Here is a 72,089-nt window from a genome sequence, read left to right as displayed (position 1 = left end):
CACAAAGCTCATCTGGGACAGAATAAGCCAGGATCAAACCCTTTGAGGTTCCAAAATTCCAAGTGATAATCTCATTCCCATTTCTCATCCTCTTAACACTTTATGAAGTGAGTACTATTATTATCCCCAGTTTACAGATAAGTACACATAATTTTCCCAAGTTATACAGTAACTTGGGAAGAGTTAGGATTCAAACCCTGAATCATGCAGTATGTTCTTTTTCGTGTCTGGCTTCTTTCCCTCAACATGCTGTGTGTGCGATTCATCTGTGCTACTGATGTGGTTGTAGATCATGTTATGCCTTTAATAAACACCTGCGTTAGGTGTTGGAGATACAAAGATGTCCCTCTCTTGGAGAATTTACAGTCTAGAAGGAAAAATATATCCAAACATGTAGCTAACATAAAGTATTAACTACAATTCTGACTGAATTTTATCAAAATCACTCCAAATTTGTGAAACTTTAGAAAAGCAAAGATTAAAATCAATGAGATTTATATGCTTATCTTTCTCACTGTTGAAAGTAGGTAGAAAAGTTAATAAGTACCCAATATGAAAGCTGTCTTACTTTTGATTACAGAGAAATGCTTTATCAATTTACTTCATTTCCATCAATATGTAATTGACCTATCACTTTCTTTTCGCAGAACCAACGAAATGTTTTGGCACAACGCAATTGTTAAAGAACTGATTGACGGCATTGTTGTTTTATCACAAATAAGAGGTGTTCACCAAAGACCAGTTTAAGGAGCATCACACAAGCTAGCCACAAAAACTAAGACAAATAAAGCACCAAGAACCATTTAACCTTGGTCATGTATCTTGGATAACTGATGCAATGTACAGAGTGGAACTTGCAAAAGCCATGAAAACAAGGGAATGTATTTCAACAATACTCATCTTTTTACACTAGGAAAAATAAAAGCCAGCAGGATATTTAGGGAATGTTTTTGCTCATCTTCAATAAAGTCATGTGAATGCACTCATCTACATTTTGGAATTTTTTAATCTTTGTGGACTTAACAAAAATGAGTACAGTTCTAATTCAGAAGGTCTAACCTTGCAATTTTTAGCTCTGGTCTGAAACAATCAATTTGGGCCCAGTGCTTGGCTAAGCACTCCAGACAGTAAACAATAAGAGACAAATATTCCCTTCTAGAAGGTACAACCCATCTGGAGATGTGGGAGACACTCTTGAAATAATTCAGTGGCATCAGAATATCACATAGAACTAAAAGTAGTAAGCAGCACAGATGATTCAATATGGGCCAAAGAGGCCAGTAAAAAACTCATGAAGCTGTGAATTAAAGCTTCAGTATTATAGCATTTTACACCCACCAGCAAGTGGAAATTAAAAAGACAACACCAAGTATTAACGTGAACATGAAGCAGCTGGGGCTGGTCGCAGTGGCTCATGCCTGTAATGCCAGCACTTTGGGAGGCCGAGGCAGGAGGCTCGCTTGAGGTCAGGAGTTTGAGACCAAACTGGACAACATAGTGAGACCTCCTGGAGATCTCCTGGAGACTCTTAAGAGCGTCTCTGAGGAGTACAGACTCGTCTTAAGGATCACAGGGAACTCCTGAAATCTTAGGCTTTGTAGTAATCTATCAAGGGTTGCAAAAGAAAATATGCAAGGGTTGCCTAAGAAAATCAATATGCATATGTATGCCAGATGAATTGGAGTGGCAGGGATGGAAACTAGAGATGAAGTCAGAAGGTTACTTTAGCAATTTAACAATAAATTGAAATTTTCCTGGACTGAAATAATCCCAGGAGACGTGAAAAATCTGGGAGACAAGATTTGGCTTATTAGACTTTAAAGAGCTAAGACAGTTTAAGCAAAATTTCTAAAATTTCAAGGTTGAATAAAAGTTGGAAAGTTGACAGGAAGAGCCGAATTAGAAGGAAAGATGATATGGCAAGCTATAGGTATACTGAGTTTGATATAACAATGGAACACCCAACTAGAAATATACAATACAAAAAATCAGGCTGGGTGCCACGGCTCACGCCTGCAATCCCAGCACTTTGGGAGGCCAAGGTGGGTGGATTACTTGAGGTCAGGAGTTTGAGACCAGCCTTGCCAACATGGCAAAACCCTATCTCTACTGAAAATACAAAAATTAGCCCAGCGTGGTGGGGCATGCCTGTAATCTCAGCTACTTGGGAGGCTGAGGCAGAAGAATCACTTGAACCTGACAGGCAGAGGTTGCAGTGAGCTGAGATCACACCACTCCCCTCCAGATTAGGTGGCAGAGTGAGACTCCATATCAAAAAAACAAACAAACAAAAAAAAGAAACTAATGGGCAATTGCACTAAAAAAAAAAAAAAATATATATATATATAGCATGAAAAACACGTCTTTATTTTAATGAAAATGTATTATTCATGGCAAAATTTCTATCCACGTGACAAACATTTAGAATCAGAGTGAGTTTCTAAAATCACTTTACAACTAATAAAACTCTAGAAATTCAGAACTATATATGATATTTTGAGGTGTTAATTATCTCAACCGAAGAACCACAACAGGGAAGTCCTTTCCATAAGTGAGTCACACAAAAAAAATACATACATGACATATTTAGACAGGAATTATGCAGTTAAGTGTGTCTTGTAGATACTCTACTCAATTTAAAAAATATGTATTGATCATTTACAACATGCAAGTACAGTAATAAGGTAACATCGCTAAATTATCAAAAGTATCAAAGAAAAAACACACAGTTGAAAAAATGGTGAATTCTGGTTGTTGTTTGTTTGTTTGTTTCCTCAAGCTCTAAGATTGACGCTTAGGATTTCTCAAAGAGAACTGAAAATGTTTTCCTGATTCTGAAACAGTACTGACTTCAATGACCATCTCTTTTGAGGTATGAGGCACAGGAGGGAGGGGAACAGGGTTGAAAAACTAACTGTTGAGTACTATGCTCAGTACCTGGGTGATGGGATTACTTGTACCCCAACCCTCAGCATCACACAATATACCCTGGTAATAAACCTGCGCATGGACTCCCCTGAATCTAAAATAAAAGTTGGAAAAAATAAAAAAGGTATGAGTCACTCGTTTTGTGGCTACTTGCGGAAGTTTCAAAGATAATGATTTTCAAAGGTAACCAAGCTTGTGACACCAGTATGTCAGCATATCATCACATTTCATTTCTGAAGTCAGCAGTGAGAGATGGCGCCAAGCCACCAGTGAGAAGAGACATTTGAGAAAAACAATTAAGAAGGAACTGAAGCTTGACGGATTAGCATAATGAATTTTTCTGAAGGCAACGGTGTGAAAAATATTTGTAAAAGGTGTGGCAGAATGTGAAATCACGAATCATCTATTCTCACCCTGACAATAGTTTTGTTTTTCATATAGGCTGGACTAAATTTCACAAAGTTCATTAATTTTCAAATGTAATTGTTTGCAATTTAAGCCAAAAGGCATCTTAAAATCTATTAAATTTTTTAATGTGGGACAGTGATATAAGAAGCCAAAAAGAAACAAAAGTCAAACTGGGGGGCCAAAAAAATAATTACAAGGAAATAAGAAGTGTTCACAAATTTCAGAACACTTTGTCTCACCAAAGAGCGTAGTATTACAAAACTACAGTCTTCAAGAAATGAGTAACTATGTTAAGTACTGAAGCAGAAAATAAGTTATGCACACTTTTATCTTACTACCAGATTATTTTTCATGGGTAGCACAAAACTTATTGATTGCTAACTATCCAAATGTATGGTAATAAAATAATATAGCTTAACTATCAAAGGTATCATATAGAACCATACAGTTGAAAAAAGGATGGATTCTGTCTTAGTCGTTAACACTGAGAATTTATCAAAGAGAACTGGAAATTGATTCTTTCTTTCTTTTTTTCTTTCTTTCTTTCAAAATTGGGTCCTGCTCTGTCACCCAGGCTAGAGTGCAGTGGTGAGACCATAGCTCACTGTAACCTCAAACTCCTGGGAGCTAGGACTGTAGGCATGTGCCACCATGCCTGGCTAATTTTTTTTTTTTTTTTTTTTTTTTTTGTAGAGACAAGGTCTTGCCATGTAGCCTAGGCTGGTCTCGAACTCCTTGCCTCAAGCAATCCTCCCATCTCAGCCTCCCAGAGTTCTGGGGTTACAGGTGTGAGCCACTGTGCTTGTCCTGGAAATGTTTTTCCAATTCTCAAACAGTGTTGATATCAGTGACTACCTTTTTCAAGGCATGAGTTGCTAGTCTTATGGCTATTTAAGGAGGTTTCAAAGACAATGATTTTTGGGAATAAAAACTAGTGTTTTCTCCAAGCATTCGGAATTATTTATGGAAATAGAAGTATTATATTCATGTAAAATGATATGGTCTATAGATGTAACTTAGTTGCCTTAAACTGTGTAATTGCTGGTATACCATATTAGTGTCTTTAATCTGAACACAACCTCACATCCAAGAGGAAAAGCTTATCATTCACAACAGTAATTCCTGAGTGAGCTACTCCTCTCTAATTATACAATTAGAAAGTCAAAACAAACTTGAACCTTGCAATGTATATTCCCAGAACTCAAAATATATTTTTAAGAGAATTTTAACAGTAATCAATTCCTTTTCAAGACAAGATACGAAGTCAATAAAAGATGGCCTACTTTAATATTCATTTGTTTGTTTAAAAACATTAAGCACTAAGTCTAAGGGGCTGGTGGGAGGATGGAAATGGGGCAAATTTTAAAGAAATATAAGACACGCACTCTTTGCCCTTAAGGACAATCTGGTTAAGAAGAAAACAATTACCAAGTATATTTAACCCCACTTAAAGGTGTGAGAAAATAAAATTCTGTTAATCCATGTATTTTAAATACTGTGCATTTAATAGGCAAGGTCAGGTGCTATCTCTTCTGTGAAGCCAATGGGAAAATATAATTTAAAAAAAAATTTGTACAGCCACAATTTTGTTTATAAAATTTCTCTTTGTCAAAAACTCAACTGTACACTTCCGGAACGCCAGTTTCTACGCACCCAGCAGGCTCAAAAAGGAGTCCCCTTGGATATACACGTGTGCCGCAGCTGTGCAACATGGCCCCCGGCATGATACAACAGTGAAGCAGCTGGAAAGTGCTCAAATACTCAGACTGGCTGGGAAGTTGAAAGCAAGGGAAGAAGAGAGGGATGGGGAGAGAACAGCAGCTGTCAGGGAGCAGAGCACAGCCTAGAGAAAGCTGGGGTGCTTTGCACTGGCAGCTGAAAACTAAGGAGGCAGTGGGGGCATGAAGTAAGGAGGAGACAGAAAGGGGGACGGGATGTGGAGAGCTTGCTGCTGGCGTAGGCACATTTATCTGGCCAGTTGCAGCAGTGCAGAGGGAATATTTAGGCCTGAAAATAGAGTTCAATCATTCAAGCCATTGGGTAAAGGCAAATAATTAGCAAAAATAATACAAAAAGACACGTGAACTTTATTTACAAACTAGAACTACGTGGTCCCTTTGATCATGATCTGCGCAGGGGTCCTCAAGCTGTCCACCCAGTCTTTCTAGGGAGGCTACCAGAGTGGGTGAAAAATGGAAAACTAAAGCGGGGTTCTGCATTCAAGGCATTTCAAACACGTAAAGTTAAACTAAATGTTTGATTCTGAGGACTAGACTGTTACTATTACATGAGTTGTGCAGGGCATATATCCAAGACTGGACAGGGACCAGTTCCCGTTGTCAGAGAGGCTTCACACTGAGACACAAGCTTGCTCAGGTAGGGTGGGCGTTAAAAGCCAGGCGGAGGGATTTCTGTAAACACTTGCTTCCTCTGTCATCGGCCGCCCCTTAAGTTTTCTATTTCCTGCCTCTTCCACTTTACTAATTCTGTTTCCCAGAAAGCACTCCACACCATCCCCCATAAGGGTTCAAAGTCTACCATATAAACGTCTTCCCAAATGTGCTAAAATGTACCCTCCAAAAAACAATTTTTTTTTTTACCTATTCTGGATATTTCATATAAGTAGAAGTATATAAGACCTGATCTTTGGGGTCTGGCTTGCATTTAGTGTAATGTTTTCAAGGTTTATCCACCTTTTAGGATGCATCAGTGCTTTACTCCCTATTATGGCTTAATAACATTGCATTGTATGTATCTAGCACAAATTTGCTTGTCCGTTTACCCATTGATGGAAACTTGGGTTGCTTTCCCCTTTTGGCTATGATGAATAGTGCTGCTATCCACAGAGAGCAAATCGGTGGTTTGAAGGGGCTGGGGGAATGGGAGGATAGGAAATGATTGCTTCATGGGTTGGGTTTTCTTTGGGGGTGATGAAAATAGCTTGAAGTTACACAGAGGTGTTAGTTACACAACATGGTGAGTGTACTAAATGCCAATGAACTGTACATTTTTTAATGTACAGTTTTTTTATTTTTATTTATTTTTTATTTTTATGTTGCATGAATTTCACTTTGATTTTTTAAAATTAATTTCCAGACAGACCCCCTGCCACCTGTCTAAAACAGGGTCCCATGTGTGGGTAAAACTACAAATGAGAAATGTTACTTATCTTAAAATAAATTGCCTATAACATATGTATGCAGCATCCTTCATAGCCAAGGTCAGACGCTACCTCCTCCATGAAATCTGCTATGGAAATACAATTAAAAACAAAATCTCCAGTCTGGCCAACACGGTGAAACCCCGTCTCTACTAAAAATACAAAACATTAGTTGGGTGTGGTGGCACGCGCCTGTAGTCCCAGCTACTTGGGAGGCTAAGGCAGGAGAATGGCGTGAACGCGGGAGGCAGAGCTTGCAGTAAGCCAAGATTGTGCCACTGCACTCCAGCCTGGGCGACAGAGCGAGACTCCGTCTCAAAGAAAAAAGAAAAGAAAATTAGCTAGGTGTGGTGGCGGGCGCCTGTAGTCCCAGCTACTCGGGAGGCTGAGGCAGGCAAATCGCTTGAATCCAAGAGGCAGAGGTTGCAGTGAGCCAAGATCACATCACTGCACTCCAGCCTGGGCGACAGAGCGAGTCTCTGTCTCAAAAAAAATAAAAAATAATAAAAAATCTCCTAACCTAGAAATCCTCTCCACCAAGGTAAACGAGAAAGAAAATTGTTTTACTATTGAATAAGCATTAAACCAGAATGCGATGCCCGTCACAAGCAATCCACTAAGAGACTGCAAACACAGAAAGATCACTCTTCCTTTATACAGCCAAGCAGGCACAGCCCATTACATGGATGTTCTCAGGATGAACAACAGCTACTCTTCACATAAGAGGACTTCACAGCACCATGTGTCACACACGGTTTATCCTAACTTTACCCATAATTTGGGTGACCATCTATGTTAGTTAACAGGCTTTATATACAGAGAAAGCAAACTTCTCACATCTTTATAACAGGAGGTAGCTTTGGAGCAAGGTGCCTGCCAAAATTAGGCTCCTGCCCTCCCACAGAACCTGGGACACAGGGGTGTTTGTTTCCTTGGATAGTTACGCTCAAAAGGCTTGATTCCCAGTCTTGAGAAAGGCATTCCTTGGTTGTAAAGTTGGCAAAAGATTTATTTTACTTTTTAAAAGATTTACTCACATTTCAAAGAGACGGCGAAAGAATTTACGAGTTTTCTAAAGTAAATGCTCGAAGAAAGGGGAGTACAGGGGTGTCTCTTCCCTTATTTTTAACAGGAAGAATTAAGTCTCTTATTTTTAATTTATGTTTGCCTTTATTTGCCTTCTCTGATCCCCTCAGGAAAAGAAAAAAAAGGCAATTACTTCCTCTTCAGAGACGCTTTACTTGTGGCACTTCCCACTTGTACCCTGAATTGGAGCAGTGCCGCAGGGTCAGGGTCTGGTTCCTTCTGTGGCCTTCACGGTGCGAGGGACCATGAGCCGGAGCCAACGTTGAGAGAAGGCCCTTCCTTGAGCTCATTGTTGCAGTGGAAATGTTCTGTATCTTGACTGCATCGGTGTGAATACCCTGGTTGTGATATGGTCCTCTAGTTTTACAAGCTGTTGCCATGGGGGAAATTCAGTAAAGGGTATGTCGGATTGCTCTGTACTGTTTCTTACAACTGAATCCACAGTTACCTCAAAAGTTTAGCTAAAAATGAAAAAGGCTTTTGAATGACTCAAAACATGTGTTTATAAACCACTGAATAATGGCTACGGAACATTATAAAGTCCAGAACACTGTACAGTCTGGGCTGAGGAGAAGAAAGCTCACAGCTGCATTCCTGGGAAGATTTGGGCAGTGTTAAGGGGTGAGGGTCCAGGGAATACTGTCAGGGTGCTAAAAATTGATATGCAGGGCAGAAAGCCTGTGAGAATGACCTAAGTAGAAATTTTTTTAAACAAAATAAAAATTTTCAAAAAGAGAAAAGACAACAGAGGGAAAATTCAAGAGGCCAGGCACAGTGGCTCATGCCTGTAATCCCAGCACTTTGGGAGACCAAAGTGGCAGATCACCTGAGGTCAGGAGTTTGAGACCAGCCTGGCCAACATGGCAAAACCCCATCTCTACTAAAAATGCAAAAATTACCTGGGCATGGTGGCCGGCACCTGTAATCCCAACTACTCGGGAGGCTGAGGCAGGAGAATCACTTGAACCCAGGAGGCAGAGGCTGCAGTGAACCAAGATCACACCACTACACTCCAGCCTGGGTGACAGAGCAAGACTCCATCTACGGAAAAAAAAAAAAAAAAAAAAAAGCAAGAAAGGGTAAATGCAAGTGCAAGGAAATAAATTGTCTAGAATAAACTAAGATGCAGAGAAATGACTAAGACTAGAGTATCAGGACACAGAATAGAAGACAGCAGGGCCAATGTCATAAGTTATAGAAAGCAGCTTTAGAAAAATCAATATTTCAGAGACAGGAAGAGCTAAGGGAACGCCTGTCAAATTGGTGAAGGCAATGTACTTATAACCCAACAAAGACTTCTCTTCTAGAGATTTGAAAGGAGACGTAAATATTGTAGCTCAAGTGAGTAGATGGGAGCACAGTTTCGACCTACAACTATGACTTCAAAGGTTGGGACTTAACGCACCTCCAGATAAAAAAGGAATGGAGAAAATTCTGAATAGTTTTGGAAGGTGCCTATAGTCTGCTAAGCTAGAAAAAAAATCATGAATTGTATTTGTAATACACCAAAATTGTACAAACTGGGTGTTCTAAAATGAGCTCACCCTCTATCTAGTAAAGCTCATTTTGACCATCTGTGTGTGTTGGGCCACAATAAACAAGGTAAGAAGGAGAAGCACCTGGAAGTATCTGGAAGATGCCAGAGAAAGTAGGACCCAATGGCAAAGTCCTTGATTGGCAAAACTGCCCTGCTTTTTGCCCTTGAGTTACAGCAGCAAAGAATGAAGTGAGTATCTGCCAGGACTAAGATTGCGTGTATAATGTACCCTGCTTAATCAGTTCATATGAAATGCATGTTCAGGGTGTATAGAAAGGCATGTAAGCATCTCTCACATACTCTGAAAACGTGCTAAAAAATGCTGACAAACATATTCCCACACAAAACTCTTTATCGTCTAATTATAGTCTTAACTTATATATAAAACACAAGATTAAATGCTATCACGTAGAGGCCTGCTCCTATGAGTAGAAAAATCAATAATATAACAAAAAGGATATAAGCCAGTAAAGCCCTGTCATTTACAGCAATTTTTTAAGTTTTAAAAAAAAGCCTTTATTTGCTGACTAATTATGCGTTTATAATCCTATGAAAATGCATGTTTGATTAAAAAGAGGGAGTCACAAAATCCTAAGCTGCTAAAGAAATTGTGCTTCATAAATAAAATAATACCCAAGCTCTTTGGGATTATAAAAGATCAACTGGAGTGTTCTGTCCAGCTGAAGAAAACAGATTCATATTTACAACTTCCTGGAAGGAAAAAACCACTTAATATAAACTTGCATTGCCATCATTCTTTTATACTTTTTAGAATAAAAACAGATCACAACTTTTATGTGTAGGACAGGAAAAACATTAAATGGCTTAAGTTTGACATCCTTGTGTACAAGATTGATTTAAAGGGTGAAATGTATGTGCCCAAATGCATTACATAAAAATAATCCATTATTTTCTTTTTTAACATTTTTTCCTCTTCAAAGCAAAATTCAAATTCTTGAGTGTGCCACATTTGTTAACGACAAACAGGTTAGAAAAGATGTTATTTCTCCCAAAGTTTAATTCCAAACTCCCAGCAGATCACTCCATAAAGATTCACCAAGATGAATGATGGGTGCCTGTCTGATGTGCTTGTGTTTATAAACACTACAAATTTGGGGAATATAGTGTTTTTGAGCCACTTACCATCCTTCCGGTAATTCATTTCCTTCACCTTCTTCAGGCAAATAAATTAATCTGTGCTCATTGTCTCAGGGGAGGATGAAACAAAAGCAATGTGTTCCTCCAGTCCAGTCTTAGAATGAAGAGGACTCAGGGCCCACACAAAACGTCCAAAAGAAACGTTATTCATTTGACACTCGTTTATCGTCTGCCTTCTCTGTGCTAGGCACAGAGCTAGAAAGTGGTGATCCAGCAGTGAGCAAGACAGTCTTGCTCACTGGAGCTTAGGCTCCAGTAGTAAAAGCAGGATTTGAGCTTAGGTTTGGAGCTTAGGCTCCAGTAGTAAAAGCAGGATTTTCCATCCTACCCTCAAGAGTAGAACTTACCTTGGACTGAAAGGAGAGGGAAGAAAAAAAGGATTGCTGAGGAAGGGCAAAGAGGGGAGCCTCAGGTCCTGCTTCTGAGTCAGAGCCCCTACAAAGCAGCAAAACGGGAGGTAAGTTGGGGGAACTATTTAGGAGAACTGTGCACTACTTCCTGGATTGTAACCTCAGGAAAGGGACAAGAGCCAAATAGGTTATGGCTGCACAGTGTGTCCGAGCAGATGGAGCCACAATCTACCTGATATTTCCATGCCTTCGGCACACAGAAGCATCAGAATGACTCTTAAGCCCTCAAGCATGGAAAGAAATACGGGAGAGAGCAGCTGGATGCTGCTAGGATGAAGCAAATTTAAGATAAGAGGCTTGATTCTCCCTGTTGGAAACAAGGGAAGAGATTTTTCTCTCTTCCTAAATTTTCTTTGAGCATTTACTTCATCTTTTATAAAACATAAATTGTATTGTGTATATTTAAGGTTTACAACACAATGTTATGGGATACATATACATAGTAAAATGGTTACTCTGGTGAAGCAAATTCACATATCTGTTATCTCACAGTTACCTTATTGTGTGTGATGAAAGCAGCTAAAGTCTACTTACATAAAAAAAAAAATAAAAACCCCAGTTAGCATACAATTTTATTAGTTCTAGTCCTGGTTAATAGATTAGATCTCTAGACTTGTTCATCCTACATATCTCCTCCTTTGTATACATTGACTTCCATCTCCCCATTTCCTAACCCATCCCCACCCCCACTCCTGATAACCACTGTTTTATTCTCTGCATATTTGACTTTTTTTCTTAGATTCCACATATAAATGAGAGTATGTCATATTTATCTGTTTGTGTCTGTCTTACTTCACTTAGCATAATGTCCTCCAGGTCCATTTATGTTGTGACAAATGGCAAGATCTCCCTTTTTAGGGTGGAATAATAGTCTATTTTGTATATATATACACACACACATCCCTGTTTATTTATCCATTCATTCATTGACACTTAGGTAGTTTCCATATCTTGGCTATTGCGAATAATGCTACAATGAACATAAAAATGCAGATATCTTTACGAGGTGGTGATTGCATTTCCTTTGGGTGGATACCCAGAGGGGAATTGCTGGGTCATAGGGAAGTTCTTTTTCTTTTTTTTTTTTTTTTTTTGAGATGGAGTCTCGCTCTGTTGCCCAGCCTAGAGTGCAGTGGCGCAATCTCGGCTCACTGCAACCCCGGCCTCCCAAGTTCAAGTGATTCTCCTGCCTCAGCCTCCCAAGTAGCTGGGACTACAGATGCCTGCCATTACGCCTGGCTAATTTTTGTATTTTTAATAGAGACAGGGTTTCGCCATGTTGGCCAGGCTGGTCTCGAACTCCTGATCTCAAATGATCCACCTGCCTCGGCCTCCCAAAGTGCTGGGATTACAGGCATGAGCCACCGTGCCCAGGCTGGAAGTTCTGTTTTTGACTTCTTTAGAAACCTCCATGCACTTTTTCCTAATGGCTGCAATCTCCATTCCCACCAACAGTGTACTAACTCTTTCTTTTCTCCACACCCTTGCCAAATTTGTCACTCTCATCTTTTTGATAACACCCATCCTAACAGGTGTAAGGTGATATCTCATAGCAGTTTCGATTTACATTTCCCTGATGGTTAGTGATGTTAAACGTCTCTTCATGGATCTGTTGCCCATTTTTATGTCTTCTTTGGAGAAATATCTGTTTAGATCCTTTGATCATTTTTTAACTGGGTTATTTGTTTTTCTGCTATTGAATTGTAAGAGTTCTTTATAAATTTTGGATATTAACCCCTTACTATATATGCGGTTTGCAAATATCTATTCCCAGTCTGTACACTGCCTTTTCATTGTGTTAATTGCCTTCTCTGCTGTACAGAAGCTTTTTAGTTTGATGTAGTCCCACTTATTTATTTTTGCTTTTGTAGCCTGGGCTTTTGGTGTAATATCCAAAACATCATTACCAAGACCAATGTCAAGGAGCTTTTACCCTCTCTTATCCTCTAGGAGTTTAATGGCTTCAGGTCTTACATTTAGATCTTTTATCCATTTGAGTTGATTTTCTAATATGGTGTAACATAAGGGTCCAATTTCATTTTCTTCCATGTGGAAATCCAGTTTTCCTAGCACTATTTATTGAAGAGACTATTTTTTTCCCATTGTGTCCTCTTGGGGCCCTTGCCAAAATTTAGTTAATTAAATCAGGTTTAGATTTATTTCTGGGCTCTCTACTCTATTTAACTGGTCTATATTTCTGTTTTTATGCCAGTACCATACTGTTTTGATTACTATAGCTTCCAAATATAATTTAAAATCAGGGAGCATTTATTTGTAATTATAACTTTTGAAAACTTGTATGTACTTTCTCCCCTCTTTGAAATTTATGTAAATCCTTTTGAAGCTTAGATAGGCCTTTCATTAACTTTATGATCCAGGGATGTATTTCTCAAGTACCTGGGAGCCATCTCTTTGAAATGTAAACATCAAAAGAGATGACACCCCTATATCCCAGTTTCTGTGGGAGGGTAGGAGCCTAACTTCTGTGGGTACCTTACTCAAAGTTGCAGAACTACCTCCTGTCATAAAGATATAAAAAGTTTTGTTTTTCCTCTGGATAAAGCCAAGTAGCTGACACAGATGATCACCCCAAATTACCAGGTAAAGTTAGGATGAACGATGTGTAACTATGGTACTGTCAAGTCCTCTTACTCTAACTTAACTATTTTTTATCTTGAAAACATGTATGTAGGTCGGGCACGGTGGCTCATGCCTGTAATCCCAGCAATTTGGGAGGCCGAGGTGGGTGGATTGCCTGAGGTCAGGACAGCCTGGCCAACGTGGTGAAACCCTGTCTCTACTAAAATACAAAAATTAGCTGGGCACTGTGGCGTGCACCTGTAATCCCAGCTACTCTGGAGGCTGAGGCAGGAGACTTGGTTGAACCTGGGAGCCGGAGGTTGCAGTGAGCTGAGATAGCATCATTGCACTCCAGCCTGGGCAACAGAGCCAGACTCTATCTCAAAAAAAAAAAAAAGTATGTAATAGGTTGTATCTGCCGCTTGGCTATATAAAAGGTGAGATTTCCTTCCATCTTGCAATTTCCTAGAAGATTACCTGTGATGCACATCACATTCTAGTTTAGTGCTTATTCAGTAATAGAAGTATTTTCTTTCCGTACTACCTTTGTGGAGAGGATTTCTGGGTTGAGGGAAGATTTTTGTTTTTAGTTATATGTCTCCAACCAACGATAATGGGACAGATGGGAAGAATAATGACTGTCTTAGTGAACACAGCTTGGACAGATGACGCTAAGGACAATATGCTCCCCACCCCAGGACATAACTATATAAGCTCCCCTAAAATTTAGATGCAATGCTTTGGAGAAAACGCGAGAGACTGAGATGATGAGATGTAATACAAATCCTCCATAGAATAGTAACTCAAAATAAAGATTAAGATGAAAAAAGAAAAATAAAGCAATAAAGTCTGCCTGAGCCTATGCGCCCAGAGTTGTACTAGCTGCAGCATGAACTACTTGCCAATATTTAACTGCAGGAATTTTAACTTCAGATGCTTGTACCAACAACCCATTTCCTCTGGCTGAAGAAAGAGAGATAAATAAGTGGAAGAAAACTTACATTTCTCAGAATGGCTCTCAAACTTTGCTACATATTAGACACCTGGGAAGTTTTCAAAAACTCTGATGCCCAGGCTCCCTCCTGAGCTAATTAAATCAGAATTTCTGGGAGGAGGACACAGTCATCACCATTTGTTAAAGTTCCAGAAGTGATTTCAGTGTGCAGACACACAGACACACAAATGTCCCTAGAGCCAGGGTCCCCAAATACAGTATTTTGGCATTTGTAAGATGTGTTATAACAAACTTTCTCCTTTTAGCAAAGTCAACATTTTTAAATTATTTACTTTTCTAATAACTATAATGGATTTATGACAATCTCCATCATAATCTCAGTCCATGCACCAAGAATTGTAGGGACCCCACAATTTTATATATGCCATAGCCTTTAATGAGGTATTGTTACCGTTTTATTTAAATAAAGGGTAGTATTTTTGAAAAGTAAAGTAATAATATTTTTTCCTTGAAAAACAAAATTTGAGATCTAGAAATAGTTGACTGCATTACTCACATGCTTGTAAAATACCTTTCTAAATCCTACCCCCTCTGTCTGTCTGTCTCAATAAATAAATATTTATTATTATGTCTCAAATTATTGACACAGGGTCCCATTCTGTTGCCCAGGCTGGAGTGCAGTGGTGTGATCTGGCTTACTGCAGCCTCAATCTTCCCAGGCTCAAGCGATCCTCCCACCTCAGCCTCCCAAGTAGGTGGGACTACAGGCTTGCACCACTACTCCTGGCTAATTTTTTAATTTTTTTTTTTTTGTAGAGTCTGGGTCTCTCTGTGTTACTAAGGCTGGTCTTGAACTCCTGGGCTCAAGCCATCCTCCCGCCTCAGCCTCCCAAAGTGCTGGGGTTACAGGGGTGAGCCACTGTGCTCAGCTATTGAGCACTTTAAATGTGGCTGTTCCAAGCTGAGATGTGATGTAAGTATAAAATACACTTGGATTTCAAAGACAGTATCAAGAATAATGTAAAAGATCTCATTAACATTTTATATGGGTTGCCACATTTTGGATACATCAAGTTAAATAAAATATAATAGTAAAATTAATTTCACTTGTTTTTGTTTCAATCTTTTGATATGGCTACTAGAAAGTTTAGAAGGACATCTGTGGTTTGCATTTGTGGTTTGTGTTATATTTCCACTGGACAGTGCTGCTTTATTTAGGGTGGATAAGAAATGCTGGCAGACCTATTTAAAATGCAGATTGCCAGGACTGACCCTCCAGGGAATCTAGTTCAGCTCTCTGTGTTTCAGGCGGATATTAGCAGGAGCTACCTACAGTAGCAGGGAGCATTTAATTCATTGCTCCTTGAATTGAATTTAGGAATTTAATTCATTGCTTTCTTCTCTCTCCTCCACTCCCAAGCCTAATTCTCTTCATATTTCTCAGTCCTAATTACCAACAAAGAGAATCAGTTTGGCCTAGATAATCATCAATGACCCTCTTTAGTTAGAGCTTTCTGTCTCAGCCTACCCCAAAGATCTCTGACCAATCTATAAATAATCAAGTTGTGACTGGTGGGGAAGGTGAGGAGGTAGGGAGGGATGGGTCAGGAATAACCTGGAACCTCTCCTCTCACCAGGGGCTGTGGGTAGGACAGCTTTGTTTGGAGAGGGCTGTGAGAAAGCCCAGCATAGACTGGCCTGGCCAGATGTGAGTTAATTCAGAAATTAAAGGAGCAGGATGTGCATGCAAAGGCCCTGTGAGGGCTAGAACCCAGGTCTGATTATCCCCTGAACTGTGCTCCAGATACAATTCAGCCAAAGCCACTCCACAAATAACAATAATGATAGATTCACTCTCACAAGATATTTCTGTCACATCTAGCAACAAGCTGGCAAGATTAAATCAGGAATTTAGGAGGGGAGAGAGAGAACGCAGAGGCAGATATGCAGGGGTAATACATGGAACACAAGCAAGTTGTCAAAGAGCCAGTCCCAGTGATGTCATACATCGCTGAGCAACCTTGGGCAAGATGCCTCAACCTCTCTGGCCTCAGTCTTTTCATCTTTACAGGTTAGAAAATGTGAGGGATTGCAAGGATTGGATGGAATGATACGCCGAATACACCCTCCGAAGGGCTCAAGTGATTGCAATGATTGGATGGAATGGTACATTGACTACACCCTCCAAAGGACTCAAGGGTTCTTTTGGTGAATACACCAAAAGGTCTATTTCTTCATCCTTATTAAAACTTTGGAAATGTTAGCTCACAACTCTCATAGTCTACCAGCACTTATCTGTAGCTACAGCTTCACCTCAATACATCAAACTCTATCAGGCCAGCAGCCCTTTATGAGCTCCACAGTACGCATTTGAGAGAAATACGGTCAGTCAGTTCTGAGCTAATGACAATTGTCAATTTAATCTAATGGTAGCTTTTCCAATAACTGTCAGAATATTTAAGATTTACAACATACTCTAATGACCTACCATAGCATTTCTGTTTAAAAGATCCAAACAGTGAGAAAAACTGTAAAAGAAAATTTTGACTATCATGTGTTGGGCCCAGATTTATTTCCATGCAACATTTTGAGAAAACTAAATATAATAATTTTTTTTTTTTTTTTTTGGAGACAGAGCCTCACTGTCGCCCAGGCTGGAGTGCAGTGGCTCAATCTCGGCTCACTGCAACCTCCGCCTCCTGGGTTCAAGCAATTCTCCTGCCTCAGCCTCCCGAGTAGGTGGGATTACAGGCGCCCACCACCACGCCCAGCTAATTTTTGTATTTTTAGTAGAGACAGGGTTTCATCATGTTGGCCAGGCTGGTCTCGAACTCCCGACCTCAGGTGATCCACCCACCTCAACCTCCTAAAGTGCTGGGATTACAGGCATGAGCCACCATGCCTGGCAATTTTCTTTATGTTATGCCCCATTTCCTTTTCACAAAAATGGACTCCCCCTCCCCTCAAAGTGCTCAATTTTTACAGGGAACCAGTAGAGGTTTTTGAAATTTTCCTTTCCTTCATGAAGAATCTGACATTTCTGCTATACCAATAACAATAGGAGCAAAGAGTTTACCCTGTATTTGCATAATTAGTTAGAAAGATGAGAATTTCCGTGGCCTCCGAAAAAGGAGCTCTGCATCTTTAAGACTCTGCGAGGCTCCCTGCCTTCCGCGCAGACCGAGCAGACTCTGCCGCAGCGACTCATCCTATCGATAAGGTTCAGTTAGCCAAGGTGGAGGATGGGAAAAGAATGGAACTGTCCCACCTACTCAATGAGATCAGGGCAAACTATGAAAAGATCCTCACCAGAAATCAGATAGAGACGGTGCTCTCAACAAGGATCCAGGTAATGATTTCATACAGACAGGCACCTTCCAGAATAAGGAGACAGTCCATGTCTACCCAATTCCTGTCCCGGCCTCTCTGAGGTACAGTATTTCCTTTTCGATGCAGCATCTATTGGGGAAGGAATTTAGCTTCTACTGCAATGTGACTGGGACTACAGGGGGAAATACTGTGATTATATTGTTAAATTGCCATTAAGTGTTGATTGATGCATTTGATTTTTATATAAATTGTGAGGTTCCTATCATTAACACGGGGTCAACATACAATAAAATGGTGCACTCTAACCTCTTACAGACAATCTTCAGGAAGGAAGCATTCCAAATACCCTTCGAAGATATTACGGAGTTATTTGCAGAGATAATTTAAATAACATCTTTAAAATGAAAAACCTTTAAGTAAGATTTAGTAGCATGTACACTTTCTAGAGATAAACATTTCTAAAAGGTTTCTATCATCTTTTCATCTTTTTAACGAGTTCCGTTTTATACCAGATTGTTATAAATAGAAATCATCTGAGTGTGTGAACGTGGCATTCAGAAACAATGATATAAATTATGACCATTGAAATTCCCCAAATTGGTAACGATACTCCACTAAGATTTTTGCTTCTGTACTATAAGATGAGAAACGTTTCTTTCCATTACAAAGCTTGTAATATTTAAGTATTTAAAAAAGAAAAAGAGAGCCTACTTAGATAAGGACTAAATCCTAATTTCATAGACTTAGTTTTAAAGTAACAATCACCTTCAGCAATCAATTAAGGTCTCAAGTCTTTAAACAAATTTACAAACAAATACTTTAGAAACAAAGATTAAGAAATTTAGGAGATTTTTTAGTTTACCTATCATATGTGGGTTCAAGTTATCTTTGAAACCCTGAAATACAGCAAAAAGTTTACTTAAGAATATCACCCAAAATTTTTAAAAAAAATTGGTAGAAAAATGTCAGACCTTTTATTCCATAAGCAACTCATTTTTAGTTCCATTGTAAATTTCACCTCTAGATAACATTTTCAGTCTTCATAAAGAATGATCAACATCTTAGATTAAGCAAAGTCGCTGGTACAGGTAAGCGTTGGGATAGTTCATTCACCTTTACAAAGAGAAGAAAAAAATCAATAGATGACAACTTCTAAAAATCGTAAACAAAACACTTAACTTTGCAGTAGTAGAAATATGAGTTTAGTTTACAAGTCACAGGGCCAAAATGAGTAAATTCAAATGAAAAAGCAAGACTACGGTGAGTTTTGTTTAAAGTGTCTTTTAATTTGAAACTACTTCGGAGGATTTTCTTCCAAATAACTCAGAAAGTCAGCTGAAATAAATTCAAGACAGCCTGATTAGTTATTTTTTTGAATTTCTAAATAAGCTATTTTAGTTACGGATTGTTGTGTAACACCCCAAAACTCATCTGGGACCTCAATCGTCTTGGGGCATGACTGGGCTTACTTATGTGTCTGGCACTTTGGCAGGGCATTGCGGAAAGGCTGGCTCTGCTGGGACTCTCTCTCACTCCACGTAGCCTCAGGGTCTCTCTCCATCTGGCCTTTCTACAAGATCTCTCCAGCAGGGTATCCAGACTTCTTGCATATTGGCCCAGGGCTCCCAAAAGCATAGAAGTGGAAGCTATCAGGCTTCCTAAGACTTAGGTCTAGAAGTGGCACAGCATTCCTTCTGCCTCATTCTACTGGTTAAAGCAAGATCCAGGTCAGCCCAGAGTCAATGTAGAAGGGGATCACCCTAGGATTCATCTTGGGAGATAGAGTTCTTTAGGGGCCATCTTGGGACTGTAGTTACCAAACAAGCTTAGCTGCCAGTTCCATATTCGAAAGCCACAAGACCAGCAGATACCAGCATTTTTCTGTTTTCTTCTTTCCAAAATTCTTTACTTTACCTTCTGTAGTTGCTCTAGTAGGTGTTGCTTGCTGCGTGACTTTGCCAGTAACACTAAGAACAGATTTTCAACAAACCAAAAGAAATGTACGAATTTTGTTCTCTGATACCTTGCCCTAAACTTTATTCATAAACTTTCATTTACTTCAATGTTTCCTTTAAAAAATCTAATGTATGATAAAATTAAATTTTTTAATGTTAAAATATATTTTTATAAGAATATTAAAAGTTATAAATTTTGCTTCAAAATACTACAATCAATTCTATACATTGTTCCCACTGTTCCTGGGGCCAAATGTTAAAAATTCTGTCAACAGATACTTTCTTTTAATTTCCACATCAACATAAAAACATTTAAAGCTAAATATAAAATATTCTACTTTTTTAAATGGGAGAATATTTAGAAAACAATCCTTAGAGAAGTTATTTTTATTATTTATTCATTTTATTACCCAGATACCCAAAATTAATATGCCTTTTAAAAAATCTTCTTGAAAAAGGTAAATCAACAGATTTTCTTAATATGGAAGTCTATTTGTGAGCCTTATTGCCTATAATAACTTAATTCTCTAAATTGCTAGTAATGTACTTCCTAGCAGTATTTACTCCCCGTCCCCATACCTGGTCCCAGGATTGATCAGTTTTGGAGGTACGGCTGTTTATTTGCTTCTGCAAAGCAGCCTACAAGAAAATGTGGGGGGAAATAGCTAATTTTCAATCCTTCCTCCTAAAGATCCATAAATAATGAAAAGTTAAAAATCAGAGATCACAAATCTTGGTCCTGCAAACTGTTTTCATTCATGTAAATGTATTTTTCCATATTTCATAGATTGTCATAGTTGGAAGGGATTTCTTGAAATCATTTAACAGGAGAAAATGGGCTAAGAACGCAATGGACTTACTCACATATTTAATTAGTTAACTAGGCACTAGAACACACATTATAATCTAACAAGTTAAGGAAAAATGTTTTGATTCCTATACAATTTTTCTATAATTGCTTTTACACATCTCATTTTCAGAAGCACTCCTTGTTTTTTGTTTGTTATTGTTGCTGTTGGCTTTCTTGTTAGCTAGAAGAAGACATAAGCAAAAAAATGGACAAAGATGAAGAGGCTTTGAAGGCAGCTCAAGCAGAACTCAAGGAGGCCCGACGCCAGTGGCATCACCTTCAAGTGGAAATTGAATCTCTCCATGCTGTGGTGAGAATGATCCCAAAAGTAACTGACCCATCGAGTCCTCAGATGTGATTTGATTAAGAGAAGGAAAGGATGCATGTCCGTTTATTTACTGTGAGAAACTGGAAATCAAGGCCACTGAATTCTATCCCTGATCCTAGTTTAATTACTCACCCCTCCCTCCATTGTGGCAGTGGCTGTTACCAGCTCACTCAAGGTTTAGTTCAGACCTGTAAAAATGAAGAAATCCTTTCTTATTACCTTGGGACTCTCTAGTTGCTGAAGTTGGGGAATAGAGCATTCATTATTATCCACAGTCTTTTAACAGTGGGGATTCTTTTATCCATGCCATTGAGACATCGAATAAAAAATATTTAGGCCAACACTGTGGCTCACCCCTGTAATCCCAGCACTTTGGGAGGCTGAGGTGGGCTGATTGCCTGAGCTCAGGAGTTTGAGACCAGCCTGAGCAACATGGTGAAACCCCATCTCTATTAAATACAAAATATTAGCCGGGCATGGTGGCACGCACCTGTAGTCCCAGCAACTTAGGAGGCTGAGGCACAAGAATTACTTGAACCTGGGAGGCAGAGGTTGCAGTGAGCTGAGATCATGCCACTGCACTCCAGCCTGGGTGACAGAGTGAGACTCTGTCTCCAGAAAAGAAAAAGAAAAAAAAAAAGAAAAATATTTAAGCATGTTTGGAGCAAGGCACAGTTGCTCATGCCTATAATCCTAGCACTTTGGAAGGCCAAGGCAGGTGGATCACTTGAGGCCAGGAGTTTGAAACCAGCCTGGGCAACATGGCGAAAACATCTCTACTAAAAATACAAAAAATTAGCCGGGTGTGGTGGCACACGCCTGTAATCCCAGCTACTCGGGAGGCTGAGGCATGAGAATCACTTGAACCCAGGAGGCAGAGGCTGCAGTAAGCTGAGATCAGTCAGTAAGCTGAGATCATGCCACTGCGCTCCAGCCTGAGCAACAAAGCGAGACTGTCTCAAACAAACAAACAAAAAGTATTTAAGCATGTTCCTAAATGCCTTTTATGAGCAGTCTGCTCTGGCTTTGATATTCAACATACTATATTTTCTTTTTTTCTTTCTTTTTTTTTTTTTTACAAAGCTTACCTCTGAAGTATACTTTCGATAATTTAAAAATCAGATAATTCAGAGTGGTAATAAGTTAATCACACTGCAGAGGATTTTTTTTTTTTTTGCAGTAGGAATTATCACAGGATGTCTTTGAAATAGAGAAAGATCTCTAGTTACGTACATAAAATACAATTTTTTAAAAATTAGGGTTCACACACAAAGCTGTAAGGAAACACAGCTCTTGCATAGGTATAATAAAATTATTGCAATCTTTTTAAAGAAAAAAATAGAACATAAAAGAATGAAGACAGCCAGGCGCGGTGGCTCAAGCCTGTCATCCCAGCACCTCAGGAGGCCAAGGCGGGCGGATCACGAGGTCAGGAGTTTGAGACCAGCCTGGCCAACATGGTGAAACCCTGTCTCTACTAAAGATACAAAAAATTAGCCAGGCGTGGTAGCACACGCCTGTAATCCCAGCTACTTGGGAGGCTGATGGAGGAGAATCACTTGAGCCCAGGAGGTGGAGGTTCCAGTGAACTGAGATCGTGCCATTGCACTACACCCTGGGCAACAGTGAGACTCCATCTCAAAAAAAAAAAAAAAAAAAAAAAAAGCCATGAAGATATTGCAAATCAGATTTCAGAAACACATTCTGTGTTACTGATTCACTGATGAAAATCTATATAAAACAGGAAAGGGGCCTTGAAAACTCCCTACATGCCAGCGAGCAGCATTACCAGATGCAGCTGCAAGACCTAGAGGCTGTGATTGAAGGACTAGAAAAAGAGCTACAGGAAGTAAGGCGCGGCATCGAAAAGCAGCTTCAAGAGCATGAGATGCTTCTCAACACGAAGATGAGGCTGGAACAAGAAATAGCAACTTATCGCCGCCTCCTAGAAAAAGAAGAAATCAGGTACCTAAATCCATTTAGTTAATGACAAGGGGCCAGAAATACAGAGCCACTTATGCCATTGTTGATGTAGTCAGAGAAATTAAATCCAAAAAACCCATCATCATCATGGTGTACTCACTGAGCTCATACAATAAGATATGCATTGCAAAGAATATATGAAAGAACAATTTCTAGTCTTCCAAAATTAGGAACCAAATAGCCAAAATCAGCTAGAACAAAATGTAAACAATTCTAGATTACTACAAAAATGATCTTGTAGTCTTGGCCGGCTGCAGTGGCTCACTGCTGTAATCCCAGCACTTTGGGAGCCTGAGGCAGGAGGATTACTACAGTTCAGGAGCTCAACACCAGCTTGGGCAATATAGTGAGACCTCATCTCTACAAAAAATTTTAAAATTCGCTGAGCATGGTGGCACACACCTGTAGTCCCAGCTACTTGGGAGGCTAAGGTGGGAGGATTGCTTAAAACCAGGAGTTTGGGATTACAATGAGGTAATCATGAAAAAGACCTTTCCTGAGCTAGGTGCGGTGGCTCACGCCTATAATCTCAGCACTTTGGGAGGCCGAGGTAGGTGGATCACCTGAGGTCAGGAGTTCAAGATCAGCCTGGCCAACATGGCAAAACCCTGTCTCTACTAAAAGAAAAAAATAATAATAATACAAAAATTAGCCGGGCATGGTGGTGAATGCCTGTAATCCCAGCTACTCGGGAGGCTGAGACAGGAGAATCGATTGAATCCAGGAGAGGCAGGTTGCAGTGAGCTGAGACCGTGCCACTGCACTCCAGCCTAGGCGACAGAGTGAGACTCCATCTCAAAAAAAAAAATAAGAAAGAAAAAAGAGAGAGAGAGAGACCTTTCCTAACTTTCTCACTTTCCTTGCCATTCATCTCTTCTAGGATTAGTCTGTGCCTTCTAAGGATCACCCACAATGAAAGCCTGGAAAATCCACAGTCACCACAATCCCCCTGACCAAGGGCTCACCCTATACCACCCATCAAACCCCAAAACAATAATCATTACTATAATGTAATTATATTACAACCATGGAAAGCAATATTATTTTGAGTCATGATTTAAAAGACTACCAGATGTCCTGATAAGAAAAGATATCAGAAGAAGAATTCTTATTAATTCATACATCATAATCTGTAATGACTTATAAGGTCATATTGCTTTGAGCATGACATAACCTCCAATTCTCCAGGAAGAAATCTTTATTCTTGCTTGTTTCCAAACTCTAAGTCCTCTATAAAACTAGATGAAAATTAGGTGAAACAACTTTAGCCTATAATAAATCTTGACATTTATTAAATCTTTGAAAAAACATAAACTGAATTAAAAATATACCACTTACTGGCTGAGTGACCTTGGGCAAGTTACTTAACCTCTGTGTGCCTCAGTTTTCTCATCTGTAAAATGGGAATAATGCTACTACCTACCTCATAGGATTGCTGTGAGGATTAAATGAGTTAATGTTTGTAAAGTGCTTAAAACAACACCTGGCACATTGTAAGTTCTATGTAAATGTGTGTGTATACATATCATGTATATACATTTATGTATATATGTAACTATATAGTTAAATGGTTATAAGTTTTAATTCCTAATCATTCCAGATCCTATATACATGTAACTACATAATTGTTAAATAAAATGAATGGTTGTGAATTTTATTTAATTCCTAATCATTTAAGATATTAATCAAATAGCCTTTAATATTTCCATAGTAAAACTTTAAAAAAATTAGGCTACACTTAAGATATACAAGAAAATTTCAAAAAAATATAATGACCACCTCTGTACCCACTTCCCCCAGTTTAAGAAGTAAAATAGTTCCAAAAAAAAAAAAAAGAGTAAAATGTTTCCAATGTTGTTGAAGTTCCCTGGACACCTAAGCCACATCCCCCAATCTCATGCTCCTCCCTCTACCTGACCTGGCTTCTGAATTTGATGCTTATTAGTCTCATACATTTATTTATAGTAATATGTATGTATTTCTACAAAGCATGAAATTGTTTTGCATATTATTCTAAACTTTATAAAACTATAAAACTTCTTTTTTCACTCAATATTATTCTTAGGAGATCCATCCATAAAGATACAGTGTAGCCTTAGTTCATTTCTTTTCAGTTAAATAGTGTTTCTATTGCATTAATATAATTTATCCATTCTCCTGTTTGTTTTAATTATTTGCTAATACAGTGTTGCTCTTAAAATATAATTCTTTCTGATTTCAGATATTATGGTTGTATCCAAGGTGGGAAAGAAGACAAAAAGCCTACCACAAGTAGAGTTGGTTTTGTTTTACCATCAGGTGAGTTTCTGACATAAATAAACTCATTTGAAAAGTGAAGTACTATTTACAGGGATTACTTTATAAGGAAATTAAATACTCTAAAGTAGCAGAAAAAAAGCAATACTTGAATAAAAGTTTGAATATAATTTGTGAACAGTAATTCAATATTGTAATTTAATATATCATAAATAATATTTTTACAGCCATTATAAATGAAATATCTTTTACTACAAAAGTCCCACAAAAGTATGAGAATGAAAACGTAGAAACAGTAACCAAACAGGTTAAGAGAGATGAAGTCATGGATTTCAGTAAGTAAAAAAATTTGATAAGAATAATAATAATATATGTAACCAGTAATTACTCTTCTGTTTAAATGTTTCCAAACATGGTTTAGTATACTGTGATTTTTCTTTTTTTTTTTTTTGTGACGGAGTCTCACTCTGTCGCCAGGGTGGAGTGCAGTGTCGTGATCTTGGCTCACTGCAACCTCCACCTCCTGGGTTCAAACAATTCTTCTGCCTCAGCCTCCCACGTAGCTGGGACTACAGGTGCGCACCACCACACTCAGCTATTTTTTTATGTATTTTTAGTAGACATGGGGTTTTACCATGTTGGCCAGGCTGGTCTCATTCTCCTGACCTCATGATCTGCCCACCTCAGCCTCCCAAAGTGCTGGGATTACAGGCATGAGCCACCACACCCAGCCTATATTGTGATTTTTAATCTGACACATATACATAAAAACTCATGGAAGAGTACTCAATCCTTAATTTGCCATTTTTTTTTTTGCAAAACTACAACCCAAATATGAGAATTCCTAAAGAGAAATTCCATACAATTCCTTTGAAATTCTATTCATATGATTTTTAAAGTATGTACATTATAAATTCTATACACTATAAATTATACAAATTTCTTGATTTTTCCATAGATATGAAATACACAATACATATTTTTAATAGACCCATACTGCTTCATTATTAAAAGGTTTATTTTATCATTTCAGGACAGAGAAAGTGGATGAAGTTATTAAAGAATGGGAAGGTTCTTTCTTTAAAGATAACCCTCGATTGAGGAAAAAATCTGTTTCTCTTCGATTTGATCTTCATTTAGCAGCCACTGATGAAGGATGTTTAGAGACTAAGCAGGATAATCTACCAGATATAGAAGTCAGGCTTATCATGAGAAGATCATGCAGTATTCCCTCTATCAAACCTCCATCAACAGCTAATTAATCCAAAGATAGTATTTGACTTGATTTGAAAATGTTAGGATGGACCAAGGTGGGCCATACCAACTCCCTGTGTCCCAAAATGTAAGTTATTACATATGTATGGAAAATGTTATGATCAATATGTGGTTCTCTTCAGAAGAAAAAAACAGTAAAGGACATTTCTCTGAATCTAATTATGGAGATATATATATTATATATATATATATTAGAGAGAGATATATATATATATGAATGAGAGGGAGTAGCTTAAAAATAAAATCACAAATTCAGTACAGTCTCTTTCTTTATATTCTCCCAATAGTCTTCTTTTTCCCTTGAAACTTCATCAGAGACTGTAAGCATTAAGCTGGTTTAGTAAAGTCTTTGTCATTTTTTTCAATGGCTGAATATGCTAAGGAAAAAAGAATTGTTTGAATAGGATTGTATTATGTTAAGAGTCACACTGAGTTATTCACCATTATTCCATGACTGGTTAAACCTACAATGTTTGTTCTATTTTTCAAAAAGAGCAATTATAAACAAGTTTTTAAAGGGGGACTCACTATTCACTTAACAAGGATTCTTCGTTTTGAGATAAATCATTTGTATACTGAGAAAAATAAGAGTTATTTTCCATGAGAAATTCTGAGCAAACTATAGAACACACCCCAAGGCTAATTTGAGATAAGTAAAATTAAGTTAATCTACATATATCTAAAAGTTTTTTTTTGTAATAAGTATCTGATTTCCGGAATATTTACTTTACTCAAGGAACTTTAAAGGTTGTATCCCCCACCAAAAAAAGAAAAAAAATCAGAAGGCCAACTGCGCAAACAAAACATGAAAAGCAAATTCAAAAGGTAGTTACTATAGTTATCAGAACAGTTACCCACTATCCCAGTTTTTCCATCTGTAAAGCTAAATGTGATTAGAGTGTTTGCTATGAGCCGTAGATAAGATACTATATGAAGTATTATAAATATTTCTTGCAATCATTTATGTGAACTAAGATAACGGTATTGTTATCTAAGCTAAGATTATTTGCAGGATTTGTTCTTAAATCGTTCAAATTGTAATAAATATGGGTAGAAAATATATTTGTGAATAAGTGGGGTATTGTTGCCAAGTTTTTAAAATAATCTAATTTGTTTAATACAGGTATATTTAAGATCTTAATAAATACCTGTTTTAAGACATTAGAAATTTATAAGCTCTTAATTCTTTCCTAAGCAGAAAAAGTAGTTGAGTACAACTCACCATACTTTTTCCCAGCTAAAGTATCATCTAAGGGCTATAGCTACGTTAGCATTTTAGTACAGCCTTTAAAATATTTCTCTCTCTCTCTCTCTCTCTCTCCTCTCTCTTCTCCTCTCTCTCTCTCCATATATACATATTATATATATATAATTTATATATATATATATATATCAACCAGAAAAATGTATGTTTTAACCAGGAAAATATTATGTTAAATAATCTTTAACATAATACAGGGATATAAAATTTTTAATTTTCTTTCAATTACTTCAGATTCCTTTGAGTCTGGTTTATTCTGTTTAGTGAAAAGGGATGATTTTGTTTTGTCAAGGATATAACAGCACGTTAAATGCTTATTCTTGCATAAGCATCTGACCTAAAATACATCCTATATATTAAAAATGTTTCATTTGATATTGCTAAATGCTACTAACTTTATTAAAGCTTTAAAAATGCAATTATATGAGCTATTGTACTAAAGTTACTGTACTAAGCAACAGTGATCATAATAAAGCAATATATCTAGCATAATCTATTGCAGTGTTAAAAAAAACTTAGTACTGGTCGTCATGAATGTAACTGCTTGTTGTAGTAATTCCAGTGTGCATCTATTGGGTATATAACATGTACATTTTAAAATACAGTACTTGAATTTATAATGAAGCTTTATTTGCTTTGGGGCATTTTAAATTGGGATACGAATTTACCAAAGTAATGATTCCACTACAATTTAAAAAATGAAACATGGCCAGGCACGGTGGCTCATGCCTGTAATCTCAGCACTTTGGGAGGCCAATGTGGGAGGACTGCTTGAGCCCAGGAGTTCAAGGCCAGCCTGGGCAATATAGCGAGACCCTATCTCTCTAAAAAGTAAAAATAAATAAAAATTAAAAATTGAAAAAATTGAAATATGAATGCTAAAGCTGCATTGTATGTGAGTTTGAATGCAGTCCTTTTAGTTCAAAAATATGTCTGCATGGTTAAGTGAAACAAAGAACTAATTGCTCCAATACGGTTAGTTCATTTGGGGAATAAAGAAAACTGCAATCACAGTAGATGGATAATGGTTTTTAACTTGTTTTACAAAACAGTTAAGAATGGTATATCAATATTTTATTCTAGTTTTTTAAAAATCAAAACAATCACATAATCCCATAATTCTGGAAAAAGTTTAATAATGGCAGCACCATTTGCAAAGCACTTACTCAGCTCCAGGTGCTCTGTTTATCCCCAATAATCTCTAATCCTTCCTTAACAACAATCCTACAAAATGAATAATATTATCCTTGCTTTATACATGAGTAGAAATTAATATTCTTCAGTCTCTCTGAAATGTTTCAAATGCATGCTTCCATGACAAAATACAAAAATAAAGAGTAATTCCAATTACTAACAACTGCAGGATCCTAGCCCTGGCTCTGTCACTAATTAACCGTGTAACCAGGAGGGACCACTTTAAGTTCCTAGGCCTCAAGTTTTACACTTGAAAACAAAGGAAAAGGTAATGCTGGGTAATAATTCCTACTCTACCTACCTTACAATTGTTTGAAATAATATACAAGCAAAAATATTTGGTAAAGCACTGCTCAGATATACAGTACTATTTGGAAGAAAATTGTCTTTAAAGAATTTGTGGGGGAAATTATACCTGACAATGATTAAGTAATAGTTCAAAACACAACAGGTAAAGATATTATTTTTAATTTTTCAATTGCTGCCAGAAAAGTTATTCTTTCCCAGTAGTCACCCAATTTGAACTGTTCTGTCATGATAGCTTTTAAGGTACAAAAATGTTCTCTATGCCAGGCACAGTGTCTAAAGTACAAAAATGTTCTCTATGCCAGGCACAGTGGCTCATGCCTATAATCCCATCATTTTGGGAGGCCTGGGCAGAAGGATTGCTAGAGCTCAGGAGTTCAAGCCTAGCCTGGGCAATATAGTGAAGCCTCGTCTCTGTTAAAAAATTTTAAATTAACCGAATATGGTGACGCACCAGTAGTCCCAGCTACTCAGGAGGCTCAAGTGGAAGAATTGCTTGAGCCCAGGAGGTGGAAGGTACAGTGAGCCAAGATCACACCACCAAACTCCAGCCTGGGTGACAGAGTGAGACCCTGTGTCTCAAAAAAAAAAAAAAAAAAGTTCTCTAAAGATAATAAGTATTATTTTAAGCCACTAAATTTTGGGATAACTTGTTATGCAGAAATATACGACTAATACTGCACATAAGCATATTTCTTATTCATTTGCTAGAGATCTTTGTATTGTCAAAGTTCAGTTTGTCCTTCAATTTGTTTTCTTATGTTTTTAGAATTTTTAAAAAATCTCTTGGCCGGGCGTGGTGGCTCACACCTGTAATCTCAACACTTAGGGAGGCTGAGGCAGGAGGATCGCTTGAGCCCAGGAGTTTGAGACCAGCCTGGGCAACACAGTGAGCCCCCGTCTCTACCAAAAAAAAAAAAAAAAAAATCAAAAAATTAACCCAGTGTGGTAGTGTGTGCCTGTAAGTCTGAGCTACTCAGGAAGCTGAGGTGGGAGAATTGCCTGAACCCAGGAGGTCAAGACTGCAGTGAGCCTAGATTGCACCACTGCACTCCAGCCTAGGCAATAAGTGAGACCCTGTCTCAAAAATAAAAATCTCTGAAGTCAAAAAATGCTTACATTAATTTGAAAGTTTCCATTGGAAATGTATTATGATACACGAGCCGAAATTAAATTTTAGTTAAATAATATGCATACACATTACTCAAATTATCAACACACAAAATCAAAGGAAAGTTTGTCCACAGGGCAGAATTTGGTTCTATGTTTACAAGTTATGGCCAGCATGTACACACAGATTGCCAATATTTGTGGGCATATAACAAATAAAGGCTCTAAAATAAGGTATATGTGAAAATCAGTACAAGCCTTTCCAAGTTTCCCTCACATGCTTACACTCTAGACCAGGCTTGGCAACCTTTTCCATCGAAGCCCAGAGAGCAAATATTTTAGGCTTCTCAGGCCATAGGATCCCTGTAACAACTATGCAACCCTTCCCTTGTAACCACAAGCAACGAAAGACAATATGTAAATAAATGGAGGTGCTTGTGTCCAAATAAGGGTTTATTACAAAAACAGGAGGCAGCCCAGATACGGCCTGCAACAATCTCGTTTGGCTACTGTGCCCTAGACTCCCAATATTATCAGTGGATAATAGACCCCACACCCCAGATTCTCCAGCTCTATCCTGTTTTCAGTGTTCATCCTTTTCCACACCATGTGGCAACACTCATGTCCCAAATCCTCCAGGTTACTTTGAGGGCAACATAGAGGGTTCTAAAAGCAAACTGTGCTTTTTAAATTCTGTAAAACAGCGTGAATCACTCTGTCCTGGAAAGCTGCTAAGCTTCAATATTTCACAACTATTTCCAGCTATAGAAAACAGAATACCCATAACTCCTTCTGCTTTCACAGAAACAGCTGAGAAAATTAGTTTATTTCATCATTTTGTCTACAACCAGAATTTCATAGGCTATTTGGGTCAGGTAAAGCTTTGTTCTCGCTTTCCCTTGTTTAAGAAAAGAAAAAAAAAATCCATTATAAAAGCTTCAAAAGAACATACTACAAACTCCATGGCTCAGTGGTTGGTTCATAATCTTTCTTGAGTCACGCACCTCTTTGAAAATCTCATGAAAGAATTAACCTATCAGGAAAAAAGCCATAAAAATCGAGTATAATTTTAAAGGGTTCATAGATCACTTAGAGCCTATTCATGGACTACTGGGTGTCCAAGGACTTCAGGTTTTTCCTTATTCTGTCTCATTTTCTCTTTTTTTCTTCTTTCTTCCCAATCCTACCCCTAATTCTGTCTCCATCACCAGTTTCACAGAACAATGGAAAGAACTCAAAGAGACCCGGACTTGAACCTTAGCTTACTTAGTTTTGGCTTCCCTGTCTTGGGGAAAGAAGAAACCCAAAAAAGTATGAGCGGTGTCAGAAGGGAAAGCAGGCCACGTTTCTGGATCTTGCTACCAGAATGAAAACTAAGGCCTAAGTTAGGCCTTAATTGGGCCTAAAATTATCTCTGGGGTTAACCACTGAGCCCATGTGAGTGCTCCCAACTACCCTTATAGTTATATTTAGTTTAAATAGTCATATTGATGCTGTATCCCAAATTTTCTGGTAATAATCACAACTCCAAACATCTGTCCTGTAGTTACCATAAATACCCTTCTAAAGGCAAGATCATATGTTCTGATGTTTGCTTTGGGGGAAAAAACTCATAATAAGTCCATCTTGCTGGATAATTCACTCTTCAGTTTTAGTTTCTTCAGGACTAGAGAACAGATTATTTTTCTATTATCTCTTGCCCATATCCTTCCTTCTTTTCTTTTTTTTCAGAAAGGGCCTCTGTCACCCAGGGTGGAGTGCAGTGGCATGATCACGGCTCACTGCAGCCTTGACCTCTCAGGCTCAAGCGATCCTCCCACCTCAGCGTCCCAAGTAACTGAGACCACAAATGTGCACCACCACACCTGGCCAATTTTTTTTTTTTTTTTTTAAGAGATGGGGTCTCCCTATGTTGCCAGGCTGGTGTTTCTTAATTTTTCAAATCTTTGGTAGAGAAAGAACCAAGGGAAGAAAATGAGTCATTCATTTATTTACTCCACAAGTATTGAGCATCTAAATGTGCTGTGTACTGTTCCAGATGTCAAAAGTCTCCACCCTGATGGGAAAAAAAAGACGGCTGGGCACGGTGGCTCACGCCTGTAATCCAGCACTTTGGGAGGCCGAAGCGGGTGGATCACTTGAGGTCAGGAGTCCAAGACCAGCCTGACCAACATGGTGAAACCTCGTCTCTACTAAAAATACAAAATTAGCAGGGTGTGGTGGCACATGCTGTAATCCCAGCTACTTGGGAGGCTGAGGCAGGAGAATCACTTGAACCCGGGAGACGGAGGTCGTAGTGAGCCAAGATTGCACGCCATTGCACTCCAGCCTGGGCAACAAGAGCGAAACTCCGTCTCAAAAAAAAAAAAAAGAAAGAAAGAAAATAAAGACAAAACAAAATAAATTCATAAAAAGTATAGTATGTTAGGTAGCGATAAGTGCTACAGAAAAAGTAAAGCACAGGCCATGAATAGACACTGGGGGTTAGGGAATGAGCTGCAATTTTTAAAAGGTCAGGAAACACCTACTAAGAAGGTGACATTTGAGCAGAAGCCCAGTGAGAAAGTGTATCAGACAATGCCACTGCTCCACTTAGGTCCCTTCCTTTCCCTTTTTGCCGTTTTTGGGCCACCCCTTTCTTACTATAGGGTGCTTTATTCCTAACATCTAAAACCTGCAGTTTTTCTTCAGAGGACTGCTAGAGACAACACACAGCGCCTCTCCAGCACTGCACTTGCCCAATCCTCCCACCATAATCCCAAAGGCAGGGAAGAAACCAGGCTGGAGTTGCTGGACAAAGCCAGAAAAAGAATGTACTGAAATCCCTTCTGAGGCCTTTGCGTATCGTACATTAATCCTTTACATGTCTCTGATGCATATATATATATATATATATATAATTTTTTTTTTTGAGACGGAGTCTCACTCTGTCGCCCAGGCTGGAGTGCAGTAGTGCCATCTCCGTTCACTGCAAGCTCCGCCTCCCAGGTTCACGCCATTCTCCTGCCTCAGTCTCCCCAATAGCTGGGACTACAGGCGCCCGCCGCCATGCCCAGCTAATTTTGTTTTTCTGTTTTTAGTAGAGACGGGGTTTCACCGTGTTAGCTAGGATGGTCTCGATCTCCTGACCTCGTGATCCGCCCGCCTCGGCCTCCCAAAAGAGCTGGGATTACAGGCGTGAATATTTTTAAAAAAGCAATTTCATGTACATTTTCTCAAGCACCACTCAAGCTGCCTGTCCACAGGGCAGACGACCTCTCCTTTAGTCTTTCCCTTGAATATGCTTTTCAATTTCATTAATCTCTATTCATGAGTATAACAATATTGGAAAAACTAGACAGAGTATCACTTGTTCCTGGCTTTGCAGACTAGAGATGCTTCTAGTCCCTGTTGGCATACTCAGGATGGGGGCTATGGGAAGCCCAAGAATTCAGCCTCTCTCTCTAAATGTCAACTGTTTTCAAGTAACCACAGGTCAGGGATCCCATCTGTTCATTCTCCCTCCACAGTGGCCCACAATATCCATCAGGTGTTTATGTATCCAAAGAAGAGGCTACTCACTCCATCTGGTAAACCAACATACTCATGATTTAGTGGAAACAGCCCTGGAGTAGCACAGAGGGCTGCCTCAATACACACTTACTGAGCGTCTAACAATGAATGGGTCAAGCCCTTCGTAGGCACTGGCAATGGGAAGATGACCAATACAGACGGCTGAACCTTGCTTTCAAGGCCTTCATAAAGCACTGGAGATGACAAACACGGTCCGATACAAAGGGTCGGGTTCAGGACTCCAACCATTATTATCAAAGAGCCACGGGAATACAAAGGAAGGATTACTACGGGGGACGTTCCAGGAGGGCATCACAAAGAGACCTCTGAGCTGGATCCGGAAGGACAGATGAATTTAAGCTGAAAGTGGGGACCGTCGTTCCCGCTGGCGGGAACCGAAGGAGCCGAGGCAGCGTTGGGGCGGAGACCAGGTGGCACCCGCGGCGCTGCAAGGACACACAAGCTGTTGCGAGGGGGTCAACCTCTCCGGGTCTTGGCTTAGGAACCTGGGACGATTACACCCTAAAAGCGCTTGGAAAAACTGCAGAACTCGTGCTGCTTTTCGCGAAAGCTACTACCCCGTCGTGAGGGCAGGAAGCCCTGCGAGGCCCCTGCGAGGACGCAAACGCCGCGAAGCAAGTCCTCCACACCTCCATCCCTGGTTTGGTAAAATGTAGACTCTGACCCACAGCCGAAAGGAAAGAAAGACCGGGGTCGGGCAAGGCCCCTCCGGGGGCGGGCTCAGCCGGAGTCTGGCCGAGCTGCGCGCGGCTACAGTGGTTCCGCGGCCTCGCGCTGAGCGCCTCCCGCCGTCTCCCACCGCGGTCCCCACCGCCCCTCCACAAGGCTCGGCACCTCCCGCCACCTCCTCGGTCGCTGCGGCAGCTCCCGCTCCTCGCAGCCGCTAAACCCAGGCCTATCCCGCGGTCGGGCCTCCTCGGCCCTCTTCGCCGTGACGAATCGGCGCCCGGCTGGGAAAGTATCCAAATTCGGGGAGTTTTGAGGATCCAGTGGGGCCTGAAAAAAAATCCCTGAGTGTGCTAACATCACCGCATCCTCACTAGAAGGTTCATTTTTTTCTAAAGAGGGTCGGGTGGGGACCGGAAAAAAAATTAAGAAGAGTGTGGAAAGTGCGAGTGCGGAAGCTCCGGACGCGAGGGGCGGGGCTTGCGCGGGACAAAGGGAAGCGAAGCCGGAGCTGCGGGCGTATTTTCGGCCCGCGGGTGAGTGTTTCCAAGTGGGCCGGACCGGGTCAGTGGGTGCAAGTCGTGATGTCCCCGCTTGGCTGGACCCCGAGTTCCCGGGGGTTGCCGGGGTTCAGGCTTGGCCGTGGGGCCAGAGCCGGGAACCGGTTGCGGCCTCCTTGAGGCCTAGCAGAGCGAGGGTTGGGAGGGAGTCCCATCTGGGGCCCCCTCCTTGGAGGCAAGGCCAGTCCCCCGAAATTGGTCAAAGCACCTGTGAATACCCCGTTTTAGGGGAGTTGCTAGTAAAGTACATTCTCCAAGACAAATAGCGACCTTAGGAAGCCGCGGGCAAGGCAAGTCCGTGGTTCACCCCCCGGGCAGAAGGTTCCCCCATTGGTTCAGGCAGCGACCTGAGGACTCATGGTGTGGCTTACAGAGACGAGCAGAGCTCTGAAATAGTTTGGCCTGGGTTTGAAACCCAGCTCTGGCACTTCCTGGCTGCATATGGCTTCAGACAAGTTGTTTAAACTCTCCGAGACTCCCTTGTTTCATCTGTAGAATGGGGATAGCTGTACGTATAAAGTACTGTGACTGTTAAGCGAAATAGTGTCATAAGTTTACCCCGTATAAAGTATTTCTTGAACAAATATTTATCGGGTATTTATTTTTATGCCAGGCACCAAGGATGGATCCAACGGGTGGACAAATGTACAAGCCCACTCTTAAATTTTACATTCTAGCAAAAGAGAGCAGTAATTTTAAAGTATTAACAATGAAGTATAACGTACAGGGAGCTTATGTTGTCAGGGTCCCCTGCAGCAAGGCCTACTGGATGTTGACAGCTCCCTTAATGTGAGCAGAAAGGAAATCTACACCAGAGTCAAAGGTTTCTGACTGTTCTTTAAGAGGGAAAGACTCAGGTTGGACCATTGAGAAAATGAACTGTTTCTTTCCACACTAGGACTCATTCCTTATGCTCCAGGGAATTTCCTTAAAATTAATAATAGAAGCGAAAAATTGGATTTATTCCACATAACTTTGGATGTAAATACCTCCAATAGTCATAGAAGCTTATTTGCCTTCTTTCTAAAGATGAATTTTTGTCTTTTTATACCTCACTATTTGTGATGTATGTTGATGTAAAGAACAAGCTCACATGTGCCTGGTTATGTTGTGAGCCGGTAATACTAGGAAAAAATTTCCTAAGAATTAAGCTAAGTCCTGACATGGTCCCTGTTTCCAAGTAGCATACAATCTGGCCATATTGACAAGTTAAAAAAAAGTTATAATAATATCATAGATCTGTGTAAACTGTATAGGAATACAGATGGGGGAGCAGTTAATTCTGCCCAGGTAATGTATCAAGAAAGTTCCATTGAGGAGAAAAATTTTGAAATGGGCTGTGAATGATGAATAAAAGTTTTTCAGGTAGACTCTCACAATTTATTCCCAGCATTTATGAAGCTATTTACCACTATAAGAGAATGCGAAGTTCATTGTCATACCAATTACCTTTTGCACTGCTTCCAGGAATAAAATGCTGCCTGATTTTAATAAAAATTGTTATCCCAAAAGCATGATACAGTTGCTGATCAAGGAGCTGTCAGTATCTGGTAGGCCTTGTTGGGTTTACCCTGATAATACATCACTTTCTATTCTCATCCTTGTATCAGTCTGATGAAATGTTTACATGGCATCAGCAAAATGTTTTCTATACAAGAGGTAGCTTAGTATCACAAGAAAAAACCTGAAAGTACATTTCTAAATATCCCCAGTACTTTATTTTAGTCATTTAATTCTAATCAACCAAATGACCTATAAGAACTAGTTAAAATATGCAAAAGGCTTAATTACTAGGAATTAAGGTGAAGTAATTTTACGCAGAAATACCAATTAAATTACCCTACTCATTAGGAAAACATTCTCGTATGCTTGCTGAGTTTTGATTCTCTTTTTTTTTCCTTTTTTTTTTATTTTAGTGTCTCAGATTCATTCTTAAGGAACTGAGAACTTAATCTTCCAAAATGTCAAGTAAGTTTCAATTTTTATATTTATCAATCTATGTTAATAAGAGACTAATGCCCTAGCAAGTGGGAATTCCAAAATACTCTCATTTTTTTTTCTTCAAAACAGGACCATTGGTAGTTTTGTTGCATAGTATTATATCTCAGTTGTTTACAAGAAGTTATTTATTTTCTTTCAAACAGAAAGACCATCTTATGCCCCACCTCCCACCCCAGCTCCTGCAACAGTAAGTTTTAATTTTCTTGTTAATGTAATAGCCAAGTCTGGCCTTGATACAAAAACCCAGATGTCTTCCAGTGACAGTCACTCAATCATCACAGCAACAGGATGAAATTCAGCTTAAAAGAAAAAAAAAAAAGCACTTCCTACTAAATAAAATAATTATTTGCATCTTTCCTTGAACCAACCCCAACATTTAAAGAAATAGTACTGTAAAACTCCAACCTCCTATGCTCAGTTTGTTTTGTTTTTTCTTTGTAAATGGGAAATAAGTGAAAGTTTTACCATTTCTTTCTTATTAATCTTCACTATTAAGAGTCTTTAAGTTGTTACTGAGTGAATCCTCATTCTGGCTATTTTGTTAAACCTAACCTTCAACTGGTTGTTTTTCTCTCCTTTCTTGTGTCTCTATAAAATTTTCATATTAAACAATAAAGCCTCCGAAACTACACTTATTGTAAGTATTTTCAAGCTGTTCAAGTAAAGATTTCATCATCTATGGGGCAGATCTTGCTATTGAATCTTACTCCACTCCATAAATTATATTTTATTGGTTTGGAAGTATATATGTTTTAAGTAGTTATGAACATGTTTTTTCACCCAGCAAGCTCTGGCCCAGCTTGGTCAGCATGTAAAATAATTTTCCAACCCGCAAAACAGATTTAGCAGTAACCGTTCAGGTCTTGCTGAAATGGCTTCCTTGTTGGTTTTTTGGGAGGGGGGGTTTTGTTTGTTTTTTAAAAAACACTGTTAACATGACCAAATTCTACAAAATTAGTTCTTTAATATTAATCCTTCCTTCCATACCCCTTACCACCTAAATTTCAGGCTAGTCTACTTTTCACTACTAATTAGGTCCTTGTATAACTTTGTTTTCTCCACTAAAAAACTACTCATATTTACTAACCCTTAAATATATATTTTAGTTACATTTATCAACAATTTGTTTTTCTTTAGTGAGATACTTTTAAAAAGAGATATTGTACCATATGTTCTCATTTCAATTTATGTCATATACAGGCTCTAAAGTTAATTCCAGTAGACTATAAAGTCCTGTGCTTGGTTTGTTTTCTTTCTTAAATCAAAGAACATTTGTTACGACCATCTCCATGGCATTCTGCTAGTGGCTATACAGGTGGAGCTGAACAGTTGAGATTCTGAACCATGTACTTCAGCTTTGGAAATGGTATAGTTACAGTGTTTTGCTTTCCATTTTTTTTTTTTTAGTTCCCTTATTTTTATAACATTATTGCCTCATAATGTTGAACAGTGATTCTTATTATTTATGCTACCTTCGAAGGTGTCATTTTGACATAAATACTGCCTCTGACAATGTATCATATCTTGAGGACAAACTTGATTTTTTGAGATTAAAATATTTCAAAAACCAAGTGTCCCCCTGTAATTTATTATGCGTAAAAAGGAATTTTTTTTGCCTTTCTTTAATTATGTTTTTGTGCCATTATAGTTTCACGTTAACACACAAAATATAGAAGACTAGGGATTAAAATATCCAACAGAATGGATACTAAATGAATTATTCTCCTTCCTTTTTTCTTTCCATTACTTCTACCACCACCACCATCACCACCACTACTACCAACACTATCACCGCTATCACCTCCGCCACCCAAATGTACCACTCCAAGTAATATACACTTCTTTCATGCCTTTGATACTTCAACTGTGTTTTGCCTACTTAAATATGCTTAATTTGCGTCTTTTCTAACTGTATAGACTAGAAATTGATCAGCCGTTCTCTTTTTTCCTAAAGAGTATCAAATGTAATATCTGCTTAAATGTCTTTCTTTTGTGTACTAAGGATATGTGCAGCGGCATGTTTTAGGAAATTGTGTTTATTTTGTAACAACTACAGCTTAGTTGGAATGTGTTAAGTGTATTTTACATTATACAATTAAGGACCGATATTGTTAATTGCATGTAAAAATGAAATTGTCACGTATTTTGATTGAATTTTACAAGGTAAAATACCCTAATTTTGGTCTCTCTCTACTATATTCTTTCTATGCATTATGCCTTGGTTCTCATGAACATTGAGTGTCATTGTATTAGCCCGAAGGCTACTGCTATATAAGAGCCCATTTGTAATTACATCAACACATAATTCACAAAAACCAAGAGTTCTGTTGCTGAAATGAGCAGTTGTGTTTTGAAAGGGTGAGAGCTATCAGGAAGCTAGATGAAAAAAGTAAGTTCAAGTCTATAAGCTAGAAAAGTAGTTCACATTGAGACAACATGCAGAAATGTTTTCATGATTGACTTGTGGAAGATGGATCAAAGAAGAAATGGAAGAGAAATCCTATAAAAGAACTGGGTTAAAAAGATCAGATAGTACCCCAGAATGAAATCCATGCATTTCTTACAAGTCTTTGTTTTAAATCATGTATGTGACATCCATCAAATCCAACATATGTTCTTTTCAATTGACAAATCCTGGCTTCCCGATTTGAGTCTCTTCTCATTTCTCACATTATATAAAATGATTTAAAACTGTCTTTGAAATCAGATCCATTTCTTGTTTTTGTTTTTAGTAGATAAATACATTGGTGGCATCCACATGTCAAATAAATTGTGTTTTGTTTTGCATGTAGTGTTTTCAGAGTTCTAGTTTATCACACTTCAAGCCCTCCTATCTCAGTCTTCATATATTGCTAAGTTGTTTTATCCTGTTGTTGACCATAAAGTAATCCTGAATGTTTTAAACACTTCAGTGTGTTGCTTACCTCAAAAAACAAAACACACATTCACAGTCACACAAATACCCCCAGCCCCTGCAAAAAAGAAAGAGAAAAACAACCAAAAGACACTGCAGACAGGTTTCTCAATGAAAGAAAAATATTTAATTTCCTCAGTGGAAAAAAAGAACAATTACAACACATCATTGCTTGTTTAAATTCAGGTTGCTTTTGCATGCCATATGCAGATCATTTTTCATTTCTGTGTTTTCCTCGTTTGAGCTCATTTCTCATTCGTGTTTTTGTCTCATTTGTTTCCATCAGCAAATGCCCAGCACACCAGGGTTTGTGGGATACAATCCATACAGTCATCTCGCCTACAACAACTACAGGCTGGGAGGGAACCCGGGCACCAACAGCCGGGTCACGGTAGGAGAATCAACTATTACAGCATCCGGCAAACAACTGGAATTGACCAGAAATGCCTTCAGAATTAGGTCTTTTTGAATCATAAGCACAGCCATTTAAAAAAAATTTTTTTAACCTAGATTTTTGACTATTTTCAACATTCGTTGTAGCATCTCACACTGAAAAAATAAATAGTGAGATCTGGAATGTATATGGAAGAAAAGAAAAATCCATTCTGTTTGGTGGTTGGTAGGGTTAAAGCCTTGAGCACTTGATGCTTATACTGTATGTAAACAAACAGAATTTCTTACGGTAAAAATACCCTTTTTGACATAAAGAGTATTTTTCATTTTTATAAGGTGATTGGCATTAGTCTCAAGGATTCAGTTTCTAGTAGAGGCTGGGCTTTCAGACCTGGCTTTTTCAGGGCTGAAAAGCTTTTGGCTGGTATACCAGTTTGAATCGCTACCCATAGTTATTTGTCTTTTGGATTTAATAGTTGACCTTCTAACTGAGACTCATTTCTCTACAGTGAAAAAGAGAAAAACGTTTTAATGTCACCTCAAAGAAATGCAGAATGAAGGTTGAATGAAATTAATTTGAAGTATCAGACTAGTTATGTACAACGAGAAATGCATTTCTAATCCTTAGTATAAGAGATAAGATTTCTGAAACTTAGGATGTTTCATTTAAGTGATCAGCCTAAGATATCAAAATTGGATGATATACTTCAAAGCTTTTAGTTTAGAATCATCTTAAATTTCATTCGAAAAAGTTTAAGCGCCAAAAAACGCCAATAATTAGAAAAATGACTTACTAAAGATAAAAAAAATCCAAAAGTCAAATACTACATTGGAATGTAGTGTTGGTGAGAATTTATACTACCCAGAATGGCTGTAAAGTTTTTAATACCTGGTTTTTGTTTGCTGTATTCATAAATAACAAGTACCTTCTATTAATGTAACTTCAAAAAAGCCCTCTCACCCTGTAGTCAAGCTGGAACTGAAAGCTTGTAGCTATCAAATGAATGTCTATCTTGATAAGCATATTGCTTAGCTTGATAGGTTTTGTTTGTCTAAATTTTTCATTGTTTCTGCATAATTTGTACTTCATAAGCATATCAAGTTTTATGTGCCATGCATATTTCATGGTATCTGAAAAAGAATTCTGACAAAGTGTGTGTTTGTATGCATTTCACAATGCATACAATTTTTATGTGCATCAACACATGTTTTTCCCAGCCTAAACATGTTGTTTCACAAGTGTAATGGGTGGCAAGGTTTTCAAATGATAAAGAACATTTTAATTTAAACAATGAACAGAATCAATCATGGATCTTAATGTTAATGCAGCATTTTTTCACGGGCAGTAAACAAGAATGATTGCATTTAATAGCTCTATACAGTCACCTCTTGATTATCTATGTTAATGGAATAGAAATGATAACTATAATATTACAATAATTTGTCTTTTGGTTTTGTGTAAGCATTTTGCTCTTAACTTGGATGTAGCTGTGGGGGATTCTCTGTTAAAAAAGTGAGATTGTTTGATGGAGACTAGGAAGAGAAAGTGCACCCCCTATCTGAAGTCACTCATCTGTTTCTTCCCATTCCTTCTTGGCGAATGTTAAGAACTGAACATTTGGCGTGGACACTAGCTACATAGTAGACTAAGTATAGAGAGTTGTTGGGCATGGAAGATTTGGTGTTTTGGTCCTTTGTGGAGATTTACTTTGTATTATTGTCCTCTTAACACCAAACTGAAGTATAATCAAACTGCTATATGAAGAAGGGCCTAGAAAATGTGGAGGTTTTACACTACTTGCCCTGCTTTCTATATCTAGTTTAAGCTGTTAGGACTCAATGGCTCTGATTTTTACCATAATAAAAGCATTTTGATTTTAGTATGACCCTAGTTATGCATTACTTTTGGGGGTGAGGAGAAGCTCCTGTTTGGTATTGTTGTGTGCAGATTGCGTTAGTGGTTTTCAAGGAATGAATCTGTGAAGTCCTGTCCAGTAGCTTCTGGTAGGCTGTAGAGAACATTGGGTTTCCCTGATGACTCCAGTATACTTGGATAGTTCTCAGACAGTAAATACTTTATATAGCATGTCAAGACCTTTTGGAGTGCTTAGGATAGCTACAAGATGGAATTCACTCCTAGTCAGTTCTTCATTCAGATGATGATTAGCATTCTCTTAAGTACAGGTGTGAAAACACATTGAGACAAAAATGTCTTTAAAAACAGCCTATTTCTGTACATTAATAGAAATTCTGTCCCAGAAGAAAGCTCTTAAATAAGTTCCTGCTAGAGAAACAGCTGAGAATTGCAAAAGAAACAACAACAAAAAACTGAGTAGCCAAGATAAATTTCACAAAATCATGAACTTTATTCATAGGAGATTTCCTATGGACCTTGCTCTTCTGTAAGCACAGTTCTACCCACCTCCCCATTGGAAATTGAAAGCAGAAAATTGGAGAGTTGCTGCTAGAGGTAGATTTCCTGATAGTAGCAAGGAAAGAAACAGTTCAAAAATGGAAACACATTCTCCAAAAGCATAGTCCCTAGGCCGTTGAAAGAGCCAACAACAGATTTTGACATTTCACACATCTGACAGAGGGTTACAGCACAGCGAAACAGTGGTTGTTTCTAATTGAATCTTATCCAGAAAGGGTCTAAAGTATGTTCAACTTTTTTTAAAGAAATGTTTAAGACATGGTAGAAAGATGTCTGTCTGAGACATTAAATAAATTGGAGGTGTGTAATGATATAAATCTTTACTATCCTGAAAACCATCTGGAATTTAACTTTATTACTGTTTTGGGGTGTTTTTTTAGTTTGGGTTTTTGTTGTTGTTGTTGTTGTTGTTGTGAGTTGACTGGTCTCAATATATAGATGATTTGTGTACCTTTCTTTGGGAGATAGGAGGGGAAATAGCAATTCCATTAATATAAAATGTGATTCTTTGAAAAATACCAAAGAGCAAGTACTACTATGTTTTTAAAGTGTTTTAATTCATACTTAAAGCTCGGAAGCATAGACATTTTAGAAATCCTTACCTCTTTAATTTCAAAAAATTTTGACAGTGGTCTTACCACCTCAGTTATGGGCACAATTCCAACTTTATTTGTAACCCATTTCATGGAATTCTGAAGGTTTGTGTTGGATATGAGTTGGAAATACTTTCTAGTAATTTTATGTGTGAAGAAGCAGACTTTTGTGTGTCTGTTCGTCTGAATCCATAAGCTTAGTCTTACAGGAATTCCCTTTCCCCTTGAAAGAACTTCTACGGACCCTGATACAGGTTTCCCTTTATTGGCTGCCCATCCCACCACTTTTGACAGTTTCCATGCCCCCTGGCCATCTCACTCTCTTACCCACTGCTGGCCAAAAACAGTGTCTGTCTACCTGGGCACTAGCATGAGGTGTGATAAGAATGCATGGGAGGAATGGAAAGATAGGAAATACTGCTTCCAAGGCGAAATGCTTTCTAATAACTTCATATATTAAGAAGTAGAGTTACAGGGATGGAGAGAGACCCTTGTAGGAAGAGGAAACATTTCTTGATCATAGTGGAAAAGGACACAAACATGCTAATCCCTGAGCCCTCAAATGAAAAATAAGGTTATGATTAGTGTCCCAGCCCAGAGTGGAGGAGTATCTCTGGGGTTTTATCATAGCAACAACAGAAAGTGAAGCGAGCAAAATGTTACTTTAATTTTCTTGTAAGGATTTGCCAATCCTGTCTTTTGATAATTAGAATAAAGCCAACACTTCATCTCTCCAGCCTAGCAGGGAGAGTCAATATCAGAGATCTCCTGAAAATTCGCAAATTGTCTGAAATAGCAATGATTTTTCTTATTCTGGGTCTTTAATCAAATGCAGTCATGTATATTAAGAGGAGACTAAAAAGTTCAGAAATAGATACTTTTAGATGAGTGTTATCTGGGTGGTCTAACAGAAGCTGTCTGGAATCACACCTAGACTTTAAACTGTAGGAAAAACTGATCACTTTATCTTTCTCTTTCATTCTTTTTTTATTTTTTCTCTCACCTATTTTTGCTTTACCTTTTTAAAAAATATTTTTTAGTCTTCCCTCCCCCTCCTTTTCTTCTGTCTCTCTTTTCCTGTACATCACATCTTTCCTTTTCCTCTTTCCCATAAAACTGAACATTTTTAATGGAATGGAGCTTCTTGATACAAGACCTCAAAAATAACGTAATCAGGCCCCATATCTGCCACTTCTCTGTTCCTGATAAACTTGTTTGCTTTTACACTGTGATTAGGACTCAGGACAAAACAAGGTGTGACTTTAATTCACACTTCTCATTCCCCTTTACAAGAAAACCACTAGGTAACAGACAGAACCTTAAGAAAAATAAAATCTCTAGCCTGGCAAAGGAGGTAAGGTGGTTTGTTATTTCACTAATTGTTTTTGTTTTTGAACCTGGGAAGTTGTTTTTGTGGTGGCGTTGGGAGTACATTCCTAACAGAGTGCTAACAGGTTAAGGCCCCTGTAGACAGTGTGAGAATGGTAAGTGTTAAGAGTTCAGATCCTGCTGCAGATAATCAAGTGTTGACTGTATGTGTAATGGTAATTGAGCAGAATAAGAGGGTACCAGGTAATGTCCTGAATGTGAGACGGTTGATATATAACCATATATTTTCAATGTATGGGTTACTGTGTAATATTTTATTTGTTCTTGCAGCCAGGTTGTCAAAGCATTGGCAATAAACTGCTAAGTAAAACATTTAAAAATTATGTGCTTAAAGTCATTTTCTTTTGAACATTTCTGAATTTGCAGTGATAGCTATTTTCAGTGGAGAAAATATTTGGACGAGTAGAAGAAAGGCGCATTAGAATTTTTTAAGGGACTCTCTTTTCAGTTTGCCGTTGAACTCCTTACAGTTGAATAATGAATGTATTTAACTCTTTTGTAGGCATCCTCTGGTATTACGATTCCAAAACCCCCAAAGCCACCAGATAAGCCGCTGATGCCCTACATGAGGTACAGCAGAAAGGTAGGTGCTTAGGACCTGGAAAGGAGTGAGGACACTGTCTTTGCATCTTCTTTGCTTAACATCCAATTTTAGATTGGCTTAGCCAGCTTTTCTGTGCATATTCAGAGGAAAGGTCCAAAAAAATACAGTTTTTAAAGCAATTAGTTCTGATTTCAAAATTTCAGAACTAAAATCCAACAAGAGGAGCATGATTAAATAAACTGTTAAAATCCTTAAGATAGAATGTTCTATAGTCATTAAAGTCATGTCTTTTGGAGAATATTTAATGACATGAGGAAAATGTTAAGTGAAGGAGGACTACAAGACTACATGAATTAATATCTCATTTTTATAAAAATAATAGCAACCACATGTTAGTTTGAAGGGGGAAAACACAGAAGACAATGATTATCTCTAAGCAGTAAGCTTATGGTAGTTTTTATTTTCTTTTCCTCAAGTTTTCCTTTTTCTTTTTTTTTGGTGATGAGCTTACATTACTCTTAAAATAAAAAAATATAGCCAATATCTTTATTAAAAGGCAGAGCATTATAACCACTATCTAGAAATTTTAAACCTTTTCATCTTGACTGTTATATTTGTATTTGATAATATGATGTATTGTGTTATGCAAATTAAGCACTTCTAAATTCACGTGAACTTTTAGAGACATAGACTATGTTATTGAAGTAACTCATCTTAAGTGTTTATAGTGATTGGAGATATTCTTGCTTATCAAATTGAAGTATTTATAAGTGAGTGACATGATGTCTGAGATCTATCTTAAAATAGTCCAGTAGGGCAAAGATAACTTGAGATTGGCCAGTTGTTGATAATTGTTGAAGTAGGCTGATGAGTACATAGAAATTTGATACTGTTTTCTCTGCTTTTTATGTTTAAAAGTTTCCATATTAAAAAGTATTTTTAAAGGTCTGTACATTTAAACATCAGTATTAACATTTCATCTGTTTTCTTTTTAAGGTCTGGGACCAAGTAAAGGCTTCCAACCCTGACCTAAAGTTGTGGGAGATTGGCAAGATTATTGGTGGCATGTGGCGAGATCTCACTGATGAAGAAAAACAAGAATATTTAAACGAATACGAAGCAGAAAAGGTAGGGTAGGGGCTCACAGTGGGATAGATAATGTGTAAAGTACATAAACATTGGCTTACTATTTATAAAAGAAACATAAGATTTGGTCAGAAGACTGATGCAGTACTGAGGCTCTGTCTGAGTCGGGTCCATTTCTCTAGGCCTCAGATTTCTTGTCTGTAAAAAGGAGATAATTATCCCAACACCCTGTTTACATCATATCTTTTGATATTCAAATGAGATAACATAGGTCTGCATTATAACCTGCAAAATGTTAATTATAAAACCAAAAAACATTTGAATTTCAGATAGAGTACAATGAATCTATGAAGGCCTATCATAATTCCCCCGCGTACCTTGCTTACATAAATGCAAAAAGTCGTGCAGAAGCTGCTTTAGAGGAAGAAAGTCGACAGAGACAGTCTCGCATGGAGAAAGGAGAACCGTACATGAGCATTCAGCCTGCTGAAGATCCAGATGGTAAAAGAAAAAAAGTGGGGTTTTGTTTATGCTTTCTCTGAGAGTTAAGATATGAGAAATCTCTTGTTCTTATTTCTTATCCTAAATGGAAAAGAAAGCATAATTTAAGTATCATCTTAGTATTTTGGTTATATTGAGTAAGATTTGTATGTGAATTTCCCACAAGAAAAAGAAAATATCCTTTTCAGTGCAGAAAATAGCAAAAAATATTTATTGTTTATCAAAATCTTTGTACTCAAAATGCATGAAAGGTTTTTAAACCACAATCAGGATTTTGCCTCATCTGCTTTTAAAAAGCTAAATGCATTCTAGTTATATTCTGTTTTCTTATTGGTTCACTAAATTCACTGAATTAAAGGCTCTTAAGGGAGAAGCTAATGAGTATGTGGAAACATGAAGTTTCCTTTCCATTTAATTGAGAAATCCAATAAGAATGTATAAATATAGCTCATGCTACTATTTGTATGGGTGTACATGAGGGTATACCCATACAAATTTTATACATGCACACGAATGGCAGAGCTTCCTAATTGCCATTCTGTAAGAGTAGTTAGCAGGTGTGCTGATTGTTCTGGTCTTATGCAGCCAAGCAGGGTCTGAAGCTGCAAGGAGACCCAGAGATAGCCACCTGCAGTGTGAACACACTCAACCACATATCTAGTGTGCTGTATAAACATTAATAGTTTCTCTGTGTACTGCTATGATGTGCAAAAGGTTAGAAGCTCTAGCTGCAAGCAACAAGAACATCAGGAAAATGATTTAAGATCCCATCTTAAAGTAGCAGTAACAAAGAGGAAGGCTATAAGAACTTTAAAGACAATGTCAATGAGGGAGGAAGCAATAATAGCACCTGAAGACAAGAATAAGTTGATAAAGGTGGGGAAAAACAGAAGTCATTTTTTAAAATAATGTACTGGAATATTGTCAGATGTTCTCATAAATACAGACAGCAGAATGTAATACTATAGAGAATAGAATATGGAATAGAAACAGTATTGAATGTTAAGCAGAATCAGCAGTGCTAAAGACACACTAGCATCCTCACACTTTAATTACTCAAATGGGATGATTAATGCAAGAGAAACATACAGAACTAAAAAACAGAAGATGATCCAGTCTACAGATATTAGGAGGATGGGGGTCAGTACAAGAGGAAACAAAGGCTAGCAACATAAGTAGAAAATAACTAAAGCTTTCATTAACACCATGAACATTGAGAAGGACTGAAGAGATTCACTCAGAAACAGTCTCAAACTTGGGCCTATTATGTTTTTAACTGTAAGATTGAGTCTTAAAGTTGCTAGTAAGTTTAGGTAGCAATTAAGATGCCAGTATGAGAATGTCTTTAGCATACCAGTACGAAAATGATTAGAAAGTGGAATACTTGGGAGGTGGAAATGTATGTCAAATGTACATAAGAGAAAGGTGGCATCTGCACAAAGTACAACAGCTACTACTTTAACAGAGGACTATCAAAAAATAGACGTGGCCAGGCGCCATGGCTCATGCCTGTAATCCCAGTACTTTGGGAAACTGAAGCAAGAGGATCGTTTGTGGCCAAGAGTTTGAGACCAGCCTGGGCAACACAGCAAGACCCTATCTCTACAGAATACTTAAAAATTAGCTGGGCATGATGACTTGTGCCTGTAGTCCCAGCTACTCCGACTGAGGCTGAGGTGGGAGAATCAGTTGAGCCCAGGAGTTCGAGGCTGCAGTGAGCTGTGATCATGCCACTGTCTTCCATCCTGGATGACAGAGCAATAACCAGTCTCGAAAAAAAAAAAGAGGGCATGTGCAATTATCCACACAAGACAATGAAGGCTTTTATTCAATGAGAGCCTCTTCATCGTAGGATAAATAGCTGTTCAAGTAGATCATAACTAGAGAAGCCATTCCCCCAAAAAAGGAAGCAGACAACTAACATGCAAGGAAGAACAAGCCCAAATTGCTTAGACCTTATTTCCCCATCTGTGGTCAACACTGGGCCATGTAAATGAAAGAAGAAAACAAAAGCTAACAATAAAAACAGATAACTTAGATGTAACACAGATGTACCATATATAACCCTAAACTTGAAAAACTCTTAAAAAGTAGAAAGGCTACAGAGCTTTTAAAAAACTGTATCTTACCCAATAGTTTTAATTTGAGAAGTTTATTCCTAAAGAAATTACTCAAAGGGAAAGAAAAGTAATTTTTTTAACTTTTTACAAAAACAACAGTTTTTAGCCTTAGTATTTATAATAATGAGAATTTTAGGAACTACTTAAGTGCCAGACAATAAGGGAGGTGCTAAACTGACATAGCAGCACAACATAGGCCTCTGTAACAGGGTTTCCTCTGTAACAGGGTTTTCTTAAGTGTGGTTCCTCCCTGTCTGGTGGGACAGTGAGGTGATTAAGTGGTTCAGAGAGGAGCATTTGTTTTAATATGTATTACTAAAGAGAAAGCTCTTTTTTTTTTTAAGTGAGTTAGTTTAAAGAAAAACATTAAGTAAACATAGTACAGGCGTTAGTAGATATATGAAAAACTATGAAGGTGATAGAGCAAAGACTGAGATTAAGGAAACACTAGATAGCTATTAAAAATAAGCATATAGGGTGTGCGCAGTGGCTCACACCTGTAATCCCAGTGCTTTGTGAGGCCAGGATGGGCGGATCACATGAGGTCAGGAGTTCAAGACCACCCTGGCCAACATGGTGAAATCCTGTCTCTACTAAAAATACAAAAATTGGCTGAGCATGGTGTCATGCACCTGTAATTCCAGCTACTTGGAAGGCCAAGGCACAAGAATCGCTTGAACCCGGGAGGTGGAGGTTGCAGTGAGCCGAGATTGGGCAGCTATACTCCAGCCTGGGTAACAGGGAGATTCTGTCTCAAAACAAAACGAAACAGAAGCATATAAACCAGACCCCTACTGTATGAACTTGGGTCATACCATTACACACTGACAACAGCTGGCTAAGTGTAAATTGACAAAAATTAAATTTGGAATCAAACATTTATTTTTCTTCTATAAAATTACTTGAGGGCCTGGGAAACTGAATATTGTTAGAGGTGATGTTTTCTCTGCTGTCATAATTTTACAAATGGGCATTTTCATTCATTTTTAAAGTGCTACAGTGACAAAGTCACTGCAGTTCATATGTTGTTCGTTAGTTGTTAAATGCCTTAAGTTACTACCAAGAGAGTGAAACATTGGGCAGAATTTCAATTACTGCCATCACATGCAGCCTTCACATTGATTCTGAAGCCAGAAGAGACATGTTATATCTCGTTTATGTTTTAGCCAAATCCTCCTCAGACACACATTATCACTTAAAGACTGTGAGATAAATTACTACCTTGGCCAATGAACACATTACATCCTCTGTATGGTTTTTATCAAGTAACTGCCGCAGTGCTCCCATGACGCTGGGCAGGTCCACTTGTTAGGCCAGCGAGGGCCATAGTTCCTTGGTAATTAAGTGTTAACATTGTTACACTCCTTTTTATGGTTACTGGTGACCTAATTTCCAAAATAATTTGTTCATTCCAGATTATGATGATGGCTTTTCAATGAAGCATACAGCCACCGCCCGTTTCCAGAGAAACCACCGCCTCATCAGTGAAATTCTTAGTGAGAGTGTGGTGCCAGACGTTCGATCAGTTGTCACAACAGCTAGAATGCAGGTCCTCAAACGGCAGGTCCAGTCCTTAATGGTTCATCAGGTAAAGTCATAAAACATTCATTTCAATAATGAAGGTACATGCCTAAATGTACGTGTTAAATACGTCAATCTAACCTGTTCCTGATTTGGAGAAGAGGTTTAAGGAAGTGGACCTTTCCCAGATGTTTAATAGGTTTGTCATTAAAAACTATAATATAGAACCTTGTAATGGAAAGTATGTTTGTTTAAGAAATACATGTGAACTTAAGAATTTTGAGGCATCCTATCAATCTTTAGTGTTCTACTAAATATTTTTTCCAAAGGAATTGCTCAGGCCTGAAACAGTATTCTTTAACATTTACCTATTGATCATAATTGTTTCTTTGTGCTGCATTTTGTATTTTTTAAATCTTAGCTAGACTCATGTAATAAATGATCTAAAATTCAAAACATTATTTGGTACACTGTTTGAAAGTATGGACCATTAAAAAATGAGACACAATTATGAAGCCTGATCCTGTCTTGCAGCGAAAACTAGAAGCTGAACTTCTTCAAATAGAGGAACGACACCAGGAGAAGAAGAGGAAATTCCTGGAAAGCACAGATTCATTTAACAATGAACTTAAAAGGGTATCTGTTTAATATGTTAACTATACTTTTATCACTATACCTGTTACTTTATTTTTCCTCACTCTTTTTTCCAAAATAGTGTTTTTATTGAATGTTGTTCACTTTGAAACAGGGCTAACTTCACTGTATAACCTGTAAGATCTTTTTTTTTGTAAAATTGTTCCCATTCTCTGGCAAAATTGCAATAAATTTGAAATATCATGGAGTATATGCATATCTACGAGGCCTATAAATGCTAGAGCCCTCTGATATGTTAAACTCCCATACAGTCATTAATTACTTTTCATTTTATTGTGATTTATTCATCAAATGTCTTCATTAAATGTAATTTATAATTTGCACTTTGCGTTCAGACAAGGAAATCTAGTTGGTAGCCCAAAATGTAAAACGGAAGCCTTATGTATACCCCATAACTTTCACTATTTTGCCTCACCAGCTGCTCTGGAATATCCTATATTATACTACTGCTAGAGCTGCTTTCTTTTCTTGTAGACCCAAGAGTTTCAGAGAAGACCTAGAACCACATTTTTTTGTGCACACACACATACAGGTGTGTGTGTACATATATATATAGTTTATAGGCAAGAAAACCAACTTCTGAAAGAATATGTCTGGCTCAAACATTATAAGGAAAAAAACAATACTGAGTTCTGTTTTTTTTCTGATTAGTTGTGCGGTCTGAAAGTAGAAGTGGATATGGAGAAAATTGCAGCCGAGATTGCACAGGCAGAGGAACAGGCCCGCAAAAGGCAGGAGGAAAGGGAGAAGGAGGCCGCAGAGCAAGCTGAGCGCAGTCAGAGCAGCATCGTTCCTGAGGAAGAACAAGCAGCCAACAAAGGCGAGGAGAAGAAAGACGATGAGAACATTCCAATGGAGACAGGTAACCCACTAGCAACAAACGCAAAGGAAGTGCCAAGACTTTGTACAGCTGTCTTTAATTTAGGTTTTTCTTTCTAAGTGCAGGTATTCTGGTACCTGCCACTGAGGGTGGTTCCCGGTACTAAATTTGACATGATATTGACATTCAATATTTTAACCTTTAATGCTTACATTATTTATCAAGATGTGGTTATTACTGTTAAGATTAATTGTCTTTGGTGTCCTAGGACAGCATTCTGCAAAGTAATACCTGTAAGCCAATCCTGCCCACCACTTGTTTTTGTAAATAAAACTGGAACACAGCCACACTTGTTTGTTTACATACTGTCTGTGGCTGCTTTGGGGATAAAACAGTATAGTTGAGTAGTTGCAACAAAAACTGCCTGGCCTGCGAAGTCTAAAATATTTTCTATCTGGCTCTTTACAGAAAAAAATTGCCAGCTCTGTCCTAGAAAAACCCTTACTTCTAGGTATACTGATTTTCCTGATTAAAAGCATCCCTCAAGGTAAAAAAAAAAATAAAATTAAAAATAACTTGTATAAATAAAACTTAAAGTACTGATTACATTGATCATCACTTGTAATTTTGAGGTCACCTTACTTCATAGCACTGTTTTAACACTGCCTAGTACACCGTGTAAACAGGACTAAGCTAAAAGTAGTTATGGAAAACAAAACCAAAGGCTTCCTGGAGCATCGTTGCAAGAAGTGGGTGGGACAGTAGTCATACTTGGTACTCAGATGACAACCTCCGAGTGTCATACTTTGTACTCAAATGACAACCATCTGGAAAACATGTAATGGGATATAGATATCTTTACGAGGTATTTCTGCAAAATTTAATCCAGCAGATTAACATTTGAAATAGTCATATTTTAAGTTTCACTATCTGAGTCTCTTTCTGTTTTGTATGAATGTGTTTTTTATCTTAATGAATTTGGAGCATGAGCACATTTTTGTGGTTAAAACGAGCTTGAAAATTAAAATACTGATTTTTGCTAATTTTGCAACTAGACGAACACTCAGTTCTTTGCCTCTGTTTTGGCATCTATGAATGGGGCATGTCCTATGCTTAAGGTTTGCAGGTCTTTACTCAGATTCTGTCCTCCTAGTTCAAGTAAAAAACCTGAAGAAAATCGTTTGAGACTATTAGAGCTAAAACCTCATGCTTTTAATTTCTTACAGGAAACAGCCCAGCATGACTTTAAACAAAGTGTCTAAAAGATCAACCTTATATTATTTCTACAACTGCTTTCTCCTCGTTTAATCCATAGCACTACAGACTAACTCTCATTCACTGTCCAACAGAAATAAAATGCAAGTCACATGTGAAATTTTATATTTTCTACTAATGACCTATTTTTAAAAGTTAAGCAAAACAAGTGTTTTAACAATATGTTTTATTTAATTCAACATATCATAAATAAAATTATTTCAACACGGAAGGAACATTTTTAAAATCAGCTTTCGTTTTTTTAAACAGTCTTTAAAATATACATTGGATTTTTCAAATCCATATTTTATACTTATATACACATCTCAATTCAGAAGCTAAATTTTCATCGGAAGTATTTGATCTGCATTTATTTAATACATTTCATTAATTTACAGCTAAAAAGTAGATTTTCATACCTAAATTGTTCCAACATTCTTAAAAGTTCTTTAGTCACACTAAATGAGCCATTTCAGGGGTTTAATAACCACATGTGGCTAGTGGCTTCTATATTGGACAGCACAGCTGTATACTGTCAGCATAACTAGCGTAAAATTTCATCTTGGAACTGACAGTGACAAATGTGTGATTACAGAGGAGACACACCTTGAAGAAACGACAGAGAGCCAACAGAATGGTGAAGAAGGCACGTCTACTCCTGAGGACAAGGAGAGTGGGCAGGAGGGGGTCGACAGTATGGCAGAGGAAGGAACCAGTGATAGTAACACTGGCTCGGAGAGCAACAGTGCAACAGTAGAGGAGCCACCAACAGATCCCATACCAGAAGATGAGAAAAAAGAATAAGTGTTGCCTTGTTTTATGTGTTCTAAATACTTTTTTAAATGAAAAAATGTTTTTTGGTTTTAATGGTGTTATGTGGTTTGTGTATTAATTTTTTTTCTTGTCCATATCACACCACCAAAGGCTTTTGGACCATTTAGCATCATGAGCACATGTCAGTCACCTTTCTTAAGTGTTGTGAAGATGGCTCTTTTCTTTGGATCTTGTTTCTAGCCCTCAACTGCTGAAAGCCTCAGAATTTAGATTAATTGAGAAAACACCCACCTCTTTTAGAGAATTATCCTTTGATGCTGCAGAATCTACTCTTACAATGCCTTCCTACAGCTCACTGGGGTGCTTACCAAAGCCATAGCTTTAAACCTTCCCAATCCCCATCAACAGCTTCCTGAAAGTCTCCTCTCTTGTTTACTTCTGCAAAGGGTAGCTTCTTAAAAACGTGATCATGTATGAGTATGTATTTGTTCACTTACCCTTTTTTACTTTTAATCAATGTCAGATACCAAGAGTTGTGTTAAGAAGTTGAGTGTAGCCTGCAACTAACTACACTAGGATCTTACTGATCCAGAAATAGTCCCTATAGTTAGAGTAGTTACTTATGAAATGGTCATTAAAGTGAACACAGCACATATACATCATCTATACTGCTTTTTGTTATGATTAATATTGGGTATGTTCTGGTAAATCCATCCTTATTGTATAGAAAAAAATTACTTTTCTACCAGGTTTTCCAAAGACAGAATAGATCACAAAGCTCAAGGAATTTAATATTCTTGTAATGGACTAGATAATTCAAACTGATTAGCCCATTCTAGAAGAAAAACAGCTGGGAATTAAGTTAATCCACTTGAAATTGTTTTACAATAATCAGAACATTCAAAACCTCAAGGCTCAGGATCCCATAGATCAGAGCCCACCTTTTTGATAAACTCTTAGTAAAGTCTTGGAGACTAGAAGCAAGATAGTTTGTGACACATATGCTTCCCAAAAACTAGAATAGATTTTTACTGAATAGTGGTATATCTGATGGTATATGTTTCTTAAAGGTCCAGATGTAATAAAAAAAAAAAATGAAAAAAAAAGGTCTCAGTGTTTTTAATGCACTACATACTTGTATGCAAGACAAGCATCCAGTTTTTTTCTGTAATGCAGTGACAGTGTGGAATGACCACTCAGCCATTATAAATTTGTGTACTCAGGGCCCTTGTCTCACCCAGCTATCTCTATAAACTGCTGCAGTAGTTTATTTGTACAAGACACTTGTGAAAATCAGTTTTCTTACATTACAGTCTATGTCACATATGGAAGTTGGTCTTTGACTCCAAAAGTAAAGGGAATATGTTTCTACATTAACAGGAATATGGAGAAATCTGTAACATGTGAATTATCTTTGAAAAAATGGCTAAATGATAAATGTAAGTCCTGTGCTTGTATGGAGAGAACTCTGTACCAGCAGGAGTAAATTTATAGTGGATTCACTGCTATTCAGTTCATAGCACATTAGTGACTAGGAATCTATGTTCAGCCTCCTGAGAGAGGAGGGGAGGAAGTTTGATGTTGGGTGGAAACAACTCTTGACATCTGTTTCCTTGTGTGTCAAAGAACGAATTTGTATCAAACAAATTTGGCCATTATATGGCTAAGAACTTCAGCCATCTCATCTCAGACAAATTGGACAGCCTCTTTGATACATTTTCTAGTAGTCAACATGGGGCAGATGTAGTTTAATATGGGTGGAAAACAGTGCTCCAGCAAGATACCAGGTTATTTACTGTGGTATCGAAAGCTCTAAGAGAATGGAGGTGGTTCTTTTGCCCAGCTGGAAATAGCACTGGGAAAACAAGTCTTTCCAGACCAAGCCTGCCCATACAACACTGGCAATCGGTTGATGAGGGAATTAAGTCAGATGGGAGACGGGAATTTTTTTTTTTTCGAGTTGGAGTCAATCTGTCGCCCAGGCTGGAGTGCAGTGGTGGTGATCTCGGCTCACTGCAACCTCCGCCTCCTGGGTTCCAGCAGTTCTCCCTGACAGCCTCCAGAGTAGCTGGGATTACAGGCTCTTGCCGCCATGCCTGGCTGATTTTTGTATGTTTTAGTAGAGATGGGGTTTCACCATGTTGGCCAGGCTGATCTTGAACTCCTGACCTCAGGTGATCCACCCGCCTCAGCCTCCCAAAGTGCTGGGATTGCAGGCGTGAGCCACCGTGCCCAGCCTCAGTTGGGATTTGACAGCTCTGAACCTCAGCAGGGGAAGATGGAAGTAAAAATCCACGTTTTCAGAGTGATATATGTAGACTTGATGTTTGAGGTGGTTTTTCAGTGTAGAGAATGTGGGGTATGGTAGAGGTCTTTTGTTTTTTTCCCATGTCCCAAAAGGCGCTGGGCAAGCAGCTTGAACTCTTGAGCCTGTTTTAATTATAAAATAGATCAAACTGTTCTTTCTTGGTGCCCTTACTGCTCCTTGATTTTTAGTGCATTTAGAGTATGAATGCATAAAGTCTGAGGGCCTAAATTTTATTAATTTTTAACAAATGGGAAAGGGGAATCCTCGATAGTCCCCCAATTTTCCTTTTTTTTTTTTTTTTTTTTTTTTTGAGACAGTCTCACTCTGTTGCCCAGGCTGGAGTGCAATGGCGCCATCTCGGCTCACTGCAACATCTGGCTCCTGGGTTCCAGCAATTCTCCTACCTCAGCCTCCTGAGTAGCTGGGATTACAGGCGCCTGCCACCACGCCCGGCTAATTTTTGTATTTTTAGTAGAGACAAGGTTTTGCCATGTTGGCCAGGCTGGTCTCGAACTCTTGACCTCCTGATCCGCCCTCCTCTGCCTCCCAAAGTGCTGGGATTACAGGCTTGAGCCACCGCGCCCAGCCCCATAATCCCCTAATTTTCTAACAGGAATTTTAAATTCTGTAACTTCTCCTGTCTATAAACAAGGCTGTCTTTTTAAATGGCTCTCCTACAGGATGTGATAATTGTGTATTCTTTAAAGCCGAGATTTGGAGAGGTAAATAGCTATTTCACATTAACACAATAATGTAAATGCCCTATGGAAAAGATAAAATACTTGGACTATATTTTAAAGGGGAATCTGGGGCCATGCATATTGAAGTTTAACTAGATCCCTCCAGATTGTTGGTTTTGATCCTACACATTTAGATGCTAGTTTTGGATTTTAGACAGTTGGTGCTGACAGTGTGAAACTCCTATTGCCTGCAGTTAAATTGAAGCTTTGGTTTCTCATGTGAACAGGCAGTGAAGCTGGGATTATACTTTAAGTCCTCATTTCAGAAATAGTTTCCCTCCACCCCCAAGCACTACCACACATGGTCTCCCCACCTGGTTTCAGCTAGTGCATTAGTTTTATCTTGTTTTTTACCGCTGGGCAAACCTTGCTGGAACAACAACTGACTTCATGATTTGCACATTTGGAGGGCTTAACGTCTTTGCAAATGAAAAATCCACTGTACAATAGCAAGCTCGAAGGAACTCAGAGCCTTTTTAGAAGAAATCATGCTGAATTATAATGTGGCTTACTGCAATAATGTTTCTTTGATCAGGATGGAAAGGAAAATACTGAGTTTAGCAGAAAACGATGTCTAAATGTATTTGTAATGATACAATTGTTTATAAATGTTTTACTGTTAGGTTGAGCCATAAGAAATTGCCAGTGTACGATTTCATCTACAAAATGACAATTTCACCTGGCTTAACCTAAATTCTGCATTTTATACTCCGAGAATAAGCTCTTTGTGGCAGCTTTCTAGGTGTGAAATGATGGAACTTTCTATTTGCCAGAATGACCTACACTTCTCTAATAGTTTGTCTCATATTGTTAGCCAAACGCTGATTAAAATGCAAATCTCAAACTATTGACTTTTTAAGAGCCTGATGTTTAAAATACGCTGTGGTGAACTTATAGTTAAACTAGCTCATTTATGTTCACACATTTTCTCACTTAGCACCAGAAAGTTTCTTACAGCTCTTGCATGCATTCAGGAGTAAAAAGTATTATATAGGGAGGGGAAATTCCCAAATGATAAATGCTTTTTACATAAAAATGAGACACTAACTGCAGATAATGGCTCCCTTTGAGGAACCACTTGAAAGAAAGGAAAGGCTGCCTTAAACTCCTTGACTTTAAGGGGCAGCAATGACCCTCGTTCAGCCACCTCCACACCCGTCTAGCACTTGGTCCCAGGTCCCCTAAGGTCGTCATGGCTCTGCTTAAATAAATGCCTCTAGTCTTGGAGAGCCCATCATCTCTTAAGATAGCTCATTCCTTCTTTTTTTTTTTTTTTTTTTTTTTTGAGACGGAGTCTCGCTCTGTCGCCCAGGCTGGAGTGCAGTGGCGCAGTCTCGGCTCACTGCAAGCTCCGCCTCCCGGGTTCACGCCATTCTCCTGCCTCAGCCTCTCCGAGTAGCTGGGACTACAGGCGCCCACCACCACGCCCGGCTAATTTTTTGTATTTTTAGTAGAGACGAGGTTTCACCGTGGTCTCGATCTCCTGACCTCGTGATCTGCCCGCCTCGGCCTCCCAAAGTGCTGGGATTACAAGCTCATTCCTTCTTTAGTTCACTAAAGGTTTTCCCTCTCACCGAGCTAAAAATCTGTCTTCCTATAATTTCAGCCTCCCTCTTACACACCTTGAAGTCAATTAGAGTACCTGTCATCACCTTCCAAGTAAAAGACCTTCAGGCCGGGCGCGGTGGCTCACGCCTGTAATCTCAGCACTTTGGGAGGCCGAGGCGGGCGGATCACGAGGTCAGGAGATCGAGACCATCCTAGCTAACACAGTGAAACCCTGTCTCTACTAAAAATACAAAAAATTAGCCGGACGAGGTGGTGGGTGCCTGTAGTCCCAGCTACTCGGGAGGCTGAGGCAGGAGAATGGCGTGAACCCGGGAGGCGGAGCTTGCAGTGAGCCGAGATCGTGCCACTGCGCTCCAGCCTGGGCAACAGCGAGACTCTGTCTCAAAAAAAAAAAAAGAAAAAAAAGACCTTCAAATATTTCAAGACATGTGCTCCTTGAGATCCTTTCAGAAGACAATTGCCATTTTCTTTTTTAGAATTTTTAATTTTTTTAATGTACAGAAAAATTTGGAACGTAGATAGTTTACATTCTCATTGTCCTGTCGTCTCCCCTCCAGTGTGTCTCTCCTGAGATAGAAGAACTGTCTCTTTTCAAACACGGTTTTCTCTAATCTGGTAAAGTCCTGTTTCCTCCCCAGTGTATTGCACTTGAGACACAACATCTCCAGATCATGGAAACCATCTGCCTAAAATACAGGGGTGGTCCCATGATGACCTCAAGGTCCTGTACAGCACAGAAGTTTTGTAACTGTACTACGGATTCAAGCTCCATGAAATGAGTGTTGACGAATGTTTTCAGATGTAGCCCAACAGGGAGCACACAGGTTCAGTTCACTGATCTAGCACTTCTCAAACTTGGTCATTTGCATGCCACCATCACAATTTTTACCATTTCTGGGTACGACTTGTGCTATTATTACTTAGCAGCTTTCTTTGAATCAACTTCTTCCACTTGAATGATTTATTTTAAAGGGAAACTGTATATCAGCATAAATGTTAAAACCATTGTCTTTTGTCAAAAAAGAAAATAACCTTAACACAAATATTTTAGTAGTTCGGTTTAGACTTAAATACGTGCTATTTAAAAGAGTATTATTTAAGGCCAAGTCTCAGCACTTTGGGAGGCCAAGGCAGGAGGATCACTTGTGTTCAGAAGTTCAAGACCAGCCTGGGCAACATAGCAAGACCCTGTCTCTATTTTTTAAATAAAGTTTGTTTTTTTTTTAAAGAACATTATTTAAATGGTCTGTGTACTACCCAGAATCATCCCAAGGATCCCACATGGTGGTCTGGATAACACGCCTGGGAGAAGACAGCACTAACGGGAAGGTCTATCTTCTGCTACCTGCAGTTGCAGGAGGTTTGTCTATTTTAGAAACTATCCTTGGGTCAATAGCAGCTTATAACTCAAGGGCAAATTAGTGAAAGTTAATTCCATGATCACCTAATAATAATAAAAGCCAACATTTGTTAAGCACTTACTATATGCTCAGGCACTTTTTATACTTTTTATTTTCTAATCCCTGAAGTTAATATTAGAGTAGATCACTTTACCAATGAAGTTTATATTTATGATCTTCGGCCTGAGTTGATCAATCAACTCTTACAAACCATTTTTCCAGGAGAGAGGAAAATTAGCCTCAGGCTATTGTACGAGATATTAAGTGACATCAAGATTGAACATCTGTGCTAGAGATTTCATCATTGTGGATCAATAATTCAAAAGATTCAAGACAAAGGAATCCACTCGGAGATCAGTGTTCTTGCAATGGGAGATGTATATGGAAAAACTATTCCCTTTGGAATCCTTTCCTTCTTCCCTCCAAAGCTCTCCATACCACCAAAATGAAAAAGTACACACACACACACAAACAGACTTAAATCATTTGTAAGTCTACAATAATACAAAATACTGTGCTATATAGAGAACTACCCTCATGTCTGATGTATGCTGTGTTATGTGTGCATTTTACCCCTGTCGTGGTTTCCTGTCAATCTGTGAGCAGTGGGGAACCTTTTAAAAGACATCCTTGTTTGGGTGTCAAAAATTTCAGGAAGTACCAAATCAGATGGATGTTATGCAGAATAACTCTCTGACCTTTAACCACCTCTTCCTGACGTGTGCCGTGGATAGGTCTTCCTCCTCCTCAAAAAACATACCACGTATTCTGGGACAATAGCTTTAAAATACCTCCTTGAATCCATCAAATGTCAGTCACAGTCTCGGTGGCTGTGGTTGCGGTTCTTAGATGGGTGGCTCTCAGATTGAGCACAGAATCTCCCAGGGAAGCTGTCTGAACCCCACCCAAGCCTGCTGAATTAGAGGCTACCAAAGAGGAGCCTAGCAGACTAGCAAAGTTTGGAGAATCACTGATTTGGTTTAATCCTTTCATTTTACCAAAGGGGAAACTGAGGCCCCAAAAAAGAGAAGTGAATGACTCATCTAACACCCAATTGTCTCAGTGCCAGGGCTGGAATTGTTCTTTACAGCTTCTTCTGGGGAGAGCAGAGCCTCAGGATGTTTTTAAAAACATGTTCAAGCCTAGTTGGACTGAACTTTGCCAAGAGTTGGACGTTCTTCAGTGTGCGACACTCTAATGTTATACTTTTTAATGACATATTATGAATATCATCTCTGTTTTAAAGATGGAGAAACTGAGGTTTAGAAAAGTTAAATAACTTGTCCAAGATCATACAGTTAATTTATGGTAGAGACAGGATTCCCACTCGGGTCTATCCGACTCCAGTTCTGTGAGTGATAGTACCCCATCTATGAGATAAAAACTCAAACTGACAGCCAAGTGACCTTTCCCCCTTCTGCAAATCTTTAAAAGCACCGGTGCTTTTCTCATAACCACTCCAGTTCTTACAATGATTTTTTTAAGAGAGCGAAGGGCTTAGGAGCAAGTGGCTTCTCTTAATAGAACAGTAATAAAGGCTGGTATCCTAATAGTCATTTTCCAGATATTTGTGCAGATGGAAACATTCACAATGATGACATTCCAAGTCGTAAATACTAGCTCTGTGGGTTTTGGAGGGTTTGTTTTGTTTTGTTTTGTTTTGTTCTGTTTGAGACAGTTTCGTTCTGTTGCCCAGGCTGGAGTGCAATGGAGTGATCTCAGCTCACTGCAACCTCCGCCTCCTGAGTTCAAGCAATTCTCCTACCTCAGCCTCCCGAGTAGCTGGGACTACGGCACATGTCATCATGCACAGCTAATTCTTGTATTTTTGGGATTTCGCCATGATGGCCAGGCTGGTCTCCAACTCCTGGCCTCAAGTGATCCACCCTCCTCAGCCTCCCAAAGTGCTTGGATTACAGGTGTAAGCCACTCTGCCTGGCCTACCTTTGTGTTTTTAAATCATTTTGTGGGTGTTTTCAGCCAGGCACTCCTTACAAAACAGTGTTCACAGCATACCTAATAAACTGTAGTTATTACCCAAAGTATGTGGTTCATCAACAAAAGGCAGGCAAGTGAAAGAATTAATAAATGATCCGACTGTGATGTTATCTGTTCTAAACACTTTGCAACAGAGTTGAACACATCAACAGCAATATACCTTATGCACCAAAGCAGAGGGCCGATGCATGTGGAGCCCCTCGCAACCTGTGCGTGTCAGAAGGGTGCACTGCCTTGCTGCTGGTTTCGGCCAGGTAATGCCCAAAGTAGGGTCTGTGTGGGTCTCGTCTCTTACCAGAATCGTAGCAAGATTATTTTTTTATTATCACCACCCACTTTGAAAGTAAATTTCATGTTTCCCACTCAATTTCCCAAAGGAAGTGGATAGGTCTAAATAAACCAGGGGAAAATGGACAGTTGATAGACACACTTGAAAAAAACATGGATGGGATTCAGGCCCAAAATATGGCACCTTGAAAATAGTGGATGTTTTAAGCTGAACCAATTTCTGAACTTCCCTTGAAGCAGGTCATAAGAACCTCAGGTGACAGGTGCCCTCCTTATACTCAGGGGAAAAGTGCATTTTTATCTGCGAAGAAGAGAAACCGGGCAAACAGGCCTTGCTGAGCTTCCCCCCGCTTTCCCACCCTCAGCTCATCCCCTCTGTCCTATCATATTCTTCCATGACTTCCCACTCTTCATCAAACCCCGTATAAAAACACTCAGGTTTAAACATTTCTTTGGGTCTTCATTTCCTTGCAAAAGCCCCTGTATCACATAAAACGTGTATTAAATAAATATATATGCTTCTCTCTTGCTAGCTTGACTTTTGTTACAGAGATCCTGCCGAGAACCTGGAAAGGCAGAATTAAAAAATGTGTCCTCCCCAACAAAATCAAAGCGATTGTTTTTTCCCTGTCCTAGATTGTTCTAGGTCAATGCAACTGGAGCATCCTGCTGTCAGGGTAGTTACAGCCAGAACACATTTGGAGTTTGACAGCCTGAAACAACCACAATTCATTTATACATGATTTGCTTTCTCAGGATGAAGAAACAGACTTGTCTAACATGGTCACTCCCTCTTGGCCAATAAGCATCAGTTTCCTGACACAAGCGTTTCCTGGGGGAGGGTTAAGGAGATCGGTTGTTTTCTAACCCGCTCCTGAGTCTGATGGTGTCCGGGTGACGTGATATTGTCCGGGCTATGGTGTCCGGGTGACATGATATCTCCCACCTGGGACAGCAACTGCTCAATCCATCTGGCACCTGCCTCCTGAGCTTTGCCTCCAGCGCCCTCTACAGGAGCTTGTTAAGCACTGGATGCCGAGAACTAGGAGAACCCTGTCGCCGCTTCCCTGGGACTGAGGAAGGACATTCAGTGATAAAACCGGGCAAGTCCCGGGAAAACGGAAACAAGCTGATCACCCTAATAAATAAAAAAGGGGGCCGGACGCGGTAGTTCACGCCTGTAATCCCAGCACTTTGGGAGGCCAAGGCGGGCGGATCACGAGATCAGGAGTTCAAGACCAGCCTGACCAAGATGGTGAAACCCCGTCTCTACTAAAAAATACAAAAATTAGCTGGGCGCGGTGGCAGGTGCCTGTAATCTCAGCTACTCGGGACGCTGAGGCAGGAGAATTGCTTGAATTCGGGCGGCAGAGGGTGCAGTGAGCCGAGATTACGCCACTGCACTCCAGCCTGGGAGGCAGAGTGAGACTCCATCTCAAAAAAAAAAAAAAAAATAGACCTACGCTGGAGGGTCTGGTGGGGACCCTGCGCTATTAAACCTTCATAAATGTATGGTTGAAGTTAGGGGATGGGGAGGATATCTTAGTCAAAGTCCCCAAGGCCTGTGAAGCAGCACAGTGTCTGATTCTGCAGCCCAAGCTGGGCAAGAGCCTGGTGACTCACAGGATTCCTCGTGAGTTGTCAATCACTCTTAACTTTCATTCACTCTACAAACAACTGCTGAGCACTTTTTATATGCCGGGAACCCTCCTTGGCACCAGTAATAAAAGACGCAGTATGGCATGGTCCCTGCTAGAGGAGGTGTCTACACAAGTGGCAAGTGTCCAGTGGGCAAGTGCTCCATGAATGAAAGGCCTTGACAGATGTGCCCTGGAAATGCCCTTACGCTGCTGACAGGTGGGAGCGCCTTTCCGCAGGCACCTGAACACAGCAGGAGCCATTTGGCAGGGGTCGGGCCAAGGGCCGGGCTGAGGGGCAGGACGTGAAGACGAGTTAGGTCTAACTAACCCTGTTTCTGCATGAATACAAGGAAAAGTTTCACAGCTCCACCTCCTCTCTGCCGGGGCCCCAGGGCAGAGTCCAGAAAACACAAGCAAACATGTTGGTTTGAAAGGTAAAAGAAATAATTAAATTTTCAGCTGCAGGAAGTTGGCTGAGTAAATTATGATCCTAAAGGTATTTTGTGCTTTAACGATGATGAGAAAAATTTTGTAGCCACATGGGACCGTGCATATGTTACCAAACTAGGTTTCTTCAAAAAGTAAATGTATATTAGGATCATGCAATTAAATATGCAATCAGATGAAGACTGGTTGGGAAAACAAATTGGATCCGGTGTGTTCAGTGTTAAGATTATGGGTGATCTCTTATTCTTCTCTTTTCAAAACCAGGTTTACTACAATTAAATCATTTTTATAATAAGCAAGGATAAATGTCCTAAATGTTATAAAAGTCATATGTACAAAATTCTAATGAAAAATACAGTTTTTTAAAAAAATTACTGCCATAAATTAGACCTGTTACAAAAGGAAAAAACAGCCCTGAATTATATGCTGCTATGTACTCATAAAGCAATTTTTTTTTTAGACAGTCTCTGTTGCCCAGGCTGAAGTGCAGTGGCGTGATCTCGGCTCCCTGAACTTCCACCTCCTGGGTTCAAGCAATTCTCCTGCCTCATTCTCCCTAGTAGCTGGGATTACAGGCATGCGCCACCATACCCAGCTAATTTTTGTATTTTTTAGTAGAGAGAGTGTTTTGCCATGTTGGCCAGGCTGGTCTCGAACTCCTGGCCTCAAGTGATCCACCCGTCTCAGCCTCCCAAAGTGCTGGGATTATAGGCGTGAGCCACCACACCTGGCAAAAAAAAAAAAAAAAAAAATTGTTACCCAGGAAGAGAAAAAAAAAAAAAAAGGCTACACAAGGGAATTCATTTTAATTCTTTCAACTCATGGGGTGTAATTATTTTGTCCATCTTCCCACCCTACTGGTGCCAGAGCTGGCGTCAGAACACGAGGCCAGAAGGGAATCCACCACCCAAATCATGTCGGATTAGCTTAGCTGCCTCCAGGCAGGCTGGGAAACATAATCAGAGGCTGGTGTCCTTCCAAGAGACAATCTTTGAAGGATAACAAACCCAGGCTGCCATCAAAATGAAGAGATGGAGACTGATTAACAGCAGTGCCAGGCAAGCAGCAGCGTCTCACAGCACTGGTTGTGCACGACGGCTAAGGAGGGAGAGCGGCTGCAGGGCAGGTTCTCAGCTGCAGACGGCCCAGCTCTCGGGATCAGAGACGGGTGCAGGGCTACCTCACAGCACCTCACACCACGGGCCCCCGCGACCCCCACTCCTTGATATTTCACAAAAGGCTTGAGACTGACTGTGCAAGTGTTAAAGACAGGACACTTCCAGCTTGTCCGGTTTCAAACCTCTACAGATGTCAGTAAAATGACAGCACATTAAATTCCCCACCCAGGGCCCATCCCAGCACCCAAGACTTCTCCCCAGGGATGACTGGGCCTTGATTGAGGAGAAGGAAGTAGGTATTAACTTGTAGGATATTTGAATGGTTGTTAAATCAACTCTGTCCATTTGGAAACATGGTTCTTGGGTCAGAGGTGGCTGCTCTTGGAGGTGGTTCCATCCCTTCACTCTTTGTGGCTCACCCTACTCTGTACCCCCAGAAAGAAGGAGATGGAATACTTCTGTGTAGAATTTCTTCTGGCCTCACCCGGAAAACCAACCCTCTCCCAAGCTGGTAGGCTGGGTAGATTTCTACACTGCCAGAAATTACCAATTTCTACCTGCTTTCTCCTGCCTAAACCAGCAAACTGGTCTGTCGTTCCCAAGTGCCCTGGCTAGGTGCCCCTGAGCCCACAGTCCTGATCCTGATGAGATTTCAGCTCTGCCAGATTCCTAGGAGAAATCTGCTATGGACACTCCTTCCAGCTCTCTCCCCGGCCTCTTCCTGGAAAGCAAACAGCCTCTTCTTCAGAAAATAAGACGGTAGACAGAGGCCATCCTCTGAGATCCAATGATAAATCTTTTCCTTGTATTCATGCAGTACTTACTGATGGCTTAATGAAGAGCCAAGTGATGGGGGAAACTCAGAGGTGAGGGAGACCTGGGTTCAGCCCCAAGGAGTCAGAACCTTGGAGACAGAACAAAGAAATGAACCACAACCCTCTGGCAGGTGTCATATGCATGGGCCCCTGAACTAGGGGAGCTCAGAAAGGGAAGACAGGCACTCCTACGGGAAGACCTCATGGAAGCACAGCTTCTGAGCAGGGGAGAGGGCAGTGGAAGTGGAGAGAAGGGGATTGCATGAGAGAGTGAAGGCTCTGTGGGGAAAGTCCAGGGCAGGGATGGGAAGGAGCAGAGATCAACCAGAAGGACAGGAGGGGCTGGCCGGTGCAGGCTGGGGGATGCTCAGGGCTCTGATCCCCAGCCCAGACTGAATCGAGGATCAACTCACCACACTTGTCTGAGAGGCATAAGAATGGGCCTTGGCGTGCGTGAGGGGGAGAGGGGCCCTGTGTACCCAGGTCCTACAGCGGCTCATTTTCAGCCCTGCTGGCATGCCAAATGGCCCTGCGCTTGAACTCTGCCAAACAAAGTGAAGACTGCCCCTTCTCTCCTGGCATCCCTGATCCCCAGCTTCTCTTCCAGTCCCAGTTTCCCAATCCCCAGCCAAAACTCCCAGGAGGCAGGAGAGGACCACCTAATCTCCCCTTCCCAGCAAGTCCCCTTTCTGTTCTCAGTTCAACTAAGCCACACTACTGCCTTTCCTAAAGGGCGATGAGAACAGGGACCTGAATTCCTGGGACCATCTCTATTTCAAATACACTGGCCCCCTGGTGCCTTGGACCTTCACACTTGCCCGGTTGTGTGTTGCTGATTTTTAGTGCAGAGCATGAGGTCACCAGAGCAGGGGGCCCTGGATTGGGAGACTATGCCCTGGGACTGGGCATCAGGGCTCCAACGTGCAATGGTGAGGCTGCCTTGGTCCCGTCTAGCGCTCCCTCTCCTCCCCTCCCCACCACCCTTCCATTCCATCCTCACACCGTGTTTGTGTCCATGTCTGTCTGCATCAGGAGAACAGCCACCTCTTGGAGAACAAGGGCTCCATCTCATTTGCCTCCAGATTCTCCCTGCTTCCCACCAGCCAGCTGCATGTTTTGAACTGTCAATGAAATCTGTTAAACAACAAGAAAAGTTGGAAACATGCCTACTGGACTCTGGGGAAGACACCCCTTTCTTGGCAGTAGATACTGCAGTTGGGAGCTCTCAACTAGGAGGGCTTGGGCCTTGGAGTGGGAGATCTCCAATAGCCAGGAGAGTCCGGTGGTTGGGAGAGATCAGCGGATGCTGAATCGGTGCTGGGAAGTCCAGCTCCTCCGCCTTCCATGGCCGAAGGGCTCCACCCAGAGGACAGTCAGCTTGATCCCTGTTCACACAGACCTTTCTCCACCAGGTGTAGAGAAGCCTCTGCCCAGCTTTCATGAAGAAACTCAGAAACCCCCAGTGCCTCCCCAGAATGACTCTGTAAAATACCTCCTTCTGCCAGAAGAGCCAGTCCTCAGCCCTTCCCTCCAGCCCCAGGAATGCCCCCTGTCTGCAAATAAGAGTGGAATTGGGGCAGTTCAGAATTCTGCCTCCCACCTGGGGGAGCTCTGAGAACCAAATGAGGCAGGCTGTAGATGGGAACAAGCTACAAAAAAAAAAAAAAAAAAAAAAAGTACACAGCGCTGTTCAAACCCTAGGGGGTTTTTGGTTGTTGTCTGCAAGGCAAGAGGTGCTTCAAGAAAATTCTCCCATCCTGTTTTCACTTCCTCTTCTCTCTCTTAACTCTGGGAAGGGGAAAATCCTACAAAGATTAGCAGCTGATGTGTGAAAGAACCAAAACAACATTCTTCTAGTTGCATTTTAACAGTGTCTTCTGGCAGCCACCAGAGGACTGGGTTCTGATGTTCCCAGCTCAAGGCCAGAAAGAATCACTGGATCAGAATGAAGTGTGCAGTTGGAAGAGACCTCAAAGGCCCTCTAGTCCAATGCACCAACGTGCTGCCCTGTTAAAGTGTGTCAAAGTGTGTCCTGGAGCACGGCCGCCTCCAGGTGAAGAGTGAGCACTACTATATCGGCAGCCCTGTGGAGGACATTGGCTCTGGGTTATGCTAAACCACATGGGCCCACCATCCACTTGCCTGCGGCAGGTGCCGTGTTGTATTTGAATGGCACAGAGAACCCAGGGATGCCCTCATCCTGCCCAGCCTTGTTGTGATCCTCCTCTCACAACAAGTTCCCAGGGGAGCCAGGCCAAGGAGCTCATGAGAGGAAATGGGAGTCAAATTCCTGCTGCAGTCCCCAGCCGCACCCACACCAGGGATGTCGCTGAGCTCTGGGAACAGTTCCTAGACTAACTGCTATTGATCATAATGAATCTTTGTGCTACACATGGTGCAAGGCCCTGGGATGAGCAAAACTAGGAGCAACTAGTAAGAGAGAAGGACATGTTCAGAGGGTCTGGGAAGTAGGAAAACGAGGTGTGAAGAGTGTAGCTAAAAGGTGGCCCCAGCAGGCCTCCTGGGGAAACCAAGCCATGACACACGCTGACACTCTGCTCTGATGCTGCCCCACCCCTCCCCAGCCTGACGAACGCCTGCCTTGCTGTCAGGATGCAGCCCAAATGTGCCTTTCCCAGCTTCTCCACTTCCAGATAGAGACCGACGCTCCCCCGTCTGTGGCTTGGACAGTCTGTGTCTTCTACCCAAGAAGGTGTTTTCAGCCTGAGGCACCATGGTATCCCCCAGAGCCTGGCTCATAATGGGTATTAAAGAAATATTTTTAATTAATTAATTTTTTAATAATAGGGTCTCACTCTGTCACCCAGGCTGGAGTGCAGTGGCACAATCATAGCTCACTGCAGCCTCCAACTCTTGGGCTCAAGCGATCCTCCCACCTCAGCCTCCCAAGTAGCTAAGACTACAGGTACACTGCTCTGTCTGGATTTATTTTTTAATTTTTTGTAGAGACAAGGTCTCGCTATGTCACCCAGGCTGGTCTTGAACTCCTGACCTCAAGAGATCCTCCTGCCTCAGCCTCCCAAAGTGCTGGGACTACAGGTGTGAGCCACTACACCTGTCCTGAAGAAATATGTGTTGGCTTTCATATTTGTACCCTGAGTGACTAATACAATACATTACAGAATCGAAGCTGGGCAAATATTCCATGAATGAATGAATGAACGAATGAATGAATGGATACCAAATGGTTATAGGGCTCACATATGGCCAGCCCTAAGGACAGGTACCCTATCTCCCACCATTTATGTTTCCCACAGAGCTTCACAGAGAAGCAACCACTTCACTGAAAAGACCAACTCAACTCAATAAATATTTACTAATATGTACAATAAATATTACAACTCATCCAATAAATATTTGCTGAGCTCCTACAATGCATCAGGCTCTGTTCTAGGTGCTGGGGACACAACAACGTACAAAACACAAAGCCCCCTGCCTTAGGGAGTTCCCATCCAGTGGAGAATGAGGCCGACTGTGCCGGTTGTGTCACGCACACTTGCTCTTTCCACTCACACCTTCCCCCTCTCCACCCCAGGACCTGCTTGTGATCCTGCCTCCTTCCAAGAGAACCTGCACCTTGATTTCCCCTTCCCAACAAGTCCCTGTCTGTTCTCAGTTCAACTAAGCCATACTACGGCCTTTCCCAAAGGGCAATGGGAACAGGGACCTGAATTCCTGGTCTCATTGCAATTTGGGCATCTCGATTTCAAATATGCTGGCCCCCTAGTGCCTTGGACCTTCACACTTGCCCAATAGTGTGTTGCTGATTTTTAGTTCAGAGCATGTGGTCACCAAAGCCGAGGGCCCTGGACTGGGAGACTCTGCCCTGGACAGTGTCTTCCCGAGGGGTAAGGGATGAGTGAGTCGCGAAGGGTAGCTGGAAGGGGGTAATGGGGTCATGGCAGTCATCCGTGGCAGATTTGAGGGAGGTGCTACTTTTGCTTCCTGGTCCTCAGATCTCACTCTGCATCCGCTGACAGCGTCTTCTGCCTTTGGGTGGAACCGGCCCTCCTGTTTTAATTAAAGTGAAGTAAATAGAATCAGCTTTCATAACTGGATGATGCGGAAATGTCCTGACAGTCACCCTTGCCTGGGGCACCTTGCCAGTACTGGGCCTTTGGAGTGTCCTGATCCCCGGTTTCCCCCTCAGGTGCATCACTAGCTTCTCTGGCTACCTGGTTTCTGGCAAGGAGTCTGTTAGCGCTCACACTTGTTTTTTTTGCAAGCGTTTGGAGAGGAGGTTGCCAGGCTCTGGGATGACAGTTTGCTGGAATGTGGGCACTGTTCTTAGGCAGCATTGCCCACTTTCCCGGGTGGCATGACTACCTCACTAGGCACTGGAGGCGGGTGCTGAAAGGCTCTGAGAGACTCACGTGCACAGAATGAGGGGGTGGACATGAGCTTTAGAGACTTGGCCAATATGGTTTTCCCACAAAGAAAGGTACCCAGCACACTCTCAATAAAGACTCATTAATTTGAAAAAAAAAAAAGATACAAAATGCATGAGAAGAACTGTCTAAGTAATCATGTGGTGAATGGTTGCAAAACGATATTATAGCAAATGATCTTTTTTAAAAAAACTTGCTTCTTTTTATTTAATAATATACCTTCCAGCAAATGACCTTCTCTGAATTAGGTCTTCGTGACATGGATTTGTTAAAAGGTTTGAAGTGAATTGCATCCTTCCCGAATTACCTTTTCCTGCATCCTCACTCAAGTTGAGAGGCTGGTGGCTCCTGAAAGTAGCAATCATCTTTACATAATCGTTTTCACAACCACAGCACAAGGGAGGGGTGTCAGTATGCTCCCACACCAGAAGAAAGCCTTATGATTCTGCAATCATGAGGAATTCAAAAGATAGTGTTGTGCTGTACGGTCCGCATTTCATCGTTAATAAGTAATATCCTCTTCACTCCTTTTCTTTTTCTGCCAGTAAATTGAGCTTAGCAGGCCTGCTATTTTCCTTATAATGCCAACTGATGAAATTGCCTCCCAAATGCAAGCCATCGTCATTAACACAAGTGTCTCAGAAGGAGATGCAGAAGACGGCCTCCCTCCCCTGCAGCTGGGGAGAGACAGCTGCCACTCTACATTAAAAAGCCAGTTCAAAGAATCAGATATGATAAAGTGTTGGGGTGAAAACTTTCACAAGAACATAAATCTTGCTCTTCTGGGCAGCAAGCGGACTCATGTGAATATTCATCACTGTTCCCAGTCGGTCTTGGGTAGAATAAATCTGTCCCTGGACTCAACTCGTTCGTTCAACAAAAGGGATCTCGCAAGGCTCCTAAGACTTTATTTTTCATTTGTCCTAGTTAGTTAGTTAGAGTTAGGATTTCACTCTGTTGCCCAGGCTGGAGTGCACTGGCTCGATCATAGCTCACTACAGTCTCCAACTCTTGGACTCAAGCGATCCTCCCACCTTAGCCTCCCGAGTACCTCGTATTACAGGCACACACCACTATGCCTGGCTATTTTCTTTTTAATTTTTTGTAGAGATGGGGGCCTCACCATGTTGCTCAGGCTGGTCTCAAACTCTTGGCCTCAAGTGACCCACCTGCCTCAGCCTCCCAAAGTGCTGGAATTACAGGTGTGAGCCACCACACCCAGCCAAGACTCCTAAGACTTTAGAAATAGTTGCCTTGTCCTCTAATAAGAAACCCCCAAAGAGAGCTGTAATTCTGACTGGTTTTCTCACTTGGGAATGGTTGTCTTGGAAGTAGCGTTGCAGCTGACATCTCTGTATTTCTAAACTGTTTTGTGGGCTTTCTCTATGAAATCAGGAGTCACTGCCACATTCCTCTTCTTCCACTTGCACAATAGAGCAAATGAAATCTAAGTCTCTGCTGGCTTTATAAACACAACTTGAAAGGCTCAG

At 39.9% G+C, this 72,089-nt stretch overlaps 2 protein-coding genes across 10 annotated transcripts; both read left to right on the top strand.

Annotated features, from left to right (window-relative positions):
* The first annotated feature begins 17,412 nt into the window (after positions 1 to 17,412).
* On the top strand, positions 17,413 to 28,710 carry KRT222 (keratin 222). The gene is made up of 6 exons (XM_032163560.2): positions 17,413 to 17,571; positions 20,539 to 20,667; positions 22,430 to 22,650; positions 24,890 to 24,966; positions 25,152 to 25,259; positions 25,939 to 28,710. Exons 1-6 carry the CDS (start codon positions 17,476 to 17,478, stop codon positions 26,184 to 26,186), a joined length of 879 nt encoding a protein of 292 aa, XP_032019451.1. The 5' UTR covers positions 17,413 to 17,475; the 3' UTR covers positions 26,187 to 28,710.
* Positions 28,711 to 33,773: 5,063 nt separating this feature from the next.
* SMARCE1 (SWI/SNF related, matrix associated, actin dependent regulator of chromatin, subfamily e, member 1) lies at positions 33,774 to 53,965 on the top strand. 9 transcript variants are annotated; one of them, XM_032163557.2, is made up of 12 exons: positions 34,748 to 34,845; positions 36,786 to 36,837; positions 37,014 to 37,057; positions 40,071 to 40,175; positions 45,096 to 45,176; positions 46,134 to 46,265; positions 46,553 to 46,724; positions 50,260 to 50,432; positions 50,900 to 51,001; positions 51,671 to 51,881; positions 52,308 to 52,386; positions 53,689 to 53,831. In XM_032163557.2, the coding sequence occupies exons 2-11, from the start codon at positions 36,831 to 36,833 to the stop codon at positions 52,370 to 52,372; spliced, it is 1,092 nt and encodes a 363-aa protein (XP_032019448.1). In that variant the 5' UTR covers positions 34,748 to 34,845; positions 36,786 to 36,830; the 3' UTR covers positions 52,373 to 52,386; positions 53,689 to 53,831. The 9 variants fall into 9 exon arrangements, with proteins under 9 accessions (XP_058301504.1, XP_058301505.1, XP_058301503.1 ...); XM_058445523.1 differs by lacking the exon at positions 53,689 to 53,831 and adding an exon at positions 53,066 to 53,662; XM_058445521.1 differs by lacking the exons at positions 34,748 to 34,845; positions 52,308 to 52,386 and adding an exon at positions 33,774 to 34,597 and having other exon boundaries at positions 53,689 to 53,965.
* Positions 53,966 to 72,089: the final 18,124 nt, after the last annotated feature.

This window comes from Hylobates moloch, unplaced genomic scaffold (genome assembly GCF_009828535.3).
Source record: "Hylobates moloch isolate HMO894 unplaced genomic scaffold, HMol_V3 SCAFFOLD_10, whole genome shotgun sequence".
NCBI classification, from domain to species: domain Eukaryota; kingdom Metazoa; phylum Chordata; class Mammalia; order Primates; family Hylobatidae; genus Hylobates; species Hylobates moloch.
Note: the sequence above shows the minus strand (reverse complement) of the source record. Positions and strands in the feature narration are given on the sequence as shown.

Coding starts and splice junctions, on each gene's coding strand:
- KRT222 (XM_032163560.2), top strand. CDS start 17,476: ATGGAACTGTCCCACCTACTCAATGAGATCAGGGCAAACTATGAAAAG. Junction 24,967..25,151: donor TGGTTTTGTTTTACCATCAG/GTGAGTTTCTGA, acceptor ATATTTTTACAG/CCATTATAAATGAAATATCT. Junction 25,260..25,938: donor AGATGAAGTCATGGATTTCA/GTAAGTAAAAAA, acceptor CATTATTAAAAG/GTTTATTTTATCATTTCAGG.
- SMARCE1 (XM_058445521.1), top strand. Junction 50,433..50,899: donor AGTCCTTAATGGTTCATCAG/GTAAAGTCATAA, acceptor CCTGTCTTGCAG/CGAAAACTAGAAGCTGAACT. Junction 51,882..53,688: donor GAACATTCCAATGGAGACAG/GTAACCCACTAG, acceptor GTGTGATTACAG/AGGAGACACACCTTGAAGAA.